The sequence below is a fragment of the Zeus faber genome (assembly GCF_960531495.2).
Source record: "Zeus faber genome assembly, chromosome: 16".
In the NCBI taxonomy this organism is placed as follows: Eukaryota; Metazoa; Chordata; class Actinopteri; order Zeiformes; family Zeidae; genus Zeus; species Zeus faber.
In genome coordinates, this window is record NC_137202.1 from 3763768 (window position 1) to 3823391 (window position 59624).

The 59624-nt window shown below is 43.4% G+C and overlaps 4 protein-coding genes across 5 annotated transcripts in view; 3 read left to right on the forward strand and 1 right to left on the reverse strand.

The window, feature by feature from the left end:
• Positions 1 to 10954, forward strand: part of stox1 (storkhead box 1) — a 20726-nt gene extending 9772 nt beyond the window's left edge. Inside the window, exons 2-4 of the mRNA XM_080016202.1 lie at positions 6873 to 7025; positions 7151 to 9896; positions 10512 to 10954. Of these exons, the coding sequence (XP_079872328.1) occupies positions 6873 to 7025; positions 7151 to 9896; positions 10512 to 10665 (3053 nt within the window). The 3' untranslated portion in view covers positions 10666 to 10954. The remainder of the gene's footprint in view (positions 1 to 6872; positions 7026 to 7150; positions 9897 to 10511) is intronic.
• Positions 10955 to 12076: 1122 nt separating this feature from the next.
• Positions 12077 to 18920, reverse strand: LOC307241906 (uncharacterized protein). Of its 2 annotated transcripts, none has more exons than XM_080016169.1 (2): positions 18657 to 18920; positions 12077 to 15611 (listed from the first exon to the last, which is right to left on the reverse strand). In XM_080016169.1, exon 2 carries the CDS (start codon positions 15486 to 15488, stop codon positions 13815 to 13817), a length of 1674 nt encoding a protein of 557 aa, XP_079872295.1. In that variant the 5' UTR covers positions 15489 to 15611; positions 18657 to 18920; the 3' UTR covers positions 12077 to 13814. The 2 variants fall into 2 exon arrangements, with proteins under 2 accessions (XP_079872295.1, XP_079872296.1); XM_080016170.1 differs by lacking the exon at positions 18657 to 18920 and adding an exon at positions 17201 to 17292.
• A 1639-nt stretch (positions 18921 to 20559) lies between these two features.
• Positions 20560 to 24841, forward strand: ftr14l (finTRIM family, member 14-like). Its single transcript, XM_080016187.1, has 7 exons — positions 20560 to 20975; positions 21066 to 21161; positions 21307 to 21540; positions 21645 to 21804; positions 21931 to 22035; positions 23437 to 23573; positions 24300 to 24841. Exons 1-7 carry the CDS (start codon positions 20577 to 20579, stop codon positions 24684 to 24686), a joined length of 1518 nt encoding a protein of 505 aa, XP_079872313.1. The 5' UTR covers positions 20560 to 20576; the 3' UTR covers positions 24687 to 24841.
• A 4295-nt stretch (positions 24842 to 29136) lies between these two features.
• Positions 29137 to 59241, forward strand: LOC307242587 (transmembrane protein 150A; the record flags this gene model as incomplete). Its single annotated transcript, XM_080017096.1, has 7 exons — positions 29137 to 29216; positions 35974 to 36021; positions 37174 to 37260; positions 40044 to 40111; positions 46990 to 47117; positions 58218 to 58395; positions 58979 to 59241. Exons 1-7 carry the CDS (start codon positions 29152 to 29154, stop codon positions 59239 to 59241), a joined length of 837 nt encoding a protein of 278 aa, XP_079873222.1. The 5' UTR covers positions 29137 to 29151.
• Between the last annotated feature and the right edge of the window lie 383 nt (positions 59242 to 59624).

A 59624-nucleotide genomic window follows, 5' to 3' on the forward strand; every position in this document is an offset into this window, starting at 1 on the left:
TGAAATCGAACTGATAATTCAAGTTGTTGTGTGCCTCTCACCTTCGTTAGAGGTACACAATGTATAAATCACACTTTACGACGAAGGAAGAAAGCGGGGAACCCTGACTGCAGCCTGGGCGTGTGCCAGTGACGTGCCAGGACCAGGAAGTGTGGTTCAGTGACTTTCGAATGCGTAAATAAATAAAGTTTGGATTGAGCTGCCGCAGTAGCCGATATTCGATTCGTATCCGATTTATTTCCACGTATGAACGTGGCCCAAAACGGATCAGAAAATATCTTAATCCATGTGATTTGTTTTCCGGTTTAGTCGTTTACAACACATATCCCCTCTGTGTCACATGTGGGCAGAACAACAGAATTGGGTAATTTCAGGGACTTTTTCCCTCAGAATGTAAATGTACTTTTTAATTTCCTCCTTCTACTCATGATTTATCATACTTTTATATTTGTGTATAATAAATGTTAAATCCATATCGATCACATGCATTCAAAAAGTACTGTATAAATCTATTTAAAATCTTATTTTATCCTAAATTTGTCACTTGGACAACATAGCCGTTTCCTGAAGTGATAACAGCGAGAGCACATATAGTATTATTTATTAAGTATTGATCTTTGCCTCTCACTAAATCTTGGACACAGCAAGATAAAAAGGCAGACACTCCGGATTAAATATTATATCTAATGACACTCGGGTGTTGAAGGGACTAATTGCAGCACTGAATGTTTTCATTGTGTAGTGTTCAGCAACATGGTGTGGATGGTTGGTGAGATGCAAACAGCATGAAAAAAAACAAGCGAAAGGGAACTTTAAATCACAAAGTCACAAAGGTTTGTATGTAACGTTTCTGCCACGAGATGAAGGAAGGGGCTGTTCTGAACGATGATGACTGCTGATTAAACGCTCAGAAACGCTCGGTTGTTAGGCCTTAATGGGCAGCGGAGGCTGCGATTTCTGCGTGAAGGGATCTTTTCACTTGTTTTATTAGGCAATTCCCACATGGGGATCACACACAAACAAAGAGGAGGGTGTGTCGGGGAGTGCTGCAAGTCCAGAAATGAGAAACGCGAGACAAAGGGAAATACAAGTCCGACCGAGTAGCGAGAGGGCGTGGCGACGTGACTTACAGCGCCGACATCTGGTCCTTTTACACTGAAATCCGAAGGTGTAACACTGTGTGTGTGAGCGGGGATTTAAACACGACTTCGATCTCTCGCTGGCAGCCCGCTGGTTCATGGCTGCCGGTCCGTGGCAAAGGGTCTCCCACTGGGAAAGACAAAGCCCGTCTGAAGAGCCTACAGTGATTCTGTAATGAGCGGGAGAAAGGATTTGTCTGTTTGCTCATTGGAGCCTTAAACTTCAGTCAGACAGAGAGAGATGAGATAAGGGTGTGTGTGTGTGTGTGTGTGTGTGTGTGTGTGTATGTGTGTGTGTGGGTGGGTGCGTGCGTGCTTGCGTGCTTGCGTGCGTGCATGTGTGTGCAACAAGGCAGATTTTCATTTTTTTTCCAATTACATCTGACTTGCGGTAGCTGGAAGGCAGAAGGTCGAGGGCTCGGTGTTATGATGAGACTGGATTCTCTCTCTCACACTCTCCACATGTCTCTCTACCTTTCCAAACGCTATAGTGCGCCGAATGTTTGGTTCTCAAAATGATGAATAAATTCAACTTCAATTCAGTACTTCAGTTCATTCTGGCATTGCACAGTGAAATCCAAGCAGTTTTAAGTACTTTTTCAAGCACTTCACGCAAAACAAATATAATACATTTTCAATGTGATCTTTATCACATTGAAAATACACCGATCAGCCACAACATTAATCCACTGACAGGTGAAGTGAATAACATTTATCATCTCATCCCAGTGGAACCTGTCAAGGGGTGGAATATATTAGGCAGCAAGAGAACTGTCAATTCTGGAAGTTGATGTGTTGGAAGCGGGAAAAATGGGCAAGCGTAAGGATCTGAGTGACTTTGACAAGGTTTGCCAAATTGTGATGGCTAGACGACTGGGTCAGAGCATCTCAAAGACAACAGGTCTTGTGGGGTGTTCCCAGTATGCAGTGGTCACAGTGTCCATGCTGACCCCTGTCCACATCCAAAGTGCCTACAATGCGCATGTGAGCATCAGAACCTGACCATGGAGCAATGGAAGAAGGTGACCTGGTCTCATGAATCACGTTTTCTTCTACATCATGTGGATGGGTGGGGTTAGGGTCCAATCTGATCGAGCATCTGTGGGATGTGCTGGAACAACAAGCCCATTCCATGAGGGCCCCACCTCACAACTTCCAGGACTTAAAGGATCTGCTGCTAACGTCTTGGTGCCTGATACCACAGGACACCTTCAGGGTTCTTGTGGAGTCCATGCCTCGATGGGTCAGAGCTGTTTTGGCCCCACGAGTGGGAGTTACACAATGTTAGTGGTTATTAGTGCTGGTTTTAATGTTGCAGCAGCAAGAAGGTCCGGGGTTCAAACCCCAGCCTCCCCAGGTCCCTTCTGTGTGGAGAAGTCCCTTCTATCTATTCTCCCCATGTGTGCCTGGGTTTCTTCCCAACATCCATATACACGTATGTTATGGAGCTGGAGTTTGTTATCGGGCGCTGCACTGCAGCGGCCCACTGCTCCTAGGTATAGGATGGGTCAAATGCACAGGATTTATTTTGTTATACAATAAAATATATACTGTTGTTTATAATATAAATATATCTCTATCTCTATATATTTCTATTATTAATGTCATTGGCATTTACTATTATAAGTGTCTATTTCCAACCATACTGGATTCCATTTACATTTCCCTTGCATCATCTGTCGTAAAAGCGAGTCTGGAAAAATTTTATTACGTTACGATTTGAAATAACAAGACCAGGGGGGAATATCACGGATTTACAGTGATCGTGTTTTTTTAAGGGCTTTTCAAGGTATTTTTTAAGGTGTTCCAGTCCTTCAATTTTTGAGGCCTAAAATTCAAACACTTCAAGCGCCTCAAGGACCCAGCAAGAACCCCTTGAGTGACAATTTGGATTAAAAAAACAACAACTTGGAGTCATTGAGAGTCCAAGAGGCTTCAGAAGCGGTGTGCGTGTGCTGTGACCGTGGTGACTCCAACAGATTAACAGGTAGATCTGGTTACATCCTGGCAAACGGTGCAACTGCAGTTTGGGGTTTTGGTCCCTCGCTCCTCCCATTGGTGGAGGAGCAGATGCCAAAATGGTGCGATGGAACTGAACGGGATTCTAGGTCACAAGACAGTCTTCAAGCGGTCAGTATTCCAGAGAGACAGAGAGAGAGAGAGAGAGAGAGAGAGAGAGAGAGAGAGAGAGAGAGAGAGAGAGCGAGTAATGCAATCACACATGAAATGGGACTCAGCTCGCCGCGCAGCCATGTGGTGTTGATCAGTCACCATCTGATGTGGAGGGAGGGAGGAGACCGTCCCCGTCAATCTCCTCACAAACTCCCAATATGATTTCAATCAAACCTTTTTATTTTTATTTTTTCAATTCTGGCATCTTTTTTGCGTGTGTGAGTATGTGTTTTCAACCCTGAGCAGCTGTTGGCTCTTAACAGGGATTTGGTTTTTGTTTCCCTCCGCGTAACCTCCCGATAACAAACATTTTCGTCTTGAATATCCTCCACCCAACTTGTCTCAACACAGACTTTTGCCCCCGCCCGCTCCTCCCTTCTGTCGCCATGGCACCCAGCGGGGTATTCAAGCTGCGTGTGACAATGGGTGTAATGTCTATGGCCCGTTCTTGGGTTACAGGAACACAAGTCCTGTCGTCGTCCCCCTGCAGAGGGGACGGTTACCGCCGTGAGACTCCTCAGCGGTCACGCCCGTTTATGTTAGACTGAATAAACGCTAATCCTCCCCCATCCTTCCTTCACAACCATCCTTCTATTCCCACACAGATTTGGTCCCAAAAGAAATCCTCCTTCCAACACGTGTCTATCTCCTCCTTCTTTTCCCCCCAGACCTCAAGTATACTGTGTCCCGGGTCGGGCTCACGCTCTGGTCGTTGGCCTTGTTTTTCGGTTCAGTTCTATGAACAATATGTGTGAAAGAGGCGGTTTCAGGACATCCTGCTTACAACTTAGACAACGAGCCCGGGGGGCGGGGAAGGGGGTCAGGAGGATATGTATTCCGCTTGGCACTGCAGCTGTTTCCAGACACAAGCTGCGATCCCATTAGCTGCTCCGGTCACCGCGGGCGCCGCATGAAGAGCTTGGTAGGATTCGCCCTCTGCCTTGACCCTTTCCTCCCCGTGTGGAACCACCTCGCCTCCTCCACCGGGTGTTGACAGTTGCCAGGACTGGTTGCTACGCAGACCGCCCCGGCAGGCATTCCTCTAGGCAGTGAGCAATAATGGAGAGAGCGCGGGCAGCGGCATTGAGACGTCGTGACACTCAGGTCGGGAAGCTGGATTAGAGTCTGTTTTCCTAATCACGCGCCTTCATACGCAGGGGATGTTTGCTCTCAGAAATAAAAAATAAAAAAACTTTCAACTTTGACTGGTCGAATGAAAACATTCTGGAAGTACAGAAATCTCTGTTTTGATCAACTGGAGCACTTATTTAATTCAGCCTGATTGGAAGCGCATGATCTGCAAACTTTTGTTAATTAGTCTAAACATATGACATTGCTTTCTAATAATAATAAAAAAGTTGCGTGTACACACTCTATCGTGGGAGTTTTTTGATTAGTGGTTTATTTTCCCTGCCTCCGACCAAAGTGGTTCAAGTGTGAGAGCAGTAAATGTTTACTCTGAGGGGGAGTACGAGTTTGGCAGTGTTTTCGCTGAACGCTCCGGGAGGGTTGATGGGAGAATCACTCACATCTCACACACACACACACACACACACACACACACACACACACACACACACACACACACACACGCACGTGCACGTGCACACACACGCCACACGGTCAGGATTGAGTGCGAATTCACACATTACTACGTCATGCATATTTATCTACACAATTCGTCAATTCTGGCACATGGACAGATGGTTCTTTTTTCTACTTTTCTGGGAGAAAAAAGTCTGCTGATGAGCTATTTTGGAATATTAAAATGCAATTATATTACTAGAATATTATGAATAAACTATTTTTACATATTGCATTTGCAACAAAGCTCTTCCCAATAGAACTGGATACTGTGTTATGATAACATACATACTGTTATGTTAATTCATATTAATAACCGCACACCGCACATTTTCTGTAATTATGCAGGAAGACACGATTTAGGTATTTTTTCTCATTTGCTGCCTAATTATTTGACTGTATAAATAAAATGCAGAGTGATAACTACAGCATATATATTTTGGAGGCAGCACCGCCTGGTATTTGATCGAGCCCTGCCCTGCCTCTCTTCTTTTCACAGTCTATACCTTGCATTAATGAGCTGTAGCTGATTAACTAAAACCAATTTCCCAGCTCTCTGAGTAAGGTCATGTTCACGCCCTTGTGCCTGTTTTTTATTTTGTTACAATCAAACCATGTAAAAGGAAGGGAAGGGGTGAAAAGAAAAGCACCCATGTCCTACGCGTAAATAGCAATATAAATACCTTGTGATAATCTGATTATTATTTTTATTATTGTTAGCATCATCTTCATTTCATTTTGTTACAAGTTGATTGTATAAATAAATAAACAAATAAACTACTACTTGTGGGTTTTACAGATAAATGTAGTGAAGTAAAAAGTAAGATATACCGTATATGTATATATATATGATGGAGATAAAGATGGATAAGGAGAAGGCAAGTCAATAAAGTTCCATTAAACTGCAGGAAAACAGTTGGAGCCATCTATGGACTAAAGGTTAAACATTTTAATTTTAGAAATAAATCATTTGCTGGTATGTTACGGAAATTTATCTCAACTGCATCTTAATCACCTTGGCCAAGAGCAGAGTGGCCAAAATAGCAGCAAACTGGTTTGTGAATGGGACAGGGCAGTGTTCACTGTCTCTGTGTCTGAATTACATCTATACATCCAGTCTTTTCATATGCGTGTTGGACAGTCTGTATATGTCTGCTATCGCTGCCCCTCGTTCATCGTAGGCTTTCGTCTTGGCATGAAACCGAACACTAATGCTCGCTCATAAAAGCATGTTTGCCCAAGGAGCTAAATCACTGTAGTTTGGTTGATTTAATTGACCGATAGAGAGACTGTGGGAGACTCTGCTGCAGTCGCCTGCCTTTGGTGCCAAGATGAAACGGCTCTAAAATGTCTGCTGTTCTTTGAAAAGCACTCGCTTTATGATTTCAAAGACCTGCGGCTTCTGTCTGATGGGATGCCACAGTTTGGGAATATGCGACCATAATGCCGTCAACTCTCAGCATGCGGTTGATTGTTTGGATTTTGATGAAAGTTGTCTGTACAGCATGTATATGGAACATTATTTTTACGGGGACAAAATGCTTCCAAACAGTCTTTCTCTTTCATTCTCTCTCTCTCTCTCTCTCTCTCTCTCGCTCTCTCGCTTTCTGCAGCACGTTAGTCTAAAGGCACCTCCTAGATGAGTGGAGGCTTATGATATAGGGGGTCGGGACATATGATCTATCCAATAGGCAGACTTGTGGTCGTTTCTGTGGGAGTAATGGAATTCTGTGGTCTGTCTCAGTATAGATGGAATTTCAATAGCAGTCAGGCATGGTTGACATACCTCAAATAAATAGACCACCCCTAGTCATGATTTACAATGCGGTTGGCGGTGGAATGTGAACTTAAGTTCATGATTGTTTGCAATGGCAAGAGGAGTCACACTGTTTTACCAAGGTGAACTTTTTATTTTGCTTTTGAGTGTTCTAGCAGGCACACCTGTCTTACATAGCAATCTGTGTGTTTGTGTTTCAGGTGACCTGCCTCCGGTTCAGATGTCCCCTGTTCCCCAATCCCAGTTTATCCCTCTGGCTGAGGTGCTTTGCTCCGTCATATCCGATATGAACTCCTCCCACATCACTGTCACCCAGGAAGCGCTTGTGAACCACATGAGCAAAGAGCATCCAGGTAATGCATAGGCAAATGTCTTCTTTCCATGCAAAAAAAACCCAGAATAGAAAACTCCAACATCCATCTCTATCTTCTCTATCTGTCTTTTTACTTATTTTAACCATTCTCTCTCTTCATCTCAGGGATGACCATTCCAACTCAGGACATTCTGTACAATGCCTTGGGAGCACTCATCAAGGAGCGCAAGATTTACCACACAGGGGAGGGTTACTTCATTGTCACGCCACAGACCTACTTCATCACCAACAGCCTGCTCAGAGAGAAGAGCTGGTGGACCTCGGGTTCGGGAGATGAGCCTCCCTCTCCTCCCCCCATCACCTACCTGTTGAGCAATGAAGCTTGCGTAGAAAGCTCTCAGACTCCGCTGGTGGCCCACTGCAAATCTTGCAGCTGCTTTGCGCCACTTCTCCCATCCTCTGTTGTTGCCACCACCACAACAGCGGCTGTCCCTCCCTCCACTGTTCCAGACCAGCATTCTGTCTCCGTCTCTATGAGTGAATGCACAGGAAAGAGCCTGAAGTGGCCCCGTACTGCGGATCACAAACCGACATTAGTGCATCAATCTACTTCCACGGCAGCCGACTACCAGGCCAGCGAGGTCAGCAAGACCACCAGCACCACTAACGCCACGAGCCGCAAAGACGGCAAGGACAAGCCAGGAAGGAAATTTGGCCTCAGTCTTTTCTGGAGGAATGGAGGGAAAAAGGAAAAGCCAAAGAAGGAGTATGTTTCATTTTCGGGTCAATTTCCGCCAGAGGAATGGCCAGTAAGGGATGAGGAGGACCTCAACAACCTGCCGCGTGACCTGGAGCATGCCATCATCAAACGAATAAATCCTGAACTCACTGTGGACAACCTGACACGGCACACAGTCCTCATGAAGAAACTGGAGGAGAGAGGGGAGAGGGTGGTCGACAAGGTGTTGGACAAAGGTCTCGAAAGAGGGGATAGGACTGATAGAGGAGTGGATAAGGGAATATCCACTGAAATACTGACGACGTTCTCCAAACCTAGGCATCATCACTCTTCCAGGGTAGTGGCAGGAAGAAGAAGTGGCCCCAAGGCCTCCCGTAGCAAAAGGAGGGCCCACTCGTCCAAGGAAAAGCATCGGGACCGGGAAAAGGAGAGGGAAAGAGTTAAAAGCAAGGCCCTTGCCTGCGAGGATGCAGACCGGGAGGAGGAAGATCACATCCCCTCTCGACTCAGACCGGACATCCACTCCGAAGAGCCAGAGCATCTAGAGCAGGCCGCAGCTGGGGAGGGGAAGTGTCTATATAAGAAACGCATTGACAATCCTTTCCAGCAGGTCAAAGACGCATCCCACACAAGTGCTACCACCCTCACAACTGTGTCCATCAACAGGGGGCATAGAAGGCGAGAGGCAAAGGATGGCAAGACTTCAGCAGCTGGCAGAAGGGAGCGAACAGGCCACCGCTCCAAGTCATGGGACCCGCATCGGACCAAAGTTATAGCACTAGAGGCAGAGCAAACTGGCAAGTCCCCCACATCCGAAGACAGATATAACGGCTTGCGTGAGAGAGGCCGTGCTGCCGATGATCTGCTCCAACCAGACACAAGGCACAGCAGAGAGCAACTGTCAGACTGCGGCTCAGCCTACCCCCAGAGTAGCACCTTGAGAATAGACGACAAGGTTAGACACCAGAGGAAGGCGATGAACGGGGAGGCCTGGGTGACAGAGGACAAACACGGGCCTTTACCGGAGTCACATTACAAGCGTGGGACAGACCAAAGGCACCAAAAAGAGCAGACCACGGCCAACCTCCTCCCTAACATCCAATCATACACTGATTCTGATGTCATACTCGGCACTTATCCATATGGATCAGTTCCAAGACACTCATGTGACCCTGTGATGTCCCGGCCAAAGGCCTCTCTGCAGCGGAAGCACTCACTCAGACACAAAGAGAAACAAGGCAATACCATCACCAAGCCTGATCTACCGCCGTCACACCAACAAGCCTGTGGTTCCAGAGCGAGCGGAGGACAAGAGCTGACAGAGGCCAGTACTACTATTAGTGGTAGAGAGCAAAGAAACAGAGACCCAAGTGCTACACCAGAGCTGAGGCCTGTCAGCGGTGTCTTGTTAACAAACAGCAGTGACTTCGTAGAAGATGACCACAGGCTCTACCAGAATGCAGATGAGGATGATGATGATGCCTGCAGCTCCTTGTATTTAAATGAAGAGGAGATTGTGGACACTACTGCTTACATAACTGGTGTAGCTGAACGCCATGTCCCCCAGTTCATTTACCATGGCCATGAATCTGATTTACACTACCAAGACTCTCGCATTCATTCCCATGATTCCCACCGACACCCCCAGGTCCACTCCACTCCCAGCACACACGAAGAGTGGAATAGAACTTACGATGAGAGCATTATCACACCCGCCCACAAGGAAACCTCTTTCAGCCCAACCAGACCAGGGGAGACCAGCTGGGGACGCCAGCATCACAGCCAGAGAAGTAGATCTGTGGGATCTCAGAGCGAGCCAAGCCCCAGGAGAGCAGAAGTGTCCCATGGGGAGGGACAGCAGGGGGGCAGTCTGAGCTCGGAGCCCCCGGACCCCCCAGAGGCAGCAGACAGCAGTATCTTTGACTACTGCCAGACCAGCGAGGTGGAATCTGACACCGAGACCGTCCGTAAGTCTGTCGGCGAGGGAGATGGCGAGTCCACACATTGGCAGGGTGAGCTGGAGGAGGACGGACACGAGACCGTCGCAGAGAGGGAAACCCCTCCGAGCCACGGAGGCAGTCTGAGCACGCCCAGCGGAGCCAGGGGAGGAGACATGGGGGAGATTGGAGAGAGCCAGAGCAACACAGGAGACAGCGGCATAGACTCCCCACGGTCAGTATCTCTCTGGGAATATATCTGCTCAAGTGATTTTTTTATTGCCTTCTTTAAGTAAGCTGCTGTTTGGCAATCCCGGTTTTCTTGTTAAACCCATTAAAATGGGTGTTTTATTTGAAAGGCGATTCAAAAAAATCTAACAGAAGAAATCTGAAGCCCATTGCCAGTGCCAAACTGTCCCACTCATGCCCTATCTTTGCTGATTTCACCAAATTGTCCGTCATAAGATAAAGATTGTGTAGCTGCAGGCTGTGGAGAAGCCTTACAGGCAAGAAAAAATAAGCACACTGACGACAGTTAACCTTTGGGTCAGAAATCCGATTGACCACATCAACATTGTATGTTTTTAGCCTTTCATGCACCCAGTGATAAAGCTGAACAAACATCTTGTAGCCAATCACAGCGGCCAGTGTTTGGACAGAAGGGAGTGATTATGTTAATTAGCATAATTACACTGCAGTGCTTATATTTTCATGAGATAATGAAAGAGGAAGAAAAGACTTTCTCTTTTTTTTGCCATCACCTTGTGCCCCTTCTTCCTGTGTGTGAAAAGGTGGAGTGTGGTAACATCAAACGCCACATTCACCAGGTGTCATTGGCTTCTTCTTCTAGGATCCACCTCAGTCTGGCCTCCAGCAACACTGTGATCCTGGAGGGTCTGAAGACGAGGGGTTTCCTGCAGAACCTGGAGAAGCTGCATTCCAAGAGCAGCACCATGAGATCTCAGAGCTCCCTGCTGCAGCTCACCCCCGTCATCAACGTGTAGAAGTTTCCCCAACGACACGAGAGGCCATGCAGTGGTTTCACATATTGTACTAGAGGTCCATGTACATATGTTCATTTGTTCTTTCTGTATATAGTTCTGAATAAGCCCTTACCTATATAGAACATATGTTAAGCTCATGAATCTAGGGAATATGGACGGACATAACATAACTGTACAGTTAGTTGGTTTTCTTTTATATGAATTATACATGGACTATCTACAAGATTTGTCCTCGCATTTTATTTTTGTTTTAGTCTAGCAATTAATCGCAAATAAATCAGTGTACACAAGTGCCTTTCCTCTCATGAGTTGATTATGTTGCTAATAGAGAAATACTGTATAATCCACGTTACAAAGCCAGTTTCCATAACACAGTGTAACCTGTAAGCGCAAAGAATTTCTGGAGGTGATTGGGGTCCCCTGCTTGTCTGCAGGGGACCCCAAAGCCCTGACATCAGCTCCCTCTGCAGATCAAAACAATAATTAAACATCACCATTATTTAATTTACAAGATGTTACTGCGTTAGAGAATGCACTATGACGATTGTTTTTAATCAAGGTATCACGGCTTGTCCCTAAATTGGGTATATGCAGGTATGGAGTATTAGGCTAAATAACATAGAAATCTTCTCAGATTTGGGTCCCAGACAGTTTTATCAGATGGGGTCGGTAAGGCCTATTGGGTATCAAATTGAGGGTCCATGATATGAAAAAGGTTAAGATGTCTAAATGATATGAACTCCATTTGTAACCCTCTAATTAGCAACTGTCACTGTTTAACACAAAACATGCTAAGTGGTGCCCCCATGTGGACAAGCCGAACAAGTGCAGGCGCAGAACATGGTAAGTGGTGCCCCCATGTGGACAAGCCGAACAAGTGCAGGCGCAGAACTGTGGGAGCCCGAAGACATTGACCCCTTTAATGAGGCATGAAATCAAATTAAGTTGTTACTGGTAGTAGAAATACCAGTCAACATCAAACTTCTATAACAATATCTCACTTCTACAGCAGGTATGATTTACAATTAGCAAGGACCTAAAAAACAAGCAAACACCCAAACCAACTTGTTGATGTTGATTGGGGATGGACCAACAGATATATGCTGCTGACATGCATCCGATAACGATTATGAACGGGTATTAGTGACAAATACCAAGCTAAGCCATATCAAAAACTTCCAATATTTATGAAAAGTATCCTGATTTTCTGCTCTGACGCACAAAATAAAGACGTCTCTAATGGAGTTGTGACCTAAAACCAGTGGCACCCATGTAGCGGGAGGACGGGAACTCAAAGCAAAACTTTAGGATTCACAATCTATCTGCAGTCAAAGAGAGAATAGAGCCCCATGAACGGGCCTGGAGATCATAAGAAATCGGATCTCTTTAGAACAATAAACAGGAAACCAAAGTGAGTCAATAACCTTTATTTATCCATACATGTGCCATTCAGAAACCGGGAAGAGATGTTACACAGTTCACCCTTGAGAGTGAATACTTGGCGATGGATCAATTACAATTTTTTCCTCTATATCGAGTCATTGACAATGATGAAAAAAAAAAAAACGTAAAGACAATAATGGTCGTAACAGTGTAAACACAGCATTATACATAAAAGAAAATAAAAGGAAAAGGTTATCAGTGACTTCAAAATTAAAATATGGGGTAAGTTAGTATGAATAACAAAAGACTGAAAACCCTAATGTATTTTTTTCCCAAATAACAGTTCGGCATACATTTCTACATAGCATGCAATAAGGCACCTATCTAACACAAGGAAGAAACCTATGCTACAGTTTGAAGCACAATTGCTGTCCAAAGAAAATATTGCTCACCATATTAACTCCCATAAAAACAGCATCTCTCATTCCCTTTCGTGACCCAAACCATATCTAAAAAAATACATCAGTTTGTAAGATACTTTACATAGAACAGTAAATAGAGCGCAAGTCCATCCGATCCATGTCCTGTAAAAGCAAGCATTTTAGTCATGTAGTTGTCTTTTTTTTTTTTTTTAATATATATATATATATATACACTGATTTAATCAGTTCTGACCAAACTGTGATAACCTTGTTGAACAATATGAGTAAGATTTAATTATATTCTATACACAGGTGATTTAATTGTCCCCTAAGCAACAGAGAAACCTTTTGCATTTAAGTCAAGTAAATTTGGTGCCAAGCCCGTAGGACAATAGACAGTGAAGAATTACGACATTTCATATGTTGTTTCTATTTCGCATTTCTTTAAGACTAAATGGATCCATCATAGAATTGATGTCTGTGAGTATTGCTCTCCGTAGACTATTCAGCGATACAAACAAAAGATAAATATAGTTGATTGTGTCTGGTGACTCCGAAATTCAACAGCTTTTTGTGGATAAGAAAATAAAAGTACAAAAAAAAAGTGGAGACAAATTGGATCTTATCAAAAATGTAATTTTCTGGAATACAACAGCACACCAATCAATTATACACACACACACACACATATACACACACATATACATATATATATATATATATATGTATATGTATATATATGTATATACGTACACACACACACACACACACATACATACATATACACACACACATACATACATACACACACACACACATACAGAAATACACACACATATATATGTGTGTGTGTGTGTGTATAAAGAAAAGTGTCCACGTATTTACATAGAATTTGTGTCTGCGCAACATGGATTATGGGGGGTGTCAGGGTGCATCTTATTTCAATCTGAGAAGCGTGTGCTCGCCTGAAGTTCTAACAACTGAAATCAGCCATAAAACAAAAAGCAAAAAACAAAAAACAAACAAAACAGAATGGGTTCCCAGGAAACATTGTTAGCTTGAATATCAAATCACGTGTTTTGGGTTTTTCCTTTCCTTTAAAAGCCTTCAAGAGGTGACAACAATCATGTGTACTTCAGTACAATAACAGGGCCATCGACATTGTTTTTTTTTTTATGTTTTATTTTTTGAATTCCCCCACAACCTCTTGGAGCTGAACAAAGTCCTGGTTCGCGTGTCGTCCTCCGGGCTCCCGACCAAGACTTGTGTCCGTTTAGTTCCAACTGGTTCTACAGGGACTCGGCCAGTTATCTTGGCTGTTCTCTGCATTATGGGGTGTGGGGCTCACTGAGCTATGTGAATCCTGTGATGCCTGGAGAGGGAGGACGAATGGTTAAAGCCTTTCCCGCACTGGGAGCACCGGTACGGCTTGTCGCCGGCCGCGATGCGCTGCTTGATGGTGGTGGTGTGGGGGAAGCCCTTCCCCGATGGGATGGCGGTGTACTCCTGGTCGTGGTCCTGCTCCTGGTCATGGTCCTGCTCTTGGTGCTGGTGCTGATGCTGGTGCTGCTTCTCCTCCAGATGAACACGCTGGTTGATATGGATCCTGTGGTGCCGGGAGAGCGAGGAGGAATGGTTGAAGCCCTTCCCGCACTGAGTACACGTGTAGCTCTTCCCCTCGGAGTGGACTCTCTGGTGCCGCGACAGCGAGGATGAGTGGTTGAAGCCCTTGTCGCAGTGGTTGCACATGTAGGGCTTGTCGCCCTCCTGGTGGATCCGCTGCTTCACGGGGCTGTCGTACTGCGGCGTGGGATACATGGGATTCTGCAGGTGGATCTTGTGGTGCCGCGACAAGGAGGACGAGTGGTTGAAGCCCTTGCCGCACTGTGAGCAGTTGTACGGCTTCCCGCCGGCGTGCACCAGCTGGTGCTTCTTTAGGTGGCGCTTGCGGACGAAGCTCTTCCTGCACTGGTTGCACTTGTACGGCTTCTCGCCGGAATGGATGCGCTGATGCTCACGCAGCGTGGCAGCAGCGGCAAAGCACTTCCCGCACTGCTCGCAGCGGTGGGGCTTGTCGCCCATGGCAGCAGCGTGGGTTTTCTGGTGCTGCTTCAGGTTAGAGGCTGTGGCAAAGCCCTTACCGCACTGGGCGCACGTGTGCGGCTTCTCACGCGCGTGCAGCTCCTGGTGCTTCTTCAGGTGCCTCCTGCGCACAAAGCTCTTTCTGCACTGCGTGCACTTGTAGGGCTTGTCCTCTGAATGCATCTTCATGTGCTCCCGCAGGGTAATGGCGGCCGCGAAGCTCTTGCCACATTCGGAGCACCGGTGCGGCTTCTCTGGCAGGTGGATCATCTGGTGAGACTTGAGGTTGAAGCTGTCTATGATGCCTTTACCGACCATCTCCACCCCGGTCGGGACGTACGGGTTCTCTTTCATGTGGATCTTCATGTGCTGCTTGAGGCTGGCCTCTACGGCAAAGCTCTCACCGCAGTGAACACAGATGTACGGATTGAGATCTTTGTGGATCTCGAAATGTTGGTGGAGGTCGGCGATGCTGCCGAATACTTCCCCACATTCGTTGCACTGCAGGCCGTGGTCCTCGTGTATGATAACGCCGTTCTCCGACTCCACCGTCAGCTCTCCGCCGTAGTCAGACTCCACCTTCACCACATGCTCGTGCTGGGCCTTCAGCAGCACCTCTCCGAGCAGAGCCTCATTCGACCCCGGTTTCATCTCCGCTCCTGTGAAGCAATGCATGTCTGCGTTTTCCACTTTGATGTAGTCGTGATCCGTCTCCACCGTGGCGTCCACGCAGGTCACGGCGCCCAGCTCTGGACCCAAGCCCTGGATCTTGGCCAGATCTGAGGTGTGGATTTCCAGCTCCAGACCACGCTTTTCTTCTGTCATTATCTCCGTTTCTGCACCATAGTGAAGGTCGACCTGGCTGTGGGCGATGACACACTCCGACCCAAGTGTGTCAAGGCCTGGCGTGTCACATTCAGTCTCTGACTCAGCCATGAGCACACACTCCAACCCCACGACCTCCGTTTTCCTGCCGGATGATAACTTCTAAAAGAGAAATGGGGATATGGACCTCGTCCTGGTTCGACACGGCGCCGGTGTCTTTGTCAGCAATCAGACCTAGGTGGACGATGAGAAAATAAATGCTCAAAATCTCAATGTATTACGATAATTTAAAGCATTATCCAAGACAATATACGTGTCAGGTTACTTCTGCACAACATCACATCCTACTCATGTCGTTATTCTCAGAGCGATGGAATGTCACAACATGTTCAAGCCAATGACAACTCTATATATGTTGTTGCTTGGACAAGATTCAATAAACTTTCCTTATATAAACAGAGCTGCTCATAATAACCCGTTGCGTGCCCTGAGCGGATGTCTGAGCTGGATTGTGTTAGAGGACTAACTCTTGCTGTGTTTGTAATGTACAACAGCTGGTGGAAGCCTGGCACATCCCAACAAAAGGTTGAATCTGATCATTGAACACATATTAAAAGGGTGCATTGCTATAGATTAAAACTGAAAATACTCAACCATAGACACACACAACTACACCCCTCAAGAGTCAACAACACACTGACAAAATGAGCCCCCCCCCCCCAAATTAACTACAGGAATCAGTCTGGTTTGTGTAAAAAGTCGTAACGAAGGCCGCATTTCTGTCAAACCAATCATCAAACCATGGGACAACATCTGCTTTTTGATACAGCAGATCTGTCACATGAAGAGACCGTTTCTATTGCAACCAATCAGGCTACACATTCCCCATATCGCTAGCTTACTTCCCAGCTTAGCAGGCCAAGTAATCATTTCGCTAGCCACCGTAGCTTCAGCGACTAGCCAGTACGTACGGTACAATCACCCGGGACAGGGTCAAGATACGACTCTAATCGCACACGCCGCTTGGCATCTAGACAGGGCGTTGGTTCGTGAACACTGTACACGGATTACGTTTTAAAGACTTTCAAAACACACACTAACTCGGGTGAAGAAGTTGCCTTGATATTCAAGTGCTGCTCTCTAGCCTCACACTCCAGCTGCAGGTAGCCAGCATAGCCGCTAGTTAGCCGGCTAGGCTGCTGGGGAGACTGGTTACCCAGAAAACAGCGTCGTGTTAGCGGCTAATACGGTTGCATTATAGCGCGCTAACTAGCCTCGTAGCGAGCAATTCGCTCGCTCTGTTACGGACTGAGATTGTGACCTAAAAAAATGCCACACGTATCTCTAAAATTGGCCATGTTGACAATAAATGGACGACTGCCGAGAATTTTAGGATGCGGACACAAACACGGAAACTGAATTAGCGGGCCATCTTGTCGAGCCACAGCAGCTCTTCCAGTTAGCTCTAAGATGGCTGCCGCTAGCGGGCTTGTACTGGTCCAGCTGGCTACCGCCCTTCAAAATGTACGTACTAAATATAATATTTCCAAAGACAACCGAGACCACGACCTCGTTTCTAAAAATGGTTGTCGGTGGACTGGGGTCGTTGCTCTCGGCTGAGCCAACTTCCTACAGCCGCTAGCGTCCTGCCATAGCGCTTAGCTCGACGCGTAGCGGGCTAAGCTGAAACAAAGATGGCTAACGTCAAAGAGAACGCGTCCGAAGCCCCCGCCAAACGGAACCCCTTATGTAACACCGGGCGAGACGGAACCCGCAACGTGCTTTAAACCCGCGGGTTTGACGAGTAAACGAAGAAAACAAACCTCGGAACACAAGGCGTCGGGCTGGGGACGGCGCCCGTCTGCGGCCCCGGAACCGTCCTCAACACGGAGCCCAATGCCCAACGGCGGCCGCGCTCCACGCCGGGACGAAGAACACGCGATACGCGCGATATACGCGATAGAAGCCGAAATATCCCCGACACCGGGACGCCGTGGGTACCGTGCTGGCCACCGTAGTTAGCGTAGCGGCTAATGCGGCTAGCGTGCTGCTACCTAGCCACGATGCGCTGCTAACTAGCGGCTAAACGCAGCTCGCTAGCGAGGCTAAACCCGGGGAGCGACGCGAGACTCGCGGACGACCCGTCTGGGGTGAACGAGTGTTTAGAAGGGTTCGGGCACTGGGATCAACTCCGAATAAGTATCTAGAGCAAGAAACCCAGGGGGTGTGGATTCTGGAGCGCTGGACCCGGAGTTTGATCCGGATCCAGCAAGAGTGTGATCCCGATTCAACAGGGGTCGAAACTGGATTCAACGAGTTAAAACTGGATTAAACAACAAGAGTTTGATCCGGATTCAACAACAAGGGTTTGATCCGGATTCAACAACAAGGGTTTGATCCGGATTCAATCAGGTTTTGATCCGGATTCAACAACAAGGTTTTGATCCGGATTCAACAACAAGGGTTTGATCCGGATTCAACAACAAGGGTTTGATCCGGATTCAATCAGGGTTTGATTTGGATTCAGCATGAATCCAGACTTGCGAACGGCACCAATGCTTTTGAGTCAGTGTTGAGTGAATCCCTCGACTCACACAGCGAAAACAATCGGCAGGAATTAAAAGCAACGCGGAGAAGAGACGCGTGATTTACACTCGGCGCCGACGGATCCCGAGTGTTAACAACACGTTCAACGTCCTGCAGGTTCAGCGCTTGATCAAATCACTCCGACGAGTGAACGCGTCGCGGTTCAACACCCTAGTGATTCAAGGGGGACGTGGCGCGTCCCGCACACGGGGAGACTCTTCGCATTCTTCTCGGAAGATTCTTTAATCAAACGAACCGAGAGTTGGAATCGAACGACTCTTTGTTTTTTTTTTTTGCTGGGTGATTCGCCGAGAAACGAATCGCAAAAACGAGTTCAATCTTTCACCGCTCGACCCGGCGACCGCCGCTGGAGTGGCGGCGTCAAACTGGACGGAAGCTCCGGACCAAGCGCCCGGAGAGGGGCACCACCCCGCCCGACGCACCGGGGTCCCAACCGTCCGTGTTCACCGTCAGAACCGTCTTGTTATGATGTTGCACGGAGTGGTTTTTTTTTTGGGGGGGGAGCCCGGGCCTGCGGTGGCGCGTCCCCCACAAAGTGCCTCAAACACCGACGCGGTGCGGGTCAAAGTGCCGAAGAGTCACGGCGGCGCGGCCCGTTAATAAGAACCCCAGACACACACGGGAGCGAACTTCAGCCGACCGCGCTCTGTCTGCGGGACGCCGCGCACCCACCTGTCTGCGGCGCGGTCCGGTCGGAGCCTCCCGGGTGTTTGTTTGTTTGTTTGTTTGCTGCTTCTCCGTTCGCTCAACGTTTGGTTTTGTTGCGCTGCTTGGACGGCGGGCGGCTCGCGCGCGTCCTTCCTCTCTCCGCTTCTCGGTGCAGCTCGCGCCACAGCTCGTCTGGCGCCAACGATGGAGAAAGCGACGCACTTCAGCGGAAGAGACGCGGCCCGCCGCAGGAACTACTACTGCCCCCGCGAGGTCCGGGGTGGAATTACCCCGGGTTGTTATTGTACTCATAATTATTATTATTGCTATAATAATAATAATAACAATAATAATTATTATTATTATATTTTATCTAGACTAAAACACTAATTTTGCACATTGGTGGAAGAAATTGTAAGGTAACGGAGTACAAGTGATTTGTTACTGCACTTCGGTGTATATTTTCAAGTATTTAAATGGGTTCGGTTTGGGAAACTTTCGAGTTTTACTCCACAAAGTTTTAAAGCAAATATCAAAATGTTTGGCTCTACAACATTTCGAACAGAGCCGCACTACTTTGTTTTTTTTTCTAAAGTGAGATGCACTGCATATCTACATATATTATATGAATCAAGCCAAAAGTACAATCAGGGGTGGGATCGATCAAACTGCTGATTTGGGATTGCTCATCAAAGCTCCATACCCTTGAAAATTACTGTTACACCACCGATTCTCCACTTAGTAAATTGTCATCAGGATTTGCATGAGCTCATCTCCAGTAAAAGGCATCAGTAGCACCTTATCGGGGCACTGGATATGACAAATCATTTTATTTTTGAAAATTATTTAGCATATTTAAGAGTAAATCTAAGAGAAAGTACATTTAAGTGGTTATTAAAGGTCAATTATTGAAGTAAATTAATTATATCAATGAGTACAAACTTATCTTATTCATTCTTAGTAATAATTGACCAACAATATACCTACTATTCACTCAAAATATACCCCCATTCAGCCCCCGCCATAGACTCTTTACTTTATTTTGTGCTAAGAGCGCCTTCTGCATATTCTTTTTATATTATTTTAGATTTTTCAGAGTAAGTTTTATGTTTATGTTACTGTTACATGGTCGGCCTGCATGAAATGGCCTTGTTTATTGTAATTTAATTCAAACCCACAAGAGGCCTCTCTTGCTCTCACTCAGAACAACCCACATTCATTTACATGGAACGTGAAGCTCACGTCACATTGCTCGAGCAAGCCGCCATATTCGGGGGATCACTCGACTGTGAATGTCAGTCGGCGCTTTTGGAGTTAAAGCATGGCTTGGAAGTCTTGTTGGGTGAAAAACTGCCACAGAGAATCTTGCAACCATCTTGTGTGATACCTCAACTCTTCCCTTTCTCCCTTCCTTTCTCCATTTTAGTACATTTTGTAGATTTCAGTGATTTCTCCATGTAATTAGTTGGAAGCGACCCAGAAAACATGGCGACTGGAGTCCATAACAACCCATAGCAACCGCTGAACTTCACGTTCAGTTTCCTATACCTATTTATAGCAAATGATGTACACAGCAGCCATCACCCTTCCATTCAATGTTGTTTTTACTCATGTTACAAATGGTAGATTCTTATAGTGCCTTGAAAGGCATTTCTTTTTTTTTTTTGTCACACCCCTTCTGCCTCTTAAACATATAACCAGGAATACTGGTTTGACTAAGGGAGCACGCCCCATGACAGATTTCTATCTCACTCACTCAGCTTCAGGAGCAGTTTCACTGAAGCCGTCCACCTCTCCAACTCACACTCCGTGCTTTGCAGTAGCTCCTCCAGCTCTACAGGTTTCTTAACTCACCGAGGACACCTGTTCGCGAATCGGATACATTCTTTTTTGTTGCCTTCACCGTTTCGTATCCGTCGGACTTCACCTCAGCACCCAGGTAAAATGTCCCACCCCAGCACTCTGGACCTGGACAGGTACAGCACCCTGGGGAAGGCCCGTAGCTCCACCGGTCGCAGAGAGTCCAGGAGCCCGTCCAAGGCGGCGAACGTCCTGTGTGACTTCTGCTCCACAAGGAAGGAGAAGGCCGTGAAGTCCTGTCTGCTATGCCTGGCCTCCTACTGCGAGACCCACCTCCAGTCCCACTACGAGTACCCTGCCCTGATGAAGCACAAACTGGTCAAGGCCACTGGTCAGATGAGAGAGAAGATCTGCGCCCAGCACGACAAGCTGCTGGAGGCCTTCTGCCGCTCCGACCAGACGTCCGTGTGTGTCCTTTGCATGATGGACGAACACAAGCACCACGACACCGTCCCTGCTGGAACGGAGAGGACCGAGAAGCAAGTGAGGAAATGTCTTGATGCAAATTTGGAAAGTCAATGGAGGAGTTCTTTGTCGCAAGGTTGCTGTCATTTTTCCTTTTCCCTTTTCCAGAAACAGCTCGGTTCCACTCTGCACAAATCCCAGCAGAGGATTGACGAGAGAGTGAAAAAGTGGCAGGACCTGCGACAAGCTGTGGAGTCGGTTAAAGTGGGTATAACTTAGTGGAGAGATAATTGAACCAATGATATTCTCTTCAACAACAATCACTCGTTGCTGTGATTTTCGGGCTGTTGGTGCGAGGGAAGAGGGTTATTCTCCAAGTCACATCACGAGAAAACTCTCCTCTTTTCAGCACTCCGCCCTGATGGTCCTCGATGAAAACGAGAGGGTTTTCACTGAGCTGCTGCGCACCATGGAGAGGAAGCACAATGAGGTGAAGGAGATGATCCGCACCCAGGAGAGGACGACCGTGACACAAGCAGAGATGCTGCTCGACCGTCTGGAGGAAGAGATAACGCTGCTGAGGAAGAAGCACGACGACCTGGAGAAGCTCTCGCACACGGATGACCACATACACTTCCTCCAGGTCAGCCCGAGTGTGGGATCCTGGATAGGAAAGGCTTCGCTCTTCAGCCACCAAATTCCAAATAAGTCTTTAATATATTATTTTTTGACATTTTCCATCTGCAGAGTTGGCAGTCTCTGTCAAGTCCATCAGGCTACGAAGACTTAAACAGCATCAGTGTTGCCCCCTACTACTCTTTTGAGGCCACCAAGAGAGCCATCGCTGTGCTGAAATTGCAGGTGGAGGAGGCAAGCAAGACGGAAATAATCAAAATCTCTGCCGCAGGTTTGCATGCTTAATTCGATTTTCTTGCAGTAATTTTCTTCCCAAGAGGATCTGCCTACTGATTTCGGCTCTGAGTTACATGAAACCCACAGTCCAATCAATGTCCCCGCTTGTCTGTCTATACAGTAAAGGAAGTCTACATCACACAACAAACGGAAACAAAGACAAGGTTCAACTCAGTGGTGAAAGTGGCAAGGGAACAACCCAAGACCAGAGAAGATTTCATGAAATGTGAGTCATTCCCTCTCCTTTTAATGTGAACTCTGGCTGATTTTCCTTCAATGTGAAGCTGGAGATTACTTTTGTTTTCTCGCCATGGTCTGGCACGGCCGCGATATCCATATATACCATTTATCTTACCATCAATTCACTTTTAACATCTTCTTAGTTCAGTTTTATACCTAAACCAAACTAAACAGTAATGTGTAAGCTGAAGGGCCGGACACATTCCCACATAAAAACATCTGCATAACAAAAACATGGTGTCACAACTGAAACTGCTGTCAGCTGATTGGTATGTCGGCTCACACAACAGGTTTGACCGAACGTGGACAAGGCATCAAACGTGTCACACACACATCTGAATAAATTAAGGTGAAGCTCGGAAGCAGACCTATTAAAAACAACAGGAAAATAACAGCAGTGGAAAGTAATTGGGTAATTTTACTCAAGAATCGTCATCGTCATTTACCCGACGGCATTTCTAACACATTTACCCATAACACCGAGCCTGGCATCGCTAGACCAATTCGCAAATGCATATAGTCTGGAATCTCTCAGTTAATAATCCATTTCTAATGAGACCAAAATGTCTCTGGAGGCAATTGGATAGACCTAAAACCAATCAGAACAACGAAACGTGTGACATAGCGCTGAGCTAGTGTGTTGGTAAATTAAACTTTTACCAAATCCTGTCTGAAGTACGACAAACACGTCTTTCTCATCAACAAAAGCTTTTAACGTAAAAATACACCATCCAGTTCGTTCAATACTATCGCAACAGCGGATACAACAGACCGCTCAAAATTGGTGGCAGCCATCTTGGTAAGGTGCCTCAACGGGCAATCGCAGATTTAAGAGACTGTTCCAGGTCTGTGCCACCATCATCCTATCCAACCCGCCCCATATTAGTTAAATGGTTGTGATTGGCCTGTTTGAACGGGAGGGTTGCTAGATGTATTCTGCAGAACAAATGAAACATGAGCTCTCAGATTTGTCTGATTCCCAGGCTACATAACACCTGCAAATACTTAATTTACTGAAATTTTTTTTTTTTCTTAAACACAATAAAATACATTTATGAAAAAATGATGACTTGAAGTTCCTAAAAGCAAAAAAACAAAACTCACTTGATCGTCAACAATTTAACCTTAAACAACTGAGGTTTATGCAGTAAGAATGGAATGTGTCCTCAGGTACAAAACATGATGAGGTCATGCTGTTGAACAATTATTCTGCTTTTACTTGAATTGAATGTTAAATGGCTGTGTAAAATGTAACTACAGTACTGTTTTCTCATGGTATTTATTTAAGTACAGGTACTAAGCAGTAAGTACTCGAATGGGAAAAACAGATTCATTTAAAATAAACAAAATTCAATCTGTCTCACGGTATTGTTCCGCCCATTTCCAGATGCCTGTCCGTTGACCCTGGACATAAACAGCATCCACCCCAATCTCCACCTTTCGGAGGAAAACAAGACGGTGACCATGAAGCAGGAGCCCAGGCACTACCCCGACCACCCGGACAGGTTCGACCACTGGCAACAGGTGAACTGGCTTTTTACTCCCATCACTCGGCTTTCCTACTTTTCATAAAGAAGAGGCATAAATCGATTCAGATACATGTTTTAAACACATGTTTTGTTTTTGAGATGGTTCAATGTGTTGTAATTACTACAAATACTCCGAAGGTGTCGTCATACTTATTAGGTTCCATGCTGAGCAGAAAAAACATGATGACATTCAGCATGTTGTTGAATGTTAGAGGATGATGGATGGGGGATAGATAGATAGATAGATAGATAGATAGATAGATAGGAAGATAGGAAGATTGATAGATGGAGATATATATATGAATGAAGCTTTGTGACATGCCAGGACTTCTGCTCTGTGAGGTAAGTACTGGAGGTAAGTTAAGGTGAATCATTTAGGAGGATTTAAATGTATATTGACTACGATACAGACAATTAATTCTATTATATAATAACAGAATCAGAAAGACACAGGGTGTCATGACATTTCACTGCATATTTTATATGCAGTGAAATGTCAAATAATCTCTTGAATATATATATATATATAGATAGATGGATAGATCGATTTAGATAGACAGATAGATAGGTAGATCGATTGCAGCGTCACAGCAGCTCACATCAAAACTAGGCAATAATAAAGTAATAAGAACAAAAACAGAAAAAATAAGAAATTGGCAACATACAATAGAGCTAAAAAGGAGCTAAAATAGGCGTAACTTTTCAATCTGCTACGCCCCAGGTTCTGTGCAGGGAGAGCCTGTCTGGAAGCCGCTTCTACTGGGAGGTGGACTGGAAGGGGACGGAGACGGACGTGGCCGTGACCCACAGAGGGCTCCGCCGCAAGGGCAGCAGCAATGACTGCAGCCTGGGCTGGAACGACAAGTCCTGGAGCCTGTACTGCTCCGACGCCAAATTCTCCTTTGTGCACAATAACAAGAGCATCGACGTCGGGGTGCCCAGGTCGTCTCGCATCGGAGTGTACCTGGACCACGGGTCGGGAACCCTGGCGTTCTACAGCGTCTCTGACGGCATGCAGCTCCTGCACAGGTCCCAGGCCTCCTTCAGAGAGCCGCTGTACCCCGCCTTCAGCGTTTGGGGCTTTGGCTCCAGTATAAGACTGCATTAAGAAACCATGCATTAAACTGGGCTTAAATGTATTGGTCTTGTTTTAGGTCAGTCTGATGGAGTGATTTTTTTCACGTGTCGTAGGAATGTTTAGCTATGTTGAATAAATTAATAATTATCACAATGAATTTACAATGACCTGTTACGTGTTTTTTGAACCTGTTTATAAAATACATTTTTATACATTGGTAAAGAAAATGTTTCTCGTGGTGTGTTGTGGTTAGTTACATTCATTTTTTTTTAATTAGTCACCTTCAACCTTTGTTGAATAAAATAATAGTCTTCGAATACCTTTAATTAACCTTACACTGAATGACCGATTTCACTCTAATATGAAGACTTGACCTCTAGAATTGTATTATTCTCGTCCCCTTATTATACTCGATTCCCAAACCTGAAATCATTTGTAATTTCAAGTAAAAAAATATAAATAAAATAAAATAAAATAAAATAAAATAAAATAAAAAATCGATGTTATGTTGCAACTCTGGTGTCTGCAGACATCAGAGTTGAATTTATTTTAAGCCTACAATTTGGACAAGTCATCTCTTATTAAATAAACACAATAAGTATAATGATCAGTGCTATAAATATTTGGTACTCTACTAGAATTGCTGCAAGTGCAACAGGTGCTTCACATTCAGAAATATTGACTCTAATTCAGAAGAACTTGACAAATTTCGAGGAAAAAAAGAGTAACGGCCCATGCACAAATACAATTTGGTTATACGCTGTTTCTGTTGAAATAAAGAGCCCGTACATTCCAACTTAAGACTTTTTAAACGACGTCGGGGGCCTTGTATTCGCGGAAAACGGAATTGAAGACATTTAGTGACTTTTTAAGGAAGACCTGCAAACACCCCGGTTAGGGGGCAAAACATCTGTCCACGGTTTGCGGTGCCATCTTTACGTCCAAACATCTTGTTAACAGAGGTTACAAGCTTTGAGCTGAACTGCTCCCATCGTTGGGGATGAACGGGTTGATTTCACTGCGGCGTCGAGCTGCGGTTCAGAGCCCGACGCGTCACGTGCGCAGCGCCCGCTGGCTGGCCGAGCGCGTGGTGTCGGGGGGCTGGTGGGACACTGTGAGGGGCACTCGTTTTCCGACACGGCATACACCGGATTACGGCATCCGAGCGCCAAGCTCCAAGATCCAAGCTCCAAGATTCAAGATTCAAGCTCCAAGCTCCAAGATCCAAGCTCCAAGCTCCAAGATCCAAGCTCCAAGCTCCAAGCTCCAAGATTCAAGATTCAAGATTCAAGCTCCAAGCTCCAAGCTCCAAGATCCAAGCTCCAAGCTCCAAGCTCCAAGATCCAAGCTCCAAGCTCCAAGATTCAAGATTCAAGATCCAAGATCCAAGATCCAAGATCCAAGCTCCAAGATCCAAGCTCCAAGATTCAAGATTCAAGATTCAAGCTCCAAGCTCCAAGCTCCAAGATCCAAGATTCAAGATCCAAGATTCAAGATTCAAGATTCAAGACATGATGCAACTACGGTTCAGTGAAATGATAATAGGGAAACTCTAAAATCTGTGCAAAAAAAAGTAGGTAGACGAGTTAAAAATGTATATAGAATCTCAATCAGAAACAAATGTAAATGCAGCAGGTGAAAAATATAAACAAAATATCACGAATAAAAAAAAAAATATATTATTATTATTATTATTATTATTATTATTATTATTATTATTATTATTATTTTATATCACTTTATACCAGAGCATGGATGTAAAGTTCCCATGGTGAACTGGCTTTTACTCCCATCACTCGGATTTCCTACTTTTCATAAAGAAGGGGCATAAATCGGTTCAGATACATGTTTTAAACACATGTTTTGTTGTTGAGGTGGTTCAATGTGTTGCTACAAATACTCCGAAGGTGTCGTCAAACTTATTAGGTTCCATGCTGAGCAGAAAAAACATGATGAACGATGGGATGACATTCAGCATGTAGTTGAATGTTAGAGGATGATGGGAGATAGACAGACAGACAGACAGACAGACAGACAGACAGACAGACAGACAGACAGACAGACAGATAGATAGATAGATAGACAGACAGACAGACAGACAGACAGACAGACAGACAGACAGGTGGATGGATGGATAGATAGATAGATAGATAGATAGATAGACAGATAGACAGATAGATAGACAGACAGACAGACAGATAGATAGATAGATAGATAGATAGATAGATAGATAGATAGATAGATAGACAGACAGACAGACAGACGGATGGATGGATAGATAGATAGATAGATCGATAGACAGATAGATAGATAGATAGACAGACAGACAGACAGACAGACAGATGGGTGGATAGATAGATAGATAGACAGATAGATAGATAGATAGATAGATAGACAGATAGACAGATACATAGATAGATAGACAGATAGATAGACAGATAGATAGATAGATAGATAGACAGATAGATAGATAGATAGATAGATAGACAGATAGATAGACAGATAGATAGATAGACAGATAGATAGACAGATAGATAGACAGACAGATAGATAGACAGATAGATAGATAGATAGATAGACAGATAGACAGATAGACAGATAGATAGACAGACAGATAGATAGACAGATAGATAGATAGATAGACAGATAGACAGATAGATAGATAGATAGATAGACAGATAGATAGATAGATAGATAGATAGATAGATAGATAGACAGATAGACAGATAGATAGATAGACAGACAGATAGATAGATAGATAGACAGACAGACAGATAGATAGATTTCTAGATTACAGATTGTCTGTCTGTCTGTCTGGCTATCGTGCTCCGCCCGTCCACGCTGAAAACATCCATGAATCCAGCGCCCCCCGTCGGACCGGGCTCCGCAGGGGAGGGAGGGGGAGGAGTTGAATTAAACAGCTGGCTCGTGGCGGCGTGGGACGTAGCGGAGGAGCACGAGCGCGACTCTGCTCTGGACCGGACCGGACCGAGGGGACCGCGAGCCTTCAGCCCCCACGGTTCCACACCGAACGGAACCGGGGTGTGGTGCTCGACACCGGGACCTGCAGCGGAGAGGTATTAGCACCGGTTCTCCCGTCTCAATCCCATCCTCCCCCCGCCTCCCCTCCTCCGTGCGTGGAGGTGACCATTTGGGCTGGACGGAGGTGTCGGATGCCGAGCCGGAGCCGGCGGAGGTGGACCAGACAAAAGCTCTGCGTGAAGTTGGGAAATTGAGGAAGAACAGGGAATTTAACGGAGCCATCGCCGTTCGCCATGTTTGATTATCGTTGGTATTGTTGATTTTTTTTTTTTTTTTGGTGGGGGGTGGGGGTGTTGAGGAAACGTCAAATGACAGCGTTTGGACGCGGCGGGGCTTGAAACATCCTTGATTGATGTTGATGTTAATTTATTCGCGGGATATCTTTCTTTTGTGTGTGTGTGTGTGTGTGTGTGTGTGTGTGTGTGTGTGTGTGACAGTGAGAGAGAGAGAGAGAGAGATTTCTACCCGTTTTCCCCATGACTGCTTGTCCTTTTGACCATTTTGCCTATTTTCACCTTCCACACTCAAAATCGTTTCAAGCCCCAGCCGCGTTGTATTTGGGTGGACACATGTTTTCCAACTCTCCCCTTTTCTCACTTTCCCCATTTCACCTTTTTCCCCTTTCACCATTTCCTCAAAGCCCAAAACAACGTCAAATAATAACTTACAAAGTGTGTGATGCTTCAGGATTGTATGTTTTTCTCCTTGAGTAATGTTCCATATGAATATGAATATTAAATGACCTTGATTATGATTATGATTATGACCGTGTGTTTTCCAGCCCACATTGAATCACAAGCCAATGCATCATGACAGGTCTGATCACCAGGCTATCTGCAGCTCCTTTACAGAGTCTTCAATGCAGGTTTTACAAAAATTAGGCATATCTTTTTATTTCTTTGAAACATCGTTATATAGTCTTAAATAGGACTGTTTGAGGTCTCGATGTCAACATGAACGTGATGATTGATTCATCCACAAATTTGCTTTTTGTTCAAAATTGGTCACACTCTTCTGCATCAGAGTCAACATTACAACCTTAAGCGTAGCTGAACCCAATGCTGGCCTCGAAATCAGTGTTAAAATAAATCATAAGAAAGGTCTTAAAATGTTGAATTGAACTTTCTGAAGCCTGCAGAGACCCTGTAGGAGGAGGAGGAGGAGGAGGAGGATGATAATGATGAAGGTTATTATTATTAACTACTGGTTGACTGACACTGACAAACTTCTCCCTTTTAATTGCCAGGTAACCATGAAAACACTGCTTTGGGGCGTTTTTGTCCACTTCCTGACGCTATCTCCCCGCTGAACTGTCACTAACAGTCAATGCCAATGGAGATCTCACCCGCCCGCAATTAAATGCTAGTGCTGGAGCAGAGAGTGCTGAGTTGGCCGAGGAGAAGGAAGAAGGGGACAGATTTGAGACGAGAGTCGACTCCGGAGGTCATTGGAAATGTCTCTTTGGATGATACTGCCCGTCAGTCTCCCAGCTCTGACCATCACTGGGATATGGGTTGTGTAAGTATTCCTTATATTTGAACTTGTTTTATTTAAAAAGTGTTATTTTTATTTTTTCTGTCCCATTCCTCCTACAAAAAGCTTAACCATACTCAGATAATAAGTAAACATCTCCCCTCCTCTTGCAAGGGATCTGGAAAATGGCCAGAGATGGCATACTATTTTCCTATTACATAATGAATCCCTTTCCATTTTCATAGTTTCATTGTATATACAACAAAATGGTATTGTAAAAGCCAAACCCAAATACTCTCAAACACAATGTTTTGTCCAGCCCAACCTCTTTGTACACAGTTTATCTCTGAAAATGGCTGCTTAAATTAAATACTAATTAAATTGTTAAATCGCACAATAGATGGCTAATATGAGGGCAATATGGTTGTGTGATCTGCTTTGGGTTTGTTATCTTGGGTTACCATCTATTGATAAGATAGATTTTCTATAGAGATCATTATTGAGTATTCACCTCACAGGATAGCACTACATATCCACTTTTTGTATTACCTGGAACCGTTGCAATTGCATGTGAATTAGCTTCCCTCCAAGAAGGGTTAGGGATAATAGCATTTCCCTTAGAGGTGGTCCTACAGCGTAACCTAATTATCGGAATCACAGCATAGCACTCCCACCTGGAAAAGAAGGAACTAAAAACTCTTCTCCTCCCTGCTCTGTAATTTTTCTGGGTAAAGGTACTGTATGTACTCCTTGCAAATGCACTCCGGGGTGGGGAGACAGATGGCCCTCTTCCAAATACATCAACGTAGTGTATATGTGTCTATATGAGCAGGCTAAGGTTCTGTATGAGACAGCAGGTAATATCGCCTTTTAGATCCATCAGAAGCAACGCAACTCAGAATGTTTTTGTGTGTGACTTAAAGCTGGAGAGTTTGTCTCAGCAAGGCGGGAGAAGTTTTGGTCAGACTCCTCGCACCTATTTCCTTCCCAAAGGGGTGCCTTGTTTCCAAGTGCAGTTAGTCTTTTTCCAAGGGCAGTGGAATGCCAAGAGATGTGATTTGTTCTCACACACACGCGCGCACACACACACACACACACACACACACACACACACACACATGCACACACATGCACACTATGAGCTAAGGGGGTGGGAGTTGGTTGTGTAAATACTGGGTTGGGCGACAGAAAACTAACTAGGGTTTTTCACATGGCATCTGACAATGTTGCCCAATGCATTAGCGCACCAGGCTGCGCCAGAGGAAGACGCCCATGTTCACCCAAGGGATTCTTACAAAGATCCCTCTGATTAAAGTGATTTTTTAACAAATGTTCCCCTGAAAGGCTAGTGTAGGTGTTGCCATGTTGCTCACATTGTTTATTTGTTTTCGGAACCAAGGCAGAAAGCTGTAAGGAAAGCCTGTAAGTCAATTTGGTCGGTGTCACCAGTGGCTGAAAATCAAGCCCTGGAAGACACTGAGCAAATGATGAAGAATCTTTAATCGTCACACAGCCTATGACCACAACAACACATGCATTCATGCAAACACACACACACACACTTCGGATGGTGGCCGTTGAAATGGGTCCTCTGCGTTTAACCCATCCTGGCTTGTCCTTCCTGCAGTGGGTAGTGTTCAATGACGCGCCCGTGCATCGCTGGTCAGATGATGATGTTGTGCATGTTTTTGGTGGAGGTCCTTACTGATGTTACATGGAGGAAACCCCATGTGAGCAGGGGAGAACATGTAAATTCCACACAGAAAGGCCCCTAATTGGGAGATAACCCGCCGGAGCACGGTGCCAACAGCGCCCCGGGCGGGAATCGAACCCAGGACCTTCTTGCTGTGAGTGCCACATCTCACTGGCTAAAAGACCAACTTGTGTAATCTTTGTGTATCTCAGTGTATGCTGAACTAAACTATTAGGTCAGTTTAAATGGTGATAAACTATGGAATATTTTGTTTATTAGCTGAGGATTTGTCATGTCTGTCTACTAGTCCAAAGTCTAGACTGCTCATGAAATAGTTTGGAATTTGTTGGAATTTTGAAGAGTCAGTCATCGAAAAGTGTGTTTCTTTTATTATACTTCACACTACCTACTATAGTTCCTGTTGACAAGATGTTCTTTGTTGTTTCTGGAAGCATGCGTATACTATGAGTTCCCATGGTAATGTTTTCTAAATGTGTCTCGTTATCCAACTTAAATAGGAAAATGTGGTCTGTTCCTCCTATATACTGCTCCCAGGCATGCAATTACAGCTCACCACAACTCAGCCTTGGCAGAGGCCCAATTATGTAAACAAATCTATTATTATTTAGCCTAGACCAAGCATCAAGCATGCTGATTTTGATCTACATACACACAGCTAAAAGGCCACATTATTTACAAGTGTCCTGGAGCTGTAACTGGTGTCCGATGAATGGTAGGATCTAGAGAAAACGCATAATGTGCATCTGAAAAAGTTTACTGGCTAGCAGGGCACGGCCGATTCCTGTTTTTTCCTTTTCTCATTTCAGTGAATCTTTTTTCAGTAGACACAGTTGGTTCTCCTTAGACATTAATGGTGTTGTTTTGGTGCTGTGCAGACGGCAGCTTTTGCCATCCAAATCTCCCGACGGCCATGTTCCACGCACACCAATGGGCTTCTCCACTGCATTATGTGGGAGAAACCCTACATGGAAACGTCTGTCTACCATCTGGTTTACACGTTCCTTGTGATTCATCATAAACCAGGCTGGAGAACACCTTGGAAATGGGACAAAAGCATGCACATACACATTGTCAACCATTTCCCAAATGTGGTTTTCCCGTTTCAATTAAGGGATTAAAGTGACAGTTGTGTTTTGTGGAGAATAGAGGTTTGGTCACTCCACTGATTTAATGATTGTGTTTATATGTTGTATCCATGTTGGTACTGTGCAGCTTTTTATGATGAGAATCTGATTTCAGCCACAAATATATCCTTAGTTTTTCTTGTTAATCCCTAATTACCTCTAATGATTGCGTTACCAAGTTAGTTGTAAGTTCACTGGAATGCATGTTGAGCAGTTATGTGTAGTAATGACTGTAAGGAATTGGCTTTTAAATACCTGATACCTTTGTTTTAATCCCCCTAATAAGGCGGAAATGTTACAAGCTAGATTTAGTGCTGTACCAGACCTAGTTTTTCAGCTTGATTCCTAATTCTGGAGCAGATAGAGAATCATAGAATCTAATTGAATTGAAATTGTAATTGGAAAAAAAGCACATATAATAAATTTCATCTAAGTAACTCAAGAGCTGTGTAAGCCATTATTCCTTAAATGTGGAGATTAAACATCATACTTTCTGGGAAAATTAAGGCATTTGTCATTGATATTGGAAAATGTATTTTCTTCTCAGAGAATTTATTTTAACCTGTCAGTCCCTGAACAGAATACTAGTATTTTCTCTCTATCAATTATATAGCTCCCATTTAATGATGTCAGAGATTGGGGAGAAATGAAATTGGGACCACCCCATTTGGACTTTTCTTTTTCTTTTTTCCAAATTGTTCGGTTTAAAAGAATGAAGTAAGTGAGTATGTAGCTTTTCATTAATGTTTTTGTATATCTCCTGCCCTCTGATGGATTACTGTGCAGTGTTGTGGTGTCTGAAGCAGATGGTGGAGTGTTTACCTACCATGGATAACAGGAGCCAGGCATGGTTCATCTATATGGGAGCACATGTTAACGCACGTTTTTGTCTTTAGGATAGCAGGTGCCTTAAGTAGCGCATGCATGTTTTTGTCTTTCTGTAGGTTGGATGGATGGATGTGCGTAATGTGTTTTCAGGGGGAAGGTGAACACGTATTCATGTGTCTGCACACAGCTTTGCGTGGCCGGCAGGTTGGATGCTACCAGCCATGGAAACACTCTTAATTGCTGCTTAGCCTGTTACTGACCCCAGTGCTGCATCTTATCAGAACAAACAGTCTGTCTCTACTGGAGTTTAAAATAATATGTACAGTATGTTCATTCATCAATGTGGAGGAGTGGTTGTAGCTCACATCTTCTGCTCCATTTGCTGTGCCCACTTTGCTTTCTTCATTGTCGCCCAACCATGATTTTTCAGTTGACGATTAATTGTCATACAAATAAGCGCGATTAATAATGTAATTGTCTTAGTATATCATAGTATATGCATATAAACTTGCAATAATGACAATAAATAAAGCAGCAGGCAGTAATAGACAGGGTCCAGCTTATTTGTTTTAGGCAATTATTCGTTTTCTTTGTTTTATGTTTTACTTGACGTATAAACATCAAACATCGTGGAGTTAGGCTGTGTAGTTATGTCCATAGAATATATATATTTTTAATTTTGTGACCGACCTTCAGACTGACCTGGACATGTAAACATAACGTAATTACGTCCATGTAATTTCATGAATTAAACTTTCATGGCATTACGTATTAAGCACTTCCAGTTCAACCAGTCAAACATCGATTTTAAGTGTATGAGAGGGGTCGGTTCTAAATAATTGTTCTAAATTTCTGAGTTTATATTTTTGATATTATATGTAAGTTCCAAAGTAGATTAATTAGTAAATTAGCACAACAAATGACAAAACAACTAAGATAATTATTTTATGAAACAGTTTTCCAAAACAGCTAGACAAAATAATGAAAACAAATATCATAGTAATTATAAAGATCACATGTCAAATAATCAAAAAATTTTATAAAAATGGCAATCTTAAGAAAACAAAATAAATGAAAAACAGACATTGTATGAAATTGTCAACGTAAATAGATTTGATCAACATTATGTTATGTCATTTTTTAACTAAAGAAAACAATGTTTAGGAAGTGAATTTTTATAACGACAGCTTGCTATTTTCCATTTATCTGGTACGTAAACTAAGCCATCTCAAGAAAGGTAAATAAAGAAATGATTCACCTTCATTTGCTTTTTTTCCTCTAACTTGGTAATGTCACTCACCATATTGTTGTTGGTGTACCTGACACTGAAGTGGCTTCAAGTGACTTCAATCACACTCAGCTTTTCCATTAGTGTTTTTTCATCTGATGTTTCTTCAGTACTTTTTTCTTTTTTTTTCTTTTAATATTGTGAATGACCTTGACGACTTCATTTTTGGACAATGTCTTTTATTTTCGGCTATTTTTAGGCATCTGTAAGAATAACAAATAGCCAGGTTGGACATATTTCGGCGTCAGATGTAGTGGCTCCTCTCTGTAATATCTATATGTAATATATATGTGGATCTATTTGGATGAAACTTTAACCACAAGGTCTTTGTGAAAGCGCTGGTCAAACAAGACATCAACGGGCTGGACCCCGAATGAAGAAGAGATATTAATTAGCATTGAACATTGGAACATAAAATTTGGGGTTGGCTCTGTTAATTTCCATAGCTGATGAAATGCGCCAACTCTGTAGCGGTAAAATAATGAATTTTAGTCATTAGTTCAGCAGTGTGTTTTGCTCAAGTTTTTCAATGTATGCCATGTCACAAAATCAAAAAGTTGTCTGGCTGCTTCATAAACACAGTAAACTATTTCATTATAGGCTCTGTTTTGCATCCAGCTAACTTGGGATGAGCGTTGACATTCATTTTCTACCTTGTAACCTTATTTTAGGGCCATTTCAAGGTCTAAATAAATATTATAGATTCATGGAATAATCAATTATCAAAACAAACTGTTTAGGATGAAACTTGCGTGTGTGTGTGTGTGTGTATACGTAGATAAAGATGTATATAGTCTGCTCTCGACTGCACATCTGGTCATTGCCTTTTTTGGCAGATCCCTCTGGTCAGTGAACTTACTCAATAAACAATGTTAGTTTATCAAGTCATTCACATCAGTTTGAGCGACCTTAAGCGGTTTCTAAGTTTAGGGTGACTTTACTGGAAATGGGCCTTCCAGTTATCAGGGAGCTGTGTAGGTAGGCAGCGAGCAGCTGCATGTTGATGACCGGTCAACATGTCAGGGTTCTATTTGTTCATTTGGATTTGTAAAGATTTTGAGCAGCGATTGCAGGTAAAAGGGTACTACTAAAGGGTCCCAAAGAACAACCTCGTTCAGTGGGTACAAAATAGGGGGCAGGTGGTGGGGCAAGCCATTTGGGGGTGTTTCAGTGTATCAAAAGTAAATTAGCCACCCAGTCATTTACTAGAAGCTCCGTGAATAGTATAGTAAGAAAACTGCCAAATAATTCAACAGAGCAACGTTTCATCAGGTTATGTATCCTCGGACAATATCTTACCAAACCTATGATGTGAGCACTGCATACCAAAATGTAACAGATGCAATGTTAATGCTATGAGCTGTTTGGAGCTGTGGACTAGCATATTGCTTATCAATAATACCACGATTCAAAGGTACAGTAACCCTGATAAGTTATGAAATGGATGATGCACTTTACTTGTTTCAACAATATCTTTACAAAATATGTCAGATAGCTCCCTCTGTGCGGTGTGGTGATATTGCTTTGAGTCATTTTGTGTTCACAATGGCATCGTTGGGGCTGAGTGGATCAATCAATTAATAACTGATGTCCACACCACCAGTAACCTCCAGTCAACATCAAATACCCAGACAGATGATGATGTGGACAAAAGGCAGTAAGTGATCAATTATAGCTAAAGCTTTTTGGTGTAATTGAGAAGCGAGAGATGCATTCCCTTGTATTCTTTATTACGATCGTCAGGGAATTTCCGAAATTTCTGTTACGATTATTGCAGAAGTGCAACTCATTTCACAGCAAAATCCCCTCGCCTAGTCTTGTTGGTAATCACACCTTTTTCTGTCACAGGTACGCCATGGCTCTGTACAACCAGCACGTCTGCCCTGTGGATAACTGGTACGTGATGACCTCTCCACCGTTGTAGGGCTGGGTTTTGGGCAGGATCTTGTGCTTTTATTTGATTGCTACACAAAGCGTCACGATTCGATAGAAAGCGGTTGCCTAACTTCCAAGCAAAGAATTGCCATTACATTTTTCAACTCGATTCAGACATAGAAACAATTGAATTGTATTGATTATTCCCTATTGGGTTGTGTTATACCTCTATAGTAATGCCTAGCTGTCTCAAACAAGTCCCAACTGGCCATCCTCCACACCTTCCCCTTGACAAACACGTAATTTATGAATAACCGCACGTCACCGGGGTCTCAGACTAACCACAGTGACGCAAATCAGTCAGCGGCTCGTCAGTTCAACGCGACCCAAGCTATCTGTTCTCTGCCTTTTGTTGTTCTTAATGTAGAATCTCAGAAGGAACACCTAGCCAGTCTCCTGGGCCCTGGGCTGTTTTATTCAACTCTGGGTTAATCTGTACATGTGGAGCTACTGTTTGACCAGGATGGCCATTCCCCGACTCTCTGTTTCGCTGACCCTAAAAAGAAAGGAATGTCCTGACTGCCAGCCCTCCACAGTGCAAACGACGACATATGACATTTACTTACTTTAAATTTCTTTATACATTTCATTGGGGACGTAACAGGAAGAGAAAAAGCTTCATCCTGAAAGGTTGCATTGAGGAGGAATTGTGTTAGTAGTTTGATAGTTTATTTATTACTGTATCAGCCTGTAGTTCACTGGTTCACTGGGAGCCCGAAATTTTACCGCACGGCTGATTTAAAAGAAGCAGGCGGGACTCGCAGCTCCTGTCTGTCAGACTCATTTGCACTCACCATAGTGTGACTGACTCAGTCGGATGCCAATCAGCTTGAACTTAGCTTAGCATGTTGCTGACGGCTTCCTGGGTGGAACTCACGCTTATAAAATTTGGCTCTGCATTACGTTCATCAATCTTCATACATAGGCATGCTGCATAATTATTTTAGAATAAAATTATTTTCTTTATAAAAGCAAAATTTGATCTTCAAAAAGTATTTTTCCCAAAATGAGTCTTGAAAGGCTTATAGTCAGGGTCGTATTTTATTCTGGTCAATAAGGTATGTCTCTCTCTCTCTCTCTCTCTCTATCTCTTTGCATGTGTGTGTTCTCTAGGTTATACAACCAGTCTTGTGAAGAGGAGCTTTATTTGCAGAGTGGGCCAACACTATGCTGCACCCTCGACAATGTACCTCTCATCAGGTTAGTGCAATCCCACCAGCCGCCCATGTATCGGTCTCTGTCTCTCTGGTGAAGGAAAACAGGAACACCAGGTCATTGTTTCTCAGGACGTACATCACCACCTCGGTGACAGAAATGTGTGTGTGTGTGTGTGTGTGTGTGTGTGTGTGTGTGTGTGTGTGTGTGTGTGTGTGTGTGTGTTCTGAAAATAACTTGCGGCGGAAATCTCCTGCCTGCCACCGTGGCAGTGGGGATGACAGGCAAAGCATGGGTCTGCACTTGCCAAATACACACGCACAGGAATTCCCTCGAGAGAGAGGAGTCGGCTTTCATTTTGGGGGAAATGGAGAGCCTCCCACTTCTTTTGTTGAGCTTTTTGGAACATCAAGGGCCAGACGGAGAATGTAAATACTGTGGTTTATATCAAAGACTCTGTGGATGTCAATACGGACTCGCTGTTTAACAGACTCGTACTTTCCTGCACACACGCAGGTTCACATCTCTGGCTTTGGTTTACATTTCAGCACGTTATTTAGAATAGTACACAGGGATGTTTTTACTAATTTACAGTGGCTAATCTGTGTAAACATTATGTAACAACTGGATATTTCAAGTGTCAAAAGCACATAACAAACACCACACTTTAAAATATAAAGGTGCTCTCAGGCTTGTAGTTTCTGTGTAAATTGTTCTCACCTACAGAGGTATATACGTATAAGAGGCATTTCAGAGTTTTATACGTACACTATATAATTTATATAATTTATTTTTCTATCTATAGACTCAGAGTTGATCTAGAGCAGGGGAAGCAACCTTTAACACTTTTTTGGCTCTGGGCAACTAAGATTGTCCAGTATCATTGAATTCTCGGTTTTCCTCTGAAACTATTCTTTTTTCACCTCAGGCTACTTTTTTCAGCCATAGCTAGCTAATGGAAAACTGGTCACGGCGGGGGGGGGGGGGGGTCTGTACTGGCGTACTGACTGAGACAACGGTAACTGTTAGTTTCAGCTGCATCAGAACATAACAGGGCATGGTAGCCTAGCAAGCCAGAAAAATACTAAAACCAAATAATGACAATCAAAAAATTCCTAGATATTTTTATTTTATTATAGCGAGGGAGCCAGTGGGGAGGGGTTAAAGAGGTGTGTGTGTGTGTGTGTGTGTGTGTGTGTGTGTGTGTGTGTGTGTGTGTGTGTGTGTGTGTGTGTGTGTGTGTGTGTGTGTGTGTGTGTGTGTGTGTGTGTGTGTGTGTGTGTGTGTGTGAGTCAGCTGAGAAGGCTTTAGCTTTATGTGGGTGTGAACCAGGGCACAGGGTCTCCTTGCCCACCTCCCTTTTCCTCCTCTCCTGCAATATTGAGTGTAAATATACCCAATGGGGCTGCTACAGAGATCAAGTTAAGATAACAGGCTATTTAAGATGTCAAAGCAGCAGAATTTTACAGAACAGTGCCAGTAAGCTCAGGAGGTAGAGCTGGTGGTCTAGTGATCTAAAGGTCGCTGGTTCGATCCCAGGCTCCTCCTGCTAGCATGCTGTAGTGTCCTTGACCAAGACACTTGACCCCTAATTGCTCCTGATGGCTGCGTCCATCGGTGTTTGAATAATTGTAAGTCGCTTTGGATAAAAACGTCTGACTTAATGTAATGTAATATAACGGGGGGGACAGGGGGGTTCGGACGAATAATTGTGGCTCTGCGCCTTGTTTGCTCCCTCTCTGACCGTACCAGCTGTGCCCACGGTCGCCAGCGATGGGGCGCCTGTGATTGGTGCGCCAAAACAGTGTGTTTTTATTTTGGATGTTGGCTATTTTATTTGACTGTTTCCTTATGGAACCAAAGCAACGTGCGTGATGGGTACACATTCACTCTCTTGAGCCCTTGGCTGCATTCACATGGAACATGGGAGACGGCAAACGGCTCTTTCTGTACGTCATGGGATAACGGCACTTTCTGAACTGCACGAGGGAGCGAGGGGGAGGTACCGTGGTAAAACGTTATGATATGTTGCTAAGGGAATGTGCAAACTCCCAACACTCCCAATAAAAATATAAAAACTAAATTATTTTGTCTATTATTACATATATAGGGTTCCTGCGCATTATGGAAAAGTATGGAATTTGATTTTAGTAATTTCCAGGTCTGCATAATTATGGAAAAAATAAGAGTATGGAAAATATTTGTGCTTCCAGACTATTGCCCCTATTCTCTTTTCTAAAATATAAAATTATCTATTCCTAAAATAAATTGACCATACAAGCATCTTCATGGCATTTAGAGAAGGCAGCCAGTGCAGCCAAAATGTTTACCACCTGTGTGAGAGAGCACGGGCCAGAGTGGGCTTGATGTCGTCAAAAGAAAGGCACAAAATATGGCTTGCAACTGAACGCACACTCTGACTATTTGGCGCTGGAACGCCTCCAACTTTCTGCGTAGGAGTGTGGACTGAACGGCCACAATGGGTGAATGCAAGTTTTCTCAGGGCTGGCTTGACAAATTCTGGGTTGCACTTGTTCTGAGTTTGGTATTAATTGATTTGTATGAGCTACAGTACCTAGCTGTAATCTTCTGGCAATTATTTAGCAACAAAATAGCTTGGGATGTTAACGAAATAGTCTTTTGTTAGTCGAAGTGTCTGAGGCATTTAGAAATTAGTCGTTAATGTAGATCTACCGGCAAAAAAAACACACTAGGTATATGTGTGTATGTGTGTGTATATGTACATACATTTGCATCCCTGAAGGGGATCTTAACCTTTTCGCAGCCCAGATTTTGACCTATTGCCTTCTCTCACCTTTCTCCTGCAGTAAGTGTGGGACTCTGCCTCCTGAGAGCTGCTTCTTCAGCCTCATATGCAGCACAGGCTCCTTCATGGGTAAGAGAGACACAGACACACACACACACACACACACACACACACACACACACACACTGGCGGCATTCGCTTTGTTGATAGATTTTGGTGCTGTTCTGTGGTTTTATCTAACAAAACATCTAAATTTTCTTGCAGAAAAATAAATATTAGATTTGAAGAGTTATGTTTCGATGGGAGAGACTATTATGATTGATTTTTATTTGCCCATATCATCCATAATAATCTGTTTGTAGGATAAGCCTTCAGACATTGGCATCTAACACATTATTTCCATTCCGAGCATGAAATGCTCATTTGAACACCGCCATAAAAGAAGCTTTTTTTCTAACTAGTAGGAAGCAGAATTTTTATCAGCCTTCATTTAACCTGCTTCACATTAGTTTTTAAGCCACATATTTTATTTTAGCAGATATGGCAGTGATGGCTGTTTTGAACAATCTATTGGCTCCATGAGCCCGTTTCAGTGGTCCGTCTAGATTGTTTCTATGAATCACTAAGGGAATGTTTATATCTCAAGATATCTCAAAATAGCAAATAGAAATTCTCATGGAAAACCACAAGCCCCGCAAGTTGCTAAGAACCTTTCCAAAAGCCAGGCCAGGAAAAGCCTGAATGTTACTGGAACATGGGTTAAAAAAAGAAAAAGTTTCCCCCATAACTCAAACCCCCACATACAGACATTTTCACATGAATAGAATTTCATAATATTTGGAGGTAATGCTTTGGGCGCAGATCACAAAGTTGATTTCATTTTAATGTGTCTAAGTCCAGTATTCTCTCTATGTCTCTATGTCTCTATGTCTCTATGTCTCTATGTCTCTCTGTCTCTCTCTCTGTCTCTATGTCTCTCTCTCTCTCTCTCTCTCTCTCTCTGTCTCTCTCTCTCTCTCTCTCTCTCTCTCTCTCTCTCTCTCTCTCTCTCTCTCTCTCTCTCTCTCTCTCTCTCTCTCTCTCTCTCTCTCTCTCTCTCTCTCTCTCTCTCTCTCTCTCTCTCTCTCTCTCTCTCTCTCTCTCTCTCTCTCTCTCTCTCTCTCTCTCTCTCTCTCTCTCTGTGTGTGTGTGTGGTTGAGCCTTCCTGACTGCTTTGCTTCAGTAAATGTATCCCATGTGTGTTGTCAGGGAGGGGCTCCATGCCTAGTGTCCGCTATTTTGGGCTCGTCTGTCTGGCAGACTCTAGGCTGGAGTATGAGACCTTAGAGAGGAGGGGGGCAAGGACAGATCAATAATAGCGTGGCTGTGTCGCGCAATACACGACCAGAATAGGCAACAAAAAAAACTCCCATAAGCGCTGAGTGTTGTCTTCCAGCTGGATGAAAACTACAGATAGGCATTATTTTTTATTCGATTTCTTTATACATTTCAAGCATTTCATGGGAAATATAATATCAATGCCTTATTGTTATATGTTTGGGACATAGCAGAACCTTATCATCATACAACCTTGTCACTGTATTGTTAATTTTCCATAATTCCATTTGAAAAGGTAACTTTGACAAAAATACACATTACAGTAATTGCTAGTGGGTGCAGGATAGGGTTGGGCGATCATTTGTATTTAAAAAGCTAGAATTGCCTCAATATCGCCGTAGGAAAAAACAATCGTCAATCATATCTTCAAATGTCAATATCCGATCGGCACAAGCCTGGTGTAGGAGATCACTTCAAGGTACATTTCTCATCATATTGTTCAAATTGTTTCAAAACCCGAGAGTAGAGACAATATTTTAAAGTCGTAATAGGGTCGGGGGGGTAACGCAAAATGTGTGTGGCGAACAGAAAATTGACTAAAACTTAATTTGACACCGGTCTGGTCCTTTAACTCTTGCAGTCCAGTGTGAAACCTGTACAGGCAACCGTGAAAGTCTTGATGTTTGTCCAGCGGTGTTGGCCAAACCTGACCCCTGAACGTGTGTGTGTGTGTGTGTGTGTGTGTGTGTGTGTGTGTGTGTGTGTGTGTGTGTGTGTGTGTGTGTGTGTGTGTGTGTGTGTGTGTGTGTGTGTGTGTGTGTGTGTGTGTGTGTGTGTGTGTGTGTGTGTGTGCTGAAGCATTTATCTTATTGTAACTGTGAGACAGACAAAAATGTGGGCCCCTGCTGGAGATGTGGTGTCCTCTGTAGCAACACGGGAGCATATTTCAGTTGCCATAGTAGCTAGGTTATTCTCATGAAACCACCATAAAACATGTCCCAAATTAAGTGATCCACAAATTCACAGAGAATGTGAAATAATCCATTTAAATATTAAAGAACACAATGCCTACTATATGCCCCACTTAGTTGTTTTTGACTATAATATTATTTTTGTGTTTTTTCTGTGCTTTTCTTATCAGAAAAGTCATTACCGTATCTGCATTCTTAAAAAAAGGGTTCAAACAAAACTAAGCTGCATTCAGCATTGTCTTTTTTCAATAAAAGTAAAATAAAGCAAAAATCAAATAAAGCAAAGATAAAATGCTAATTTTTTTTTATATAATGCAATATTGCACAGCACTCGTAATGTAAGTAAGAAGTAATAAGCGCAACTGCTTTAATTAAAATTTCACTTAAATGAAATGTAGCTAAAATCAAAAACTAAATGGATGTGGCAAGTCGGCCTTACTCCAAATAAATAATAAAGTTTGCGGTGTTGCCCGTCTTTGCCGGCACGTCTCATCGACATATTTTACATAATGGATATTTACCATCTGCTTTGGGTCGGAAATGAAATATCCCCAAAAAATTGCCAAACTATCGATGTATGTGTCCCTCATTTGTCAACTCTACATCACCCTTCTCCTCTGAGTTGCTCACGCTGCTGCTCTGTCTCCGCTGCCGCTGTGTTTACAAGTGCAACCTACCCACGAGGGAGGGGGCGGGGCTTCTTTCTATAGCGACTAACGTGATTGACTGGAGGCGGAGGTCAGCTTTAGATCCAGATGGATTGGCTTTTCGTTGCCTCTTGCCTTAACAAATGAACAAATCTGAGCAAGACAGAAATGATCGACGCTTGTTTTATTTTGCGATAATCAGCGTTATCATTTTATTGCCCGGCACTCATGAACCATAACCTGCATAAATCACAACATGCTTGGGGAAAAATTAAACTGCTACTGCCTTGCCCAATTTAATCAAGCCTTTTGAGGGAAAAACCATCATTACTTACTGCCCTTAATTATTCAGAAATAAGCTGTGTGTGTGTGTATATACAGTATGTGTCTATTTGCGTGGGACGTCTAGGTTCCGTCTCAGGTGTTAGATGACGCAAAAAGCGTCAGCATCATCTTGTCCTCAAAACATCAGTTATCCAGCCAGTTTGCTGTAGATCACACACAAAAACACGCTGTGATCATGGCCTCATTTCTGTTTTGGTTCTTAAGAAGAGAGCATCTGCTCGCGGTTCCCTGTGGTTTGCTGTGTCTTCTGTCAGCCAGGCTTGTAATTACAGTATATATTACATTCAAAGGGGCAGATAGTTTGGTCCCGATATAAATTCTCACTAAATGACAAGTTTTTTCCTACTAATGGATGTAGGGCTCAGTGATATATCAATATAATATTTATATTGTTATTTAAGACTAGATATCTGGCATTTTGATTATTGTGATATTAAATGTTGTCTTTAAGGCTGTGTTACATTACAATGATGCAGTTTTCGGACTTTTGGCAACGCCTCTAGCTGCATGGACATAATATCCACATTACAATGATTGTTTCTTTAATATTTCCTGTGTTAATGTCTGATGGAAGCAACAATAGTCATCCCTAAAATTCTGGGAAATCATTGCCAAAAAGAATAGTTTTTGTGTTAGATTTTGTCCTAAATGGAAGTTCATGGGATGCTGTTAGTACGCTGGCTGTAGCTGCCTAGCTTACAGCCAGGAAGCCCCGGCCACATGTTGGTCGGCTAATAGAATTTCGTTGCTTGCGTAGCTGATTAAATAACAAAAATCATAATCTCAAATGACTGCATGATAAATATCACACTTGTGAGCCACTCTTGTTTTGTTCCTAAAACTGTATATCAGTAAAGATGTGCTGATATACAGTATAACAGCACAACCTCCAGCACGATATTGATTTAATCAGACTCATCAGAATCACCGGTACTCCACATCCAAATATAAGCTAGAGAGTATTACAGTATCTACACACATTATCAGGTAGATAGAAAAAAAAACCTGATCACTATGAAAAACATGTCCAGTGGAACATTTTTCTTCAAACTTTCTCTGGAGAGCAATTCTTTACAATTACGAGTGTAATCAAAATTTTAAGAACCAAACACAATGGGCCATTGTCTCAAATCTCAGTCAGTCTCTTGGCTTCATGATTTACAACTCGCTATGTAGATTGTTGCCTGCTATGCTAAGCTCACAAGTTCAATCCTATCTAGGATCTCTTGCACTCATTGAACTGTGCATAGCCTTGTGCAATTATTATTCCTATTTTCTTTTCTACACACACCCACACAAGTGTGTAAAAACAATGCATGTATTCTCTGTCCACATACCTGCTGTTGCACAGAAGGCAGCGAGGGGTGTGTGTGTGTGTGTGTGTGTGTGTGTGTGTGTGTGTGTGTGTGTGTGTGTGTGTGTGTGTGTGTGTGTGTGTGTGTGTGTGTGTGTGTGTGTGTGTGTGTCAGTTGGGTGAATTGGTTTCTCTTTAAACACAACGTACCCACATGTGCCTGCAGGAATCTCCAGGCAAAAGTAGCCACTTATAAACAAAAGCATGAGGATTGATTGTTGAGTTTTGGTGTGTGTGTGTGTCAGAATTTACATCTGTTGTCCATCTCTGTCTGTGTAGATATACTGAAGCATGCGTCATTGCTCGTAACGGCAAAGTTGCGCATGCTTTTAAGTGTTTGTGTGGTGGGGTGTCACTTCCACAGGAGAATAATGCTGGGGGGTGTCCAGCGTGTCTGGCTCCTGGCTGTGGGTGTTAGCCAGCGCTCTGCTTCCTCCCCCTGGGCTCCCTAATTTGAAAGAAGAGGGGAGAACGAGGACGCGTTCAGTGATCAGGGATGTTAAACCGTGTTATATCATTCCTGGTTGTTGGACTGTCAGTCAGAAGCTTTTCCTGACCTTCTGCTACCAGGTGCAAGACGCAGTGCTTCTGCTTATTCATCAGACATTAAAGATGTGCTCTGTGTGGGAGTCTGTCAGCCTTGTGCACAGAATGCATCCTCCATGGGGGGATGCACAGGAATGTACACCAAAATCGGCCTTCTCCTTGGTGCCGCAATGCAATGCATGAGGTTCGGCTCAGTCGAGAAGAATTACAAAACCATAATTGAATGCAAACAAAGTGCATTTTTAAGAAGAAGTAACCTGCGTTTTAAGGTCAGCCAGCCCATCGATGTTGCCTGGATTGAATGGAGGCTGTTCCACAGCCAGAGAGTCTGCAGAGCAGAGACCGTGTCACTTTAATTTAATACAGAGAACCGCAATTACTTTCTACTCCCCAAGCAAGATCTTCCTTCCTTTCCATGAGGGCTCACAAAACAAAAAAGCTGTTGTTTTTTTTTCCCCCCAAACCCTGAAGATATTTCTGTTAGTCTCCATTCAAGTAATTTAAATCCTTCACCCAAAATAATTTCATAGCAATGGAAAAAGCCTTGCAACCTCATCAATAGAGCTTGAGTAGAACGAGGAGTGCATGAGTAATAGAAAGTTGATGCTTCTACTGTTGCTAAAATTCAAATTACAGGCTGTTGGCATTGTTTTAATCACCAAATTTGAAAATTATGTACATTCATAGCTGTTTGACTGCAGAAATTGGAACATAACCGGTAATAGTTTACAGTTTGTAGCTAGAGCTGGCCTCGTCTCATCAGCTTATGAAATGCCGCTACTTTGGCTTTTGTGTAGCTAGGTTTAGCCAAATTCTGATGACTGTGGGAGATACTGGCTTCTAGCCAGATGGGCCACAGCACTGCTAAAACCTGGTCAGTGCACACAAGGCCTGTCATTGTTCTACCCTGCACCTTTTGAGTCTGTCATTCAATTATCATGCATCTTTGACAGCGCAAGCCCTTTTTAAGCCTGTCTCCGACACGGAGGTGGTGACGGGCTTAAGATAACCGTTCAGCCTCTAAGACAGTGCTCAGGGTGGGGGAGGTTGCTGCTGTCTATCTGTCCCTCTGTTCTTTCCACCCCTTCACTCCTTCTCCCTGTTCTGCTTTCACCAAAACCAAGTCACTTTCCATTAAGCTCCCATCGTGAGTGGCTTACAAAAAGCAACCGCCAGCTCCCGGCAGCGGCAACAATACCCCCAGTCACATCCCATTAGAAGTAATCTGCTTCATCCACTCTATGTTCCCCCACTTGCCGTTTAACGATGGGGAAGTCCAATTCCAAGACTGCCACCTCCCCACTTTGAACCACACGCTAATTTCCCCGCCCCATCTTCCCGCTTCTTAACGAGGAAAACCCATCCAGGAAATACTAAATGGACATCTTGGAAATCTTAATCATACTTTTTTGGCAGGAGGACTTCCAGTGGAAGAGGAAAATGCATGGTGCTTCCGTAGAACAGCTATTAAGAAAAATCTACAACCTTAAACATGTGTTTAAATAATGGGTTTGCAGTTTTTCAACCCAGGCCTTATTAAAAATGTTGTTTTCCATCATTTAGAACTGTTCGTAGCACAACCTCGCTAACACCCACGCCTCAAATTCTTTACTATTGAGAAACTTGCCGCTCTGCTGTAGCCTCTGATGAGCCTGTGATTAAATGCAGTCCCAACAGATTCCCAAAATTGAGGAATGTTGAATCGCCTATACTTTAATGCTTAATTATTTTGTCTAGTCCTTTGTACATTGTCTACTTTATATGGTTGAAGTGCTAAGCATTTATTACAATCCCAAAATGACTCCCAACCTCCTTTCTTTCCTGCAGTAATGGCTATCGTGCTGCTTCGCTACGCCCACGTCATAGAGAAGCACCAGAACTGTGTTCTCAACACAGCCAGCCTCTCCACAGGTTGGATCTGTGCCGCTGGACTCATCATGGTGGGAAACTTCCAGGTAGGTCCAGCCGACTCCGGGCAACGCTCAGCGATGAAAGCTGCCTCTCAGTTAGGGCTGGGCAATGTGGCCAAAAGGTCCAGATCATTTACATTTCTCTAATTTCCCAATGTATGTAATGATATCTGGGTTTTCAAATACAAATAACACTCAAAAAATATGTTTTTTTATGTGTTTTTATTAATTTTTCTCAAAATTGTTCTCGGACCATTTTCAAGGCCAGTCTATTACGATACAACTTTGATATGCAATTCTTAGATTTATTTGACAAATAAGAAACAACAAGATGCTAGTGATCACATCAGAGCCCTACCAAATTCACGGCCGTGAAAATCGCATCATGGACCGTGAAATCTGCCTCCTTCCGCGTGATTGACAATTTGTCCCAAAAAAAAAAAAAAAAGCTGTGAAGTGCTGCCGAGTCGCGCCGACTTCACGGTTTGTGTTTCCATGGCGATGGCGCTGGAATCAGCAGCTGGTAGTCCTTAGTAAAAGTACAGTAATCACAACAAACAGCCACGGCGTTCATCTATGTCGTTCCTATGTGACAGTTGTTCTCATTTCCGTCTATATAAGGAGCCGTGGTCTTGTACATGCACCAATCTGGCTTTTTTTTTCTTTTTTTGTAAATGTATATGAAATGATTTAAATACTGTTGAGTGTGTGTTAAATTCGTCTCAGTGAGCCTTTTAACAATGGCGTCGTTGGATGTAAACATAAAACACTGGGCAATGGATGAAACGTTAATACAGTCCAGCCTGACTGTGTGCTTAAAAAGTCAAATTTAATCGCTGTGAAATATTGCGTTTGAAATCTCTGATATTTCTGAGAATCTAGGTGTAGCACAATCACTACACAAGGTTCTCGCCAAGGACGCTTGACACTGGGTTTAGCCGTGTTGCAGCGCCGGCACGGCGAGTTTTATTTCACACAATTTATAAACAAGCTCCAGTGCAGATCGTACAAAAAGACTTTTAGTGGACGGGCCTCGTCTGGGACTCCCTCACAGCGCTCCCGCACCTTCCCCGTCATTTCTTTTCTGCAAGACAAGACAGACGTATAAGAAACCTTCCCAGCTGCTGTGATTGGCCAGTCATGCAACTGGCCAGAGCTGGCACCGAGGCGGGGAGCGTCAGTCTACCACGCTGACTTCCCCTTGCCTCCCGGGGTCTGCTCGACCACGCCCTGAGTCTGCCACACTAGGTAATCTCTATAAAATATAGCAAAATTTACCGGGAATTTGGTGGGGCCCACGTATCATAGAAAGGTGACAGTACTGTAAACGGCATACTAATATACCTTGAAATATAAAAGAAATAGACCAATAATAATAATAAATATGGCTGCAGGCAGCAATACACGGGGTCCAGCTTAGTCGTGTTATATACGAATTAGTTTTCCGAATTCCCGCAAAACACACCATCACTTCGTATCGGCACCAATTACAAATCTGGCTGTTGCTCGTGTTTACTTTAGCTTGACAACTAAAACGAGGTCCAATTTTCAGAGTTTCCATTGAACGCCGCATCAGCTGACATAATGACACAGAGTCCTGGTGAGACGCAGAATTACTACTACAAGCTTTTTGTATGTTATTACTTTATCCTAAAAATTAGAACGTGGCTGTCTACTCCCTGTAGTCCACGAAGTCCGGCCTCACAGTGTCTCTGGAAGGAAACACTCTGTGTGGAAGCTCCCAACAACACGGTTCCATTAAAACAGGTCCCTCAGACATTTCATCAACTTTTGCGACTAAAATAAAACGAACACCATTGTGCCATGTTGCTCTGGAGCTCTTAACAAACTCCATGTGTGAGGACACAAACACGGTTATGTTTTTGGTTGTTTTTGACTCAGTTTGTGTGGCCTTACGTGTGGCCCAGTCAATGTGCTCTGTTGTCTGTTGCTCTTCTGGAGTTGAGTTTAAATATCCCTGAAGAATGGTGTGCGGGCTGGAACCCTAATGATATATAAGTGTGACTTGCAAAAGAAAATGGAGTAGTAGGAGTAGTAAAAGTATTGAAATCCAATAACATAAATTCTGTAGTCCTCCAGCGTGTGCCGACACACACACTCACACACACACATTATCTACAGGCTGCTGTCACTCTGAGCCACGGGAGATCTATGTCAGCACACACTCAATTGTGCTGTCTTCCTCCTGAGGGTTTAATGTTTGCGTTTCACTGGTAAGGCAGATCTACAACTGAATTCCTTGCCTGTAGCTCTCAAAGAACCTTAAAGTGTGTGTGTGTGTGTGTGTGTGTGTGTGTGTGTGTGTGTGTGTGTGTGTGTGTGTGTGTGTGTGTGTGTGTGTGTGTGTGTGTGTGTGTGTGTGTGTGTGTGTGTGTGTGTGTGTGTGTGTGTGTGTGTGTGCACCGTTAGCTGTAATAGGTCTTCATTTGGGTTACTGTAGGAACAAGGACTGGGGATGGGAAGAATAGACAGTGTTTGGTTTCTGGGCTGTGTCCTTATTCAATGAAAATAATCTGTGCTGTGCTCTTTTCCGAGGGCTTGCTGCCACTGCTGGAAAAACTGACTATGCCATGTTGGTTGTGTTATTCAGATACTCGTTCACCCTGAGTATCATTATGTAAATGCATAATCATTCAAGTGTGCATTTGTGCATGACTTATCATGTTCCTGCTCAGTGTTTCAACATAAAGCTGTCTTATTTGTTTTCAGACCCGCAGCCCTCTTACTGGTATCCTCTGCTCCTTAAAGTATTCAGTGATATTTTAAACTGAAGTCTGATTGATTAAATTCAGATTTGATATATAATGTATTTCAATTTGCATGTTATTTCCTCCCTGTCGCTCTTCCTGGCCTCTGCCATTCATTTATTGTAGGTTGATTAAGTTACGTACAGGAAATGGCAATAGCCGCTTGATGTAGGATATGTCTCCTTCATGGCTGGTCAGCTAGGGACAAAGTTCAGTATTTCGCAAATAACTCTCTCCGTATGACATGAAATTGGAGGATAGGACAACCCAAGGCTTGACACTTGAGTGCACGTAGCTTTGTGTCTTTACAACAGCTGATGTGGGAATAGAAAATTCTGAAAGTGGAGTCCACTGTTTGACCAAACTGTAGAACTGGTGTGTAGGGTAGTGTGACTGGTGGAAAAGCATAGACTGTGTTGGTAGAGATGACAAGATGAAAAGCGTTCTCTTAACCCTGAGACTTGAAGTGAGCAGCTCTAGAAAACTGGGAGGAATTTACGGGAAGAGCTCGGCAAAGTGATTCATCATGTCCGCCGAAGCGTGGTGTACATAGCAATGGGCCCAGTCTACAACCAATTGTATACCAGCTCTCAGCCACTGGACCATATACCATATCATCTGTATCCAATAGTATAGAATATTCACTGCGTGACTAGAAAATACCACGTGGCAGCTTCAGTATATCAGATAAAGTGATGGGCACTATCTATCTATCTATCTATCTATCTATCTATCTTTGGAAAGAATTACTCATTCTATAATGATTGGGTTGATTTTGTAGTTGGTGTGCATCTACATAGAACATACAAAACTACAAAGTTGGCTCATTGCATTAAGACTGGGAAAAAAAAAATTATCTATTTATCTATTTATCTATTTATCAATCTATCTATCTATCTATCTATATATATATTTGGAAATAATTACTCATTCTATAATGATTGGGGTGATTTTGTAGTTGGTGTGCATCTACATGGAACATAAAAAATAATATTTCTTGGCACATTTAGGCTATAATCAGTAAACTGTCAACTGTGATACGGAGGTTTATTTTTCCCTTCATTTATATAAAAAAAAAAAAGCATTACTCTTTCTTAAAAGGAATGATCAACAAAAACAATTACCAACCAAAACTATTTAAATAAATAATGGAAAAATATTAGTAAAAGATATGTATAAAATGATAAAATAAATAATAAACATTTAGTGAATTCAATACAAACATTAGAGCGTTTGCTGCAGTCTTTTCAACGGCTTAAAATACTTTTTTTCCCCAAGTTTTAAAGTTTTATGTCGTTGTTTATTTAAGTTGCTGTCTCCTCTACTGTTTCTCTACGCCCCTTTTTCCGGTGCGTTCGTGATGCGACACACCAGGAAAAAAAACAAAACTGCGTTTCTCCTGACAATGGGGAAAAGGCATCAATCGCCTACAATTTGCTGGTCTAGTCAGGTTTAAAAAAAAAAAAAAACCTGGGTAAACCTGCTAATTTTGGTGTAAAAACTGTATTATAGATTAAACAATCGTCAGCCATTGCGTCTGTTGTCATGCCATGTTGTGTCAAAGAACAGAAACACACACACACAAAACTGTGACCGTGTCAAACTATGTCAAGCCATTACAGATGAAAGTGCGGGATGCATCACAAGCCCACCACACTACAGCTGCAACAACACATTAAGCAGCTGAGAGAGTCCGGCGTGGAGCTGTGTGTTATGTAAAGCTTTGGCAGCCTGGAACTCTCTCTTCTGAGGCCAACCGATGATCTGAAGGGCTAGCGATATCAATAGTTAAGGGATTGATGAGTGGATGGATGGATAGACGGTTGACAGGAGCAGCATTTTGCCCACGCACAGTGTTACCTGAGGTCGGGGCCAGCTGTGCTTGAGGCTGAGGTTCAGATTTGGCAGCACAGCTGTTGTCAAAACCCAGAGAGGGAAAGGAGATGAAAGGGAAGAGAGGATGAAAACAATCCGCTCTGCCGGTGTATTAGTCTCTGTTTTATGATTCTGTGGTGAGGATGGGTGTGTCTGGCCGTTTTTGGAGTCTCTTTTATCCATTCCTCTGTTTATTTTTCAGAGATTTTAATTCACTAGAAACTCTGGATTCAGGGTTGATTTTTTTGTTTGAGTCTTGATAAATCCCAATAATTGTAATTGAAGTACATGCAATGTAATGTAATGTAACATGTAATGTAAGCAATTTGCACACATTAAAGTCTACAAATCTGTAATACTGCCAATGACACTTGACAAATAAAAATGGTAGAGAGGTTTAGACAGAAGATAGGAGACCGTGAAGTGACATGGCAACTGCTGAAGTGCTGTTGTATTACTTGGTATTAGATGAGTTAACATTTAGTGGTGCAGCGGGTGCAGGGAAAGCAAAACATAAAACTAGATAACGCACACAAACACGGAACTAAAATATGACATTTTGTCGAATTACTTTCTTTACCATCAGGTAATCAGGAGGTTATGTTTAATGTAAAATATGTGTGCTGGCCAACACTCAATTTAACAGGAGTATTGTCCTTTAACTTTCACATTACAATGGAATTGAAAGGTATTATACATTAACCCCATTTTTGAAAGGGGGGGGGGGGGTAGGAATAAGTTTATAACACTTTAAGGCTGGATTTGTTTGTGTTTGATTAGCTTTAGATGGATGTCCTAAATATGACAGACGTGGTCTTGAGGGAGTATAAATGTTGTTCACACATGCATAAACTTGTAGCTATTCTAAAAGATTTATGAATGGAAAAAACAATGTAATTGTGCCTTGTTTTACACACAAATGAATCCCACTCACATTTCACAAATAATGCTCCTTTCCTGAATCTGTAACATTGCCAGATTAAAAAAAAAAAATATCCGGCAAAGGCACTAGGTAGTCATTCACACATTTACGGAATAGTTTCGTATGGAGTCCCTTCCCACATAGATGACTGTTACAGATACAGTACATACAGTGGGGCAAAAAAGTATTTAGTCAGCCACCAATTGTGCAAGTTCTCCCACTTAAAAAGATGAGAGAGGCCTGTTATTTTCATCATAGGTTCACCTCAACTATGAGAGACAAAATGAGAAAAAAAATCCAGAAAATCCCATTGTCTGATTTTTAAAGAATTTATTTGCAAATTATGGTAGAAAATAAGTATTTGGTCAATAACAAAAGTTCATCTCAATACTTTGTTATATACCCTTTGTTTGCAATGACAGAGGTCAAACGTTTTCTGTAAGTCTTCACAAGGTTTTCATACACTGTTGCTGGTATTTTGGCCCATTCCTCCATGCAGATCTCCTCTAGAGCAGTGATGTTTTGGGGCTGTCGCAAGGCAACACGGACTTTCAACTCCCTCCAAAGATTTCCTATGGGGTTGAGATCTGGAGACTGCTAGGCCACTTCAGGACCTTGAAATGCTTCTTACGAAGCCACTCCTTCGTTGCCCGGGCGGTGTGTTTGGGATCATTGTCATGCTGAAAGACCCAGCCACGTTTCATCTTCAATGCCCTTGCTGATGGAAGGAGGTTTTCACTCAAAATCTCACGATACATGGCCCCATTCATTCTTTCATTTACACGGATCAGTCGTCCTGGTCCCTTTGCAGAAAAACAGCCCCAAAGCATGATGTTTCCACCCCCATGCTTCACAGTAGGTATGGTGTTCTTTGGATGCAACTCAGCTTTCTTTCTCCTCCAAACACGACAAGTTGAGTTTTTACCAAAAAGTTCTATTTTGGTTTCATCTGACCATATGACATTCTCCCAATCCTCTTCTGGATCATCCAAATGCTCTCTAGCAAACTTCAGACGGGCCTGGACATGTACTGGCTTAAGCAGGGGGACACGTCTGGCACTGCAGGATTTGAGTCCCTGGCGGCGTAGTGTGTAACTGATGGTAGCCTTTGTTACTTTGGTCCCAGCTCTCTGCAGGTCATTCACTAGGTCCCCCCATGTGGTTCTGGGATGTTTGCTCACCGTTCTTGTGATCATTTTGACCCCACGGGTGAGATCTTGCGTGGAGCCCCAGATCGAGGGAGATTATCAGTGGTCTGGTATGTCTTCCATTTTCTAATAATTGCTCCCACAGTTGATTTCTTCACAACAAGCTGCTTACCTATTGCAGATTCAGTCTTCCCAGCCTGGTGCAGGTCTACAATTTTGTTTCTGGTGTCCTTTGACAGCTCTTTGGTCTTGGCCATAGTGGAGTTTGGAGTGTGACTGTTTGAGGTTGTGGACAGGTGTCTTTTATACTGATAACGAGTTCAAACAGGTGTCATTGATACAGGTAACGAGTGGAGGACAGAGGAGCCTCTTAAAGAAAAAGTTACAGGTCTGTGAAAGCCAGAATTCTTGCTTGTTTGTAGGTGACCAAATACTTATTTTACCGAGGAATTTACCAATGAATTCATTAAAAATCCTACAATGTGATTATCTGATTCTTTCCCCATATTCTGTGTCTCATAGTTGAAGTGAACCTATGATGAAAATTACAGGCCTCTCTCATCTTTTTAAGTGGGAGAACTTGCACAATTGGTGGCTGACTAAATACTTTTTTGCCCCACTGTAATGCTCACGCGAGAGGTGTCTGAATGTTTTTTTTTTTTTTTTCCCCCCTTCTTGAAAACAAATAATTTTTTTATGATACAAATATTTGTAAAAACCCACTACTTGTGCACTATTTGTATTCAGCTCCACCCCTACTTTACTGAAATGTTACTACTTCCATTCCCACACACTTCCATTCACAGCTGTTCCGGCAATTTGCCCGAAATGATACTACTGAGAGTGTGGAAATTTACAGAATGACTTTTTTGTTACCTCGACACCGGCTCCCATTCCCACATGACGCAAATACGGAACGTTGCCGGTAGATTTTACGACTTTCAGTGCAAGTGGGAAAGGGGCTTAAGATGGCATGTTAAAAACACGTGTGGCACATTAAGACTACATTAATCACCATTGTGCAGGAAGCAGGTCAATGCAGAAATGGCTGGTGCCTAATTAGGTTTCTTTCTTCCCTTTTGTTTCCTTTTTATAGAATGGGGAAACAAAAAATGCACAAATCCTCGATTTTCCCCTGTCACACTCACCTGTCATCTCTTTTTCTCCATTTGTTTTTATTTCCTGTTCAATTTTTTTATTTTTTGTTTTTTAAGGGTTTTGTTTTAATTTCCTGGCTGACGGAGCGTGACCTCGATTGACTCTTACATCGATTGGAATGAATACCAATATATATTACTATTCATTTATTCAGCCACACCTCTGGTCGGAGTCACAGACAAAGGGTTTCTTTGCATCCATTGAGCGACATGTTACACAATGGCAAACACTGTCCCGATTGGCTTTTTGAAAAGCTTTGGCTTGGTGGACCACACGGAGAGACTAAATGTTTCCATCTCTGAGCGAGCGGGATCCTACCTGCTTCCCTCTTGGTAGACCATGTTGGCATTCAAAGCCTGATTTCAGAGAAACAAGATGAGGGCGTTTGCTAGCTCCACAGTCTTTCACTTCCCACTGACTCTCATCTCCCTCCTTTACATTTATTTCTACTGAAACTGCACACCGTGTGCTATATACTGTATGTTTACTATTGCACTGTATGCGCATGGTCCTAGCTGATGTGGGAGGGAATTTTCTTATTCTATTGATTGATTTTCAAAAGAACAGCGACGGACACAATACTGCCCAGACAAAAGTTACACTCTCTCAACTTCATCCTCATCATCCCGCCATTATGTGGGGATAACCAAGAAGTTGTTTCGAGGAAGAAACGCAGACTTGGAGGAGCTGTATAACAGCCGTCTACAAAGATGCGTTGAGGATTAGTGCCGAGATGAGATGAGATGACTGATGACCGAGATGAGATGTCCCCACATGTGATGTCATTTTTATTTGTTTACCCCCCCCCCCCAAAAAAAACCGCATATCTGTATAATAGCCAGCATTGCCACAACTTGGTTTGGAACCACTCTGCTAATCAACATGGCAACGTTTACCATATTTTTAAGTAATTTGCTGCTGCGGTCATTCTCCCATTGCGTATAAACACGGGTTTTAAGGTTGTTGTTTTTTTTTAACATCAACATGTGAATGCAGAATAAGAATCAATTATAAAATAAGTGTAACTGTATCACACACACAACTCACTCAGATACTCACACACACACACACACACACACACACACACACACACACACACACACACACACACACACACACACACACACACACACATTTGCCAGTGTTGAATCCACACAGTGCTTAATGAACATCATTATCAACATGTTTTTCTCCCAGCTTGATTTACAACTATTAACTAACTGCTAAGTCAAGTGAAGTCGAATTTAGAGTCTGTAGCCTTGATACAAGTGAGCGTGCATGCAACTCGGCTTTGCATTTATTGTCTTTGGACGTATTTATTTTTGCAAGTAAGGGAGCAGCAGTTCTACAGTACTTAGCTTTTTTCAGCACAAGTAAAGTGTGACAGAGCTGGTTGGAAAGGTACCGGACTGGAAGAAATACGTGTTCTTCATGGCTTCTTTACCGTGGGGGGCGCTAAACCAAGAGATTGCTGTCTTTATGCTTCAATACTCAACAGAATTCCAAGAATTATCCACCTCCCTGACCTTGACATTCTCTCCCATCTCTTCTGCCGCTGTTGTACACGAGGAAATGTAAGAAATAAATCCTGTCGGCCCATGTGAGTTTGTTCATATTGAGATGCTAAGAGATCTTACTTGGTCACTACACAGATTAGTCCACAAGAGAAGAATGTTCAGAATGTACTTCTCAGGTCAATGGATAAATAGCTTACAAGCCAAAACTAGAGAAAAGCTGAATAACTTTGAGTCTATGGTTTTAATGATCCTCTCGAATCATTGCCAACAGATGGAAGCTTTTATTCTAATCCCAAGGCCTTAATCTGCTTTGACTAGTCGGCCATAGCTAAGCTAACACAAGCAATTCTTGCCATCCTTCTGTCCAATTCTGCAAAGTCCTTGGAGACAAAAGTGTTCCTGTTGGGGTAGTTCAAGGCACAGCTCCTCTGTGTGGATTCCCTTGTGTTGGTTAAAGCTTCATAATTCTGTTCTCTGATCTGAATCGGTACATTTGGTCCTACAGACGTGTGTGTGTGTGTGTGTGTGTGTGTGTGTGTGTGTGTGTGTGTGTGTGTGTGTGTGTGTGTGTGTGTGTGTGTGTGTGTGTGTGTGTGTGTGTGTGTGTGTGTGTGTGTGTGTGTGTGTGTGTGTGTGGCACTGCAGTCACATGCCTTCAAGCTGCTCTTTTGTGTATTGTCTCTCTCGTTGCTTGTGACCAGCAGGGACAAGGAGACTTTCTATTGTTTGCTACTGCTCTCGTCCTCTGCCTGTACCTCTGATTATCTTTGGATTACTTCCTGCTTGGAACTTCCTCAAAGACGGCCTAGTACAAGGAAGACAAAGACATTGTCCGGTGTCCAGATATTTGTCCAAATAAGTACAGCTGTCACAATTATTGCATAATGGCCTATTTGAACAGATCGTGATCTATTTGTAAAATCATGTTTCCATCCTTTTTTTTCCATCCAAAGGGGAATGTGATATCTCTGTTAGAAATATAAAGGCAGCAAATAGAATGTGAATTAAGTGTGTTTTCATCCGTTGGGGTGAGGAAAATTAACTGTTCACTTAAATTTTTGTGTTTCAAACTTCAATGCTCATATGTGGCTCTTCTGTAATTGTACAATTAAAAAATCTTATTTTATGCTAATATTATATTGCCATACAATGGGGACAATTAAATTGTAAATTGCAATATTTGAATGATAATTATTCATCATCTAAAATGCCATGGTCGTGACAGTGCTACAAATAAGACAGAGGTGACCACAGTGACTACTTGAGATCCGATTTTCCCCACTTATCTGTAAATAACTACGGTTTCTCATGTAAGCCAACTGAAGGAGATTTTTCTTTAGCATTGCTATGCTTTTATGGCCCTGGTTGCAATATGACTCTAAACTGTTATTTTTTCAAATTAGGTATTTAATTGTTGAATGAGTTGCAGAATTTCTTATATGCAGATGATGAATGCAGGTCGGGGCGCATGTGCATATTTATATACTGTATATTCCACATTAACAATGTGGTTACATGCATCAGTGTCCACCTCTGAATGTGGTTTGAATAATCGGATGCTCAATGTGTCTTGGGTGTTTTACACCTGTATTAATAACTGTCTGGATATCAACAAATCCGATTTTTCTGTTGTAATATTCTCTTCACTTCAATGGCCTGTTTTAGTATGATGTAGAAACAATATCCAATTCCTTTCTTAATAGTCTCTATCTAACTCATTTGAATTCCCCCCTTTTCTTCATTTCTTCATGGTACAGGTGGATAATGCCAAAGTTCTTCACTATGTGGGAGCCGGTGTGGCCTTCCCCACCAGCATGCTGTTTGTGTGCCTGCAGTCTGCGCTGACCTACCGCCTGGCTAAGACGCAGGGGGAATACAGCGTGGGCCACCTCCGGCTGGCCATGACTCTGCTGGCCTTTATCGCTCTGGTCCTCAGTATCCTCTGCTCCCGCTCACAGGTGGACGGTACTCAAAGCTTGCAGATAAGAGTGACCACACCCTAATCTCAAAACGTAGAGACAGCACCATCTGAACCAAGTGAACACAGGTGAGCTTAGACTAGTGCCATGTGATGTTACTCACAATGCAAAAGATGGCAAGGGTCATTACTTGGTACTAATTGAATCCGATCACTTACAATAACCCGTGTTCAACCTGTAGATGGTGCTGTCCCCATCATCTGAGATTGGGGTTAGGTTATACTTTGGAATAAGGGGAGGTGCCCTCCAGTCTGCCACCCTATTACGGCTTAGTTTATTTTCTTGGGTTTTTTTTGTGGATGTTCTTTACCTTGATTACAGACTTGACTGAATTGTATTGACTCTTTAACCCTTTCCAGGATTAATTATAATTCTTAATTAAATTCTAGCAGTCATTGTGTATGGCAAAATTACTCGAAAGCCAGTATTTATATCAGGATACGTTGCAATCACAATGACATTCATGTTTGCGCTCCACGTCCAAAATAATGGTAGTTTTGTTGCTATTTTTTGCTATTTTCCTTAACCTCCTGCTCCAGGTGGCGTCTTTTTCGTTCAGGAGAGCTTCATCCTGCAACACGCATCAGCCATCTTTGAGTGGCTGTTCTGCGTCATCATCATGTTGTTCTACGGGACGTTTGCCTTTGAGTTTGCCGGCGTGTCCGGAGAAACTATGATGGTGCTGGCCCGGGGCGGGGCTCTGGGTCCTGCCGGGAGAGAGCACAAGATAGAGTCGCTAGCAGGACCCAACACACACCCACACTCTCAACCCCACATGCTAGAAAACATGTCCATGCTGTAGCTCACAGGCTGACCCTCAGGCTTGAGAGCAAGCTTGTGCTCCAGTCCAGTCTTGTGGTTTAAAATGAATTTAATTATTCGTTTTCCGCTACACCTGGAAGAGAAACAAACTGTGCCGCCACAGAAGACAACTGTGATGCCGTGTGGACTGTGCCAAAAGGCTCTTCGTGGACGCTGCCGTTTTTGCCTGCTCACAGGGGGTTTTCGACCTGCCACAACAAGGGCGACATTGGCATCCCGGGTGTTGTTTTCTGAAGCATTTTGCACGTAGCCAAAGGAGGAGCCAAACTATCTTCTTTCCTCATTGTTTCCCTTATATGACTTTTCTGCCCAGCAGAGAAGTAAATTGTCAATCACAGAAGCTTCACCACAAGATGCCCAGAT

Bases quoted from the DNA above. Each gene is read 5' to 3' on its own strand.
- LOC307241906 (XM_080016169.1), bottom strand. From the start codon at position 15,488: ATGGCTGAGTCAGAGACTGAATGTGACACGCCAGGCCTTGACACACTT.
- ftr14l (XM_080016187.1), top strand. From the start codon at position 20,577: ATGTCCCACCCCAGCACTCTGGACCTGGACAGGTACAGCACCCTGGGG. The intron at 21,541-21,644 runs GTCAGCCCGAGT...TTCCATCTGCAG, and splicing joins ACCACATACACTTCCTCCAG to AGTTGGCAGTCTCTGTCAAG. The intron at 21,805-21,930 runs GTTTGCATGCTT...CTGTCTATACAG, and splicing joins AATCAAAATCTCTGCCGCAG to TAAAGGAAGTCTACATCACA.